Here is a 72,089-nt window from a genome sequence, read left to right on the forward strand (position 1 = left end):
TCTACCAAGAGGTGTTTATACTGCCCAAGTTGCGCTTTAAGTTCTACATTTGAGCTATGCTCCTTTTCCACGCGCCCTCTGACAACGCTTGTGGCTAGTTCCAAGGTATCTAACTCTCCTCACTTGGTTTGCTTACCTAGGTTTATCTGTGATACTTGGTATTTGGGAGAAGCTTGTCCCTCGGCCTTCGATGGAACCGCCACATCTGCAATCACTTCACCGGAACTAGTTTTTGACAGGTGGTGAACCGTCTTCAACTTCTTAATCTTTGGTGGTTCCTCGGTGATTGCTTGTTGTAGAGTAACCTTGGGAAGCTCTGCTTTTCTCTTTTTCTTTCCAAAGGTAAACTCTAACCATTCTAGTATATCTTTATCTTTATCACCTTGATGTGATACAATCTCAGCAGTTATAACATGCACCTTTGCTTGCTCCTCTACTTGCTCCTCTGCTTCAGCTCCCGTTTGGCCAGGAACCTGGAATGATGAAATTTGGTGGGCTAAGTTAGCTTGGAGAGCTTGTTGTTTGTGTAACTCTCCTAGCTCACCACTAACTTCCTCATTGAATGCCATTTCTTCATTCCCTAGCTCCATCTCTACTTGCCCGACTTCTATATCCTTAAGCAAGTCTTCTCGGTCTTGAGGAGTTAGAATCAACCTTTCATTCAGGATATCCTTTGCTTCACCTCCTTCTTGCTTACTACCTAGAGGCTGTTGTTGGTTGAGATCCTCCTCCTCCTGGTCAGAGTCAGACTCGACATTTCTAATTTTTACTTTCTCAGTAGTGGATGTAAAACCTTGCACTCCGGGCTGCCTTGTGGATACATTAACAAATGGTGGTGCCGGAGCAGCGGTGCTCGAAGCACTTGTTGTACCTGTGGAAGGTGATTGAACAGGTACCTCCTTGGCGGCTTCTAGGTTCTCTTCCTGTTCTTGAGTATCTTCTTCCTTAGTGTGGCCTATAGCAGTCCTTGGTGGGAGAACTCTGGCAAGTGGGACGACACTTAGCCCATCGGTCACCCCTAGGTCTGCAGCCTTCTTTAGTAGTTCAGACTCCTTCATCTTTTCTTGGAGTTTCTTCAGCAAGTCCTCAGTGCTTTCTTGAGGCTTGTCTTCCTCACTTGGGTCAGTGGAGGTATTCTGTCTTGAAGCCAACCTTATTTTTTGGGCATACTCTTTATGGCCTCTTGATTGCGGTACCCCTCAAGTGGACTCCTTTTGCTTTGTTTTTGATGCACTGGGTCTGACCCTCTGGCTTAACCATTGCTTAGTCCTATTGATGACTACCTGGGAGACCTTCTCCATATCTGTATCTTCGCTTGCAGACCATTTCACTAGGGAGAGGGGCCTCTTGTCTATCCCTGATTCTTTATAAATTGGATCGAGTAACTCTCCATCATCCCTTAGGTCTTTAGGGAGATTAGTCTTGATACCAAAGTCTCTAATCTGTGGCACAAACAACCTGTTATAATTCTTCTCCTTGACTTCAAAACTATCCTGCAAGTTGGCCCAAAAGTCTTCCAAGCTGGACCTATGCCCCTCATATGCCTTAGGAATAGCTTGCTTAAGTTTCCCATAGGGATCATAAAATTCCCTAGTATGATTATATTCTTTTAGGTTCAAATCCTGAAGCTCTTGCTCGGCCAACTTTGCCACTTGTATTTTAGAATAGGCGAAGTACCCAATGGACACTGAGAAGTCAATACCTATTTTGTGTTTAGAAGAAGCAGTGACTGGAGACCAAGAACTTGTCTCACATACTCCAGCAAGATTACCCTATCGTTGCAATAACGAGGCAACATCATTGGATTCCCTGTGAATCCACTAACTCCGATGTAAGTGGAGCGTGGGTTTTGGATGAACCAACATGCCCACTCCCGGATAATAGCCATGGCTTCTGGGCTTATCCGATATCCTACGTCTCCAGTCAACTTAATGATTATAGGGAAAATGGAGGCATCATTAACCCTCTTGAAGTGTGTCTTTGCATTTGTTAGAGTGAGCTGGCAATAATATTCCCATATCTTCTTCTGTCCCTTGGCCTCTCCTAACTGCCCTTCTACCTGTAGGCCTGGAAACTTTCTAGCTCTGGCAGCTACCCAAATGACATAGGACATGAAAAAGAACTTCTGGGTATGTTGCACCTCCTTCATCTGCTTACAGATGTTGTCAGAAAGGATTTGCGACCAATCAAAGTATTACTTTCCTACCAATATGGTACTCATAAATTAGAACATCCAAGGGTGGAAATGCTTGCAGTCAGGCTTGCCGAAGGCCCTGCTGAGCATAATAATCAAGTCCCTCTGAGGCTCTTTGAAGTTTTCCCTCAGGATCTCTGTAGCCTTGAGCCCTGTTTTCCTCTCCTCTTCCAACCAGTTGGTATTCATGTGTCTTTTGTTGGCTGATACCTTCTCGTTCCATGTTTTCAAGGCCTCTTCTTTTGTTAGTAAGAATACCTCTTCCCTAGTTGGGATTCCGAAGATGAATCCCAGCATATCCAGTGACAAGTCAATAACAGTCTTTCCATGTGCATCCATGCACTTTCTGATCCCTGGATTATAAAATGGAGCGATGGTCATTATAAACTTTGGTGCTTGAAGCGACTGTGGGAATACAGTAGCTTCCACAAGACCTGACCTCTTGATCCTTCGGTGGAGAGCATCTAGATTAGGTTTATCCAATTGGGTCCCAATATCCCCAATCTCTATGTTCCTGCTTTGGTGTCCGTGACCCATTTAATTTGATCGTCCAACTTCGAAACATGGACCTGTCCCTGATATTGGTACTTCATGGTGGTTGGAAGTCTGTCAATTTCTTTACCTCTCTTGTTGGCAGATGAGTTTGTCTAACCACTGTAACCTGCAGACAAAACACAAAGTTTAATCCTCAATACTAAACATAAAACTTGATCCATTTCGGGACTTCGGGGTCCCGGGGTAAGCACAAAGGAAAAAGGCTCGAAACTCTGGGGATCTGGGGTGGAAGGCTAGGCGAAACTTGGAACTCCGGGGATCCGGGGTGGAAGGCTAGGGCACGCCCACAAACAACAAACACAAAAGAACAACAACAACAAAAAAAGGAAACAAAAACATGAAAAGACATCTAATCTATAAAAACACAAGTAGATAAAACTAATTCACCAACCTGGTGAATCGAAAATCAAATGGACGCCAAAAGAGAGAGTTCGGGAGTCTGGGGATTCGCGACTTGGAGCTAGGGAGGAGAAACACTAAAATGCACAAATGAACTCAAAAAGTTCATTATCTCCTATATATAGCCTCCCAAAACCCTTCCATACGAAAACCATAAACATGACCCCGGGACTCCGGGGTTTCGAGGTTCTGGGGTCGACAGAGAGGAAAACCAAAACCACCTCGGGGCTCCAGGACTCCAGAGTTCCAAGGTCGGAACAACAAGGAACCTCGGAACTCTAGAGTTTCGAGGTGAAACCAAAAAGAACCTCGGGACTCCGAGATTCCAGAGTTCCAAGGTAAAACCCAAAAAGGGAGGGGACCTCAGGATTCCGGGACTCCGGAGTTCCGAGGTCGACACCAAAAAGAAAAAAAAGGGGGGGCCATATTTGACTCAAGGAAACCAAATGGGGAAACAGATATGCTAGGCATAACATGGCCTAGAACGCCCAATTTAAAAGGGAAACTTTTAGCATTGACATGGGAATATTTGAGAGGTTTTCAGAGACATTCTTCATCATTTTTATTACATTTTCCTTTTTGGAATGGGAAGACATCATCCATTCACCTTTGGTTTTGTTTCTTTCTAAAAGGAGCAATGTTGTTAAATGATTGTGGACCATCTTTTACATTTAGTTTCTACCGTCTATCATTGGTATTGATCCTAGATTAAGGGGAGACTCCATGGTCTCTCTTCTTTTCTCTTATAAAGGGAAGTTTTCCCTCACATGGGGTTTTGTCCTTCACATCATCTAGAGAATTTTTTTCTTATGTTTTCTCTCTTTTGGTGAGTAGCTTTGTCCCACAAGGTTTTCTCCTTTTCTCCATTTGTGAGAGATTGCTTTTGTACATGGGTAACTAACATGGACTAGTAGTTAGGACCCATATTTGCCTCTCTGCATGATTTGCATTTGTAGTGTCACAAATTGCACCTAGTGTATTTATTACACTTTTGCATTGTGCTTGGTGCATTTATGACGACAGTTCATGATTGAAATTTTACCATTTTGACATCATGGATACTGAAGACGAAGTAATGCTAGCCAACTCGCTATCTTGTCTAGATGATAGCACAATGTGTAAATGTCTCAAGAATATCCCATATTCAAATTGGCATATCTGCATCAAAACTTCGTCGACACATGTCCCTTTGCTTATGCACATTTGAAATAGTCATTCCCGCCCATGCTAAGTAACAAATCCCTTCATTCTTCCTCATTTTTGCAATAACTCATTATTGGCTCTCTTTCTTTGGGACTCTAAGCGAAGCTCTATCAAAATACACACTCAACACTGCAACAACTTGATCTTCTCTCAGAATACAACCACACTATCATCTCAAGAGAGGGTCTTGGTTGTGTAATGCTTCTTCCTCTTTCTTATCTATTGTATCTTGATACTATATTGCTATCAAATCTTTGAATGTATCTATTATCCAGGTGCATTTAGTCCATTTATCAATATGTCTTTAGTGATAGGGGTTTTCCTCTATTAAGCGGGGTTAGTTTCTATTGCATTAGCTATTTATCTTTGTATCTATTATATTAGGGGTTTTCCTCCATTAAGCAGGGTTTATTTCAATCACATTATTTATTTATCTTTGTATCTCTTATAATAGGGGTTTTCTAAGCTATTAAGCGGGGTTTATTTCTATTACGCTGTAAATTTATCTTTTTATCCAAATCTATCTATCTAGTTGTCCATGGAGGTGGAAACACCAAAACGGGGGTCTCACTGAGGCAAGCCCCTATACAACCCCAACATTTTTCACTTGTCTGAGTGTGCATAGGTGGCAAATAGATTCAAGAAGCATGGAGTTGATTCAAAGTAGTTTTTGGTAGTTTTCTATTCTTTGTTAATATAGACGATAGCGTGACGCACAAACGTTCCCATGGCGTGCTAGTGTCCTAAGCCCAAGACTCTGCCATATCAACTGTAAAATGTAGATTTTGTTAATATTAATCCTTTTATAGTTATAATAACTTTTATCATTTTATATGCTTTCATTATTTAATAATTTGTATATTAGGATAGTTTTGTTTCTATTCTATTGTTGATCCCTCTGGCTCACCAAAGCGACAGTAAAGTAAGGTAGCGAAGGCCGATTTGTTCCTTGAGATCTCATCATCTTGAGGGTAGCAAATCCCCTCCTCTACAACATTTGTTCATCATTCTCCTAAAATGCACTTAAAGGGGGACGTTGGTGTGAATAGGGGTATTTCCTACCCATTTCCCCTCTTATAACATGAACACGTTAGATTATCTAACTAATTCCTAGTTAAGACCTTTTCACACATGTTCACATGTTAAGTCTACTTAGTGAGTTAGGAATCTTTCTAGAAGTCTCTTGTAGACATATGGTTTGATCCCCTAATTGTCACTTGACATAGGATTAAAATACTTACATCATCATCCTAGTTATTCCCATCTCTCAAACTTGTATATATAAACAAGGTCTCACATGTACATTTCATTGTATTGCATAGACTGTACATGTACATCATTGATCATATTGATCTAATATATTTTGCATCCTTTATTGCAAATTCACACTATTACTTTTCTCTCTCCTGTAGAAGCTTATTTTTGTTTATGTAGGTAATCTTGGGAGCTTATGTCCTTAAGTGACTCTAACACATCTAAACTTGTGTGTTTAGAATTATGTATTTAAGGACTTGTCATGTGACAATTCCACTATTGATTAATGAATAGTGATATCTTACATTTAAATATTCAATCACACACGTCTCAGTTTTATTGACGTCGTACTCAATTGCATTAGATATAGCTACATCAAGATATCAACATCTATAATTCTATGTTTCATTATTTTGTTCTTGTTAAATCAATCGAAGGAGGTTGATTATCAACAAGAAAGTTTTGTACTTCCCTCTATAAACAAAAGGTTTCCAATGGTTCTTTTTATCACCACCTTGTTCTATAAACATGAAATATATTAGAGAAAATCTTTTTTTTGTAGGATTTGAAGGACAAAATTAGCATTGGATTAAATTGTACTTCCTAGATAGAAATGTGACACTTACACTATATTATGGGCAATACCTTCATGTTCCATAATTCTCATATTGTAATAATCTTCAATCTCTAATCTAAATATAATTTTGAATTTTAATTATATGTTTCTATTGTAGCATGAAAATAATCAAAGATAATATTGCTCCGATTTCTAAGAAAGCCCTAATCCTTCTCACCTTTAATTTATCAATATCATATTACTCAACTTATTATATTACATTAATCAATCTCAACTCATTTAATTAATTTAGGGTATAAACATTAATTTATTAATCTCTGGATGTTTTATTTTCCTATGTTTTGGTGAACTTGCATAATCTTATATTACCTTGGCTTTTGTCCAAGATCTTTCCTTCTATTTTGTTTTGTGTATTATACTCTTCTTAATCAATTTTTGCTCCTATAATCTCACATACTTTTTTCTTTTATAACTTTCATTTCTATTTTCTCTCCCCTCCTTGATTTGTGGGCACTCCTTTATTGTACACACAATTCAAGGTAATATTATTACTAATTCTATTTCTAGTTTATGAATAGTTTCACTGGTTGGTGCTTTTTTCTTCAACAATACATTAGGGGCAATGGACACACTCCATGTTAGGGACAAAGGGTGCACACATATAGTTTGATTGCTTATATTTATGAATTCAAGAAATTCTATATTCTTTTTGTAACTATTATTTCCTTTGTTTCTACTATGACATGCTTGCTCACTTAGTTTACACACAAACTAAAGCGGGGGCAAATTGTAGAGAAGAAAAGTGCATACTTCACTCTTCCACCTCTATTTTTTAGACCACTTTGTAGGAATGTAATTAATGTGACTGTTACAAAAAAAATTACATTCTTAAAGGATTCCCCTTTTAGAACTACCTATCTTAGATGGTCATGGGTTTATCATTGGTTATTGATCAACAACATCTCATTTACAAATTCAATCACACACATGTTAATCTCAATGACATTAGTTTTAGTTGCATCAAAGATAATCACTTCTAAACATCAACACCTAAAATTCTCTATTTTGGTTTCTTAAGTCAATCCTAAGGACCTAATTGTTATCAAGGAAGCTTCTTATTTTTTGTCTATAGATAATAGCTTCCCAAAGATGTTTCTTAACATCACCTTATTTTTAAGATATAAATATACATGCAAGTTAAAATTTGTGTGAGTATAAAATAATAAACTCAACATTTGACAAAATAACAAATTTAAACTATATAATAGATGTACTATACCCTAAGATTCTCAAAGCTTAGTTGTCTTAGATATCTAAATTCTCGATCTAATTCAAGTTTTCATATTTACAAATCATTATAAATAATCAAAACTAATTAAATAATTTTTCTAAATCTAAACAAGATTTGGCAACACAAGTGTAAAAAAATATCACGAACTGACATGAACTAGGGAAAGAGCACCAATAGATAACATAGTTCCAATAATCGTCACCTAATTGTCATGTTGACCCCCCAATAGCCGTCATAGTGAAAACACCATTTATAAATTTGTTTTGTATCAATAGCTGATTATTTTTTGTAATTTTTTGTTCATAATTGGCTCATTTGTGCGTCACTATTGGGATATTTGTCAACAAGTACTAGCGATTTTGAGTTGATGGTTATTGGAACATCTTTAGTTAGGTATCAGGCAACACTTTGAAATGCGTACTTTTTGACCTTCGTGCGCATAACTAATTCCACAACGTGCATCGTTACTATCTAGAAATAAGATCAAAAGCTATAAGAAGTTAAGTCACATACGAAAACAACTAAAAAATAAATCAAAATCCCATATACCATATGACGGCTAATGTACTCTTTCACTATAAAGACTTCAAGAAATGTCTAGTGTTGAGGAAAACCTCTTTTTTTAAATCTTCAGTAGGTGCTTGGTAATGGCAAAGCTTTTGAGTTCTTCTCAGAATTAAGATTACAGAAAATCAAAGACAACTACACTGAAACCCAATGATCAATTTGTTTTATGAATAATTCTCACCATTTCGAGAAGAATGATCGTTGAAACACTTATATAAATCTTCATAGCCAAGGAAGAAAAATCCATCCTAAGAATTATAATGCAGAGATTACTTCCATTGATCAGCAAAACCCTTCTGAGCAAAACCCTAGTTCAAAGGACCTGTTCAATAACAAATCCTTCCAGCAGAATCTTCCTTCAAGTCCTAGCACCTAGAAATTTCTGCAGCGGCAATGGCTCAGGAAATGACCCAGGTTCGAAGCTCACAGATCCATGGGACCACCCCTGGCAAAGCAGACAACAAAACCCAGATTTCGATCCCTCCTTTGAGCGCACAGATTCATCATGGAATCCAAGGATAACAGAAGAAGAATCCGAAGAAGCAGTAGAAGCCGTCGGTCGTCCCGTTGAAAACATCGATCAGGGCTTGATTTCCTTGGAGCCCAACAAAGAAAAGGGAGGAAAAGAAAAAGGCTCTTTTGAAGATAGCGAAGTATGGGCAAAGATTGAGCAACAATACGCAGAAAACGAGAAGTCTATGGGCAGTATAGAAGATAGGGTTGAAGAGATGGACATTTTGTTGAGGCAGGTGAGGGAGCCCGGGCTGAGGGGAACTTATTTGATGGACTCAGAGAAGCAGGAGATGTACAGGCTGCACAAAGAGAATCCTAAGGTTTATACTGTGGAGAGGCTGGCTAAGGATTTTAAGGTTTTGAGGCAGAGGGTTGAAGCGATTCTTTGGTTGAAGGAGGACCAGGAGGAGATTGAGAAGAAGACGGGGCCCTTAGATGATTCTGTGGAGCAGCTGCTTGATATGATAGCGGTTCCAGAGTAAGCTTTTCAGATTCTTTTTAACGAATCGTTTAGTTTTAAGCGTAGTTGCCAGGAAACTCCATTATAGAATTCTGTGGAGCAGCTGCTTGATATGATAGCCGTTTCAGAGTAAGCTTTTCAGATTCTGTTTTACGAATCGTTTAGTTTTAAGCGTAGTTGCCAGGAAACACCATTATAGAATGTGAACCACATAACTGTCTCTGGACATAGAGTCCCTGGTGATCACATTTACATATAATATGGCCATACCCTTATCCATTTACTCGAATACCCTAATTTTAGTGGCGGTTCCTGGTAACTATGGTTTTTGGTTTTTGCAATTGTGTTTGCTTGTTAAATTTTGAGTTTGGGGTTAAGCTAGGATAGCTGTTTTATTATGGGTCAGGTCGGAATGCATCTTATGATTGTTATTCCATATCTACTTGAACTGTTTGCAACATATTTTATTATATTCAAAACTTATTGAGATTTGACATCCAACCCTGCATGTGGCTTGGAGATTGATGATGGGCGAAGATATTTAGTGACATGTTTGATTGAATTTGACCGGCTGAACAAATCTCACTGTCATTTAGATCAGTCGAACAAGGAACAAGATTCGATTGACGATCATTAGTTGACATTGAGGGAAACGGCAACAGGATCGTGCAACAGGTTGATATGAGTCCCTTATTGAGGAACGGGAGAGCCAATTCTGTACTGTGCAAGCTTTTAATATATGATTTGTAAACATCGGGTCATGCAAAAATGCACCTGGCCATTGTTGAACCACAACTACAGCATGTCTGTTGGATATATGAACTGCCTTATTACAAGGGGGGGAAGGGATGAGAGTTGAGATCCACACTCACATTGTCAATTGAAAATGTGAGAATAGCCAAGTTTTTTCACCATGCGTGACCTGAAGTTCTTAAAAAGTTTGGTCTTTTAATAGCATTTTTTGGGTTGGAAAATCTTGTGTTAGAAACTTAGAATAATAGTTTTAGGACGACAACATAACTTTGCTAGAGCATGCAAACTTATTTTACTCTTGGAAGCACTGCTAAAATCTGCAATATTAAAATTTAGCATATATTAGTATTTGTAAATATTGTGAGGTGTGCACAAAATGTCCATGTTATCATTAATGGTAAGAAATTAATTACAGATCTTTTAGAGTTTAATGATATGGGCAATAATGTTTTACTTGGAGACATATTTGTGACCAGATATAAACCTTTTGTTTTGAAAAACACTCAGATATACTTAAGGAACAATGGTTAGCAAATTAAGGTTACAATTTTAAAATTTGCTAAGCATAGACTTGAACAAAAGGAATAGAAAAAAGAAGTCCAAGAGCGACATTAGATTCTTTAGCAGAAAAAGGAGAAAAGAAAAGAAAGATTGAGCAAAAAATGGAATATAGATTCTTGAAATAAAACAAAGTTCTGAAAATGAATGTTGCAGTATGACTCCTTTGAAGTTCTAGACAAGCTAGAAAAAAGAATGCTACATACAAATAAATATAGAATGCAAACATATTATTCCACATGAACCTGTCTATCTCCTTTATCCAAGTGAAGTGAAAGAGTTGGATCAGCATCTAAATGAATTATTAGAAGGAGGCTTCACTGGAGAAAACAAAAGTCCATTTCATGCCCAACATTCTCGGTAAACGAATGTGCAAAACAAGCCAGAGGAAAGAAAAGGTTTTGTATCGATTATAAAGTTTTGAAGAAGACTATTCTTCCTTTAAATTATCCTATTCCATTCCGCTCAGATTTGATAAGGATGATTGCCACAAAGAAGATATTAAAGAGTAAGATAAGTATAAAACAGCATTCCCTATTCCTCAAGGCTTATACGGGTGGAATGCCATGCCGTTTGGTTTGTTCATTATGCTGAATTATTTCCAAAAAATGATAGATCAAACCCTCAAGCATCTCAAAGAATTTTGTGCAATGTATATAACAATGTAATTGGTTGTTTTTACAACACTGATGAAAATGTATAGCTTCTGAAGCAATTATTTATAGCCATAAAAGAAAATGGAATCAATTAATCAGCTAATAAAATGGCTATTAGGAAAAAATTATATTGTTTTTCTTGGTTTACATTTAAAGTGAGTAAAAATAAGGCTTCAACCTCACATTCTGAAAGGCAAGAAACAAATTCAAATATTTCTTGGATGTTTGTGTTAGTTTTAATTAGGGTGAAGAGAGGATTCCAATTGCCTAAGGCAACATTGGAATCCGCCCTTAAGGGCTGGGCCCTTTATCTTGAAAGGATAACGTGTACCCTTTAGGGCTGGGCCCTTCTCACACGCCACCCTCTAATAGGGCCGACCCTATAACTCACGCCACACTATGTGTCTCTCACCCAAATGAAACGTGCTAAGGGATAAGGGCTGAACCCATACACCAAACGTGGGAAAAAGGAATTAATAAAATAATATTAATTAATGCAAGCAGACCTAGAGGTCTACCGCCAAGAGGAATATATATATATGTCAACTTCAAGATGAAGTAAGACATTCATTTTTTTTCACACATCACCAGCAAATGCGATATGCTCTTCTCCTAAATGCGATCTGCCCTCCTACACTTGGCGGATCTGCTCTTTGGTAAACTCCAAGGACATTTGGTTATAATGTTGCTTCAGCTTGTTGAAGTCATCTTCTGCTGATTGGTTTCTTGGTCATCTACAGCTAGGGCATCATCCTTCATCACCTTGGCAACTTGCTGTTTGGATAGCAATCAGAGATAAGTGTTGTAATCAGAACATTATGCTTAATACATAATCAGATCCGAGGATCTTTCTTGCTGGGTTTTTCCTCCTAGGAGGTTTTCCCAGGGTGCTTGTGTGTTGTGAGTTCATTTTGTTCATTTCTCTACTTATGCTTAATTCTGGAAAATCCTAACACTAACAGCAATCAACATTAATCTGGAAATTAAGATAGATTTCCATTTTCTGAGTATTGTATTAATCTGAAAGTCTAAAATTAACATGGTATCAGAGCTCTAGGTTACATACATACATATATATATTAACTTTCAGATTTTAGTAGCCTTTTATTTTAGTTTGCTGTTTCATTTTTAGTCAGGACAATGACATGACTGGAAGTTGAAGATAGGCTCGAAGGGGCTCTTAACTTTGCTGCCTGGAAGGTTCGCATCCTGCTTGCTCTTGAAGAAGATGATCTCCTACAGTTTGTGCAAGACAAAGAGCTGATTGTGCCCACAAATCAAGAAGAATTAAAGCAATTCAAAAGGAATGCCCTCAAAGCCAGAAAGCTCATCATTGACTCAGTTAGAATTCACCTTGTCACCTCCATCTCCAAGTTCACTACAACTAGAGAGATATTCAAACATTTAGAAGGTATTTATGAGATCAATAACCTCAGTAGGGCAATTGCATTAAGGCAACAATTACTTCATATTAAAATGGCAAAGGAAGATTCAGTTATGTCTTACTTCATAAAGATCTCAGAACTAAAGATCAACTAGGCACGATTGGTCATGACATTGAAGACAAAGATATTGTCATGATATCATTAAATGGTCTTCCAGACTCATGGGATTCATTCATTCAATCCATAAGTGGGAGATCTGAATTCCCAACCTTTGATCGTCTTTGGAACGATTGCCTTCATGAGGAATCTCGCTTTGCCACAAGGGGAAAACTCAAAAGTCTTCAAGTGGATGATCAACATATGCTTGCAGCCCAATGCAAGAAAGGTGGTAATTGGAAAAAGAATAATCTCAAGAGGAGTAGAGATTTCAGACCACCTAGCTCTCAGTATTCTTGGAAGAAGCCAAGAGATCTCTCTCGTGTTCTATGTTTCAGATATGACAAATATGGTCACTATGCTAAAGAATGTCAGAATGAACCCATGCAAAAGGAAGCCAGCCTAAATGAAGTATCAGAACAAAATGAAGACTTCTTATTCATCTCTGCCTTATCAAGCAACACACCTTCAGATAGTAACACATGGCTAATTGATAGTGGTGCTTCCAGACACATCACAGGCTACCGTGAACATTTCTCAGACTTAGTAGAAAAGGATACCAGTCTACATGTGGTAATTGGTGACGATGCTCGATATTCGGTAAGAGGTTCTGGCATTACTTTTTTAAATTTAGACTCTGGTATTTCACTTAACCTTAGTGATATCTTATTTGATCCTGGAATTAAAAGAAACTTAATTTTTATTTTTGCTCTAGAAGATAAAGGTTATCAAGTAGCATTTTCTGAGGGTAAAATACTTGCTTGGCCTAAGAAATCTAGTTTTAAATCTGCTCGTGTTATTGGAAATAGATATGATAGTTTGTATAAGCTTTTCTCTAACCTTGTTCAAGCCCTCATTAATGAGACCCTTGAATCTTGTGAGCTATGGCATAGAAGGCTTGGACACTTACACTTTCAAGCTCTTCTCCTCTCTTGGAAAGATAGTTAAAGGTATGCCTAAACTCAGTAAATTCCATGATGATTCATGTAAAGGTTGTGCTATGGGTAAAAATGTTAAAAGTCCTTTTCATAAAAGTGAAAGTAGAGCTAAAGAAAAACTAGAACTTGTTCATTCTGATTTATGTGGCCCTATGTCTATAGCATCCCCTAGTGGATTTCTTTATTATGTAATATTCATAGATGATTTCTCTAAGAAAACTTGGATCTATTTCTTAAAGATTAAAGAATCTAATGAAGTCTTAAGTAGATTTAAAGAATTTAAGGCATTGGCTGAAAACATCTCTGGTAAAAGAATTAAATGCTTAAGGTCTGACAATGGAGGTGAGTATACCTCTGACAGTTTTTATGACTTTTGTATTGAGTCAGGAATTAAGAGGGAGTTTTATGTTCCCTACAACCCTTAGCAAAATGGAGTTGCTGAAAGAAAAAATAGGACTATTGTTGAGGTTGCAAAGGCCATGATCCATGATCAAGACTTGCAGACCTTTCTTTGGGCTGAGGCTTCTAAAATATCGGTCTATATTCAGAATAGATGTTCCCACCGTGTTCTAAAGAATATGACTCATGAAGAAGCCTTCTTAGGATCCAAACCTGACATCAGCCACTTGAGAATTTTTGGAAGTTCTGTATATGTTCATGTGCCTAAAAAAAAATGAACTAAGTTGGAACCCTCCAGAAAGAAAGGAATGCTAGTTGGATATAGTGAATCCTCCAAAGCTTTCAAGATCTTCGTTCCAAGTCAAAGGTATGTTGAGGTAAGTAGGGATGTTATTTTTGAATAAGATATTGCATTTAAGAAGTCAAAAGGTGTGATTGATGAGGCTAATGATAATCAAGATATGAATGTTGATACTAACTTTGAGATTCAAAGGGAGTATGTTGTGCCTCCACCTCAAGAAGTGCATGATGACCCACCCGAGCCTATGATTCCCACGGATGTACGTGGTGACATTGTGGTCAGCAAAAAGAGGCCACTTTGGGTGAGAAACACCATTCAAGAAGCTGAAAGATTTGCAGCCCCCAGTGGTACCTTCAGAGAAAGCAAGAGACCTCAAGTATTCTCCAACCACGTTGCATTGATGAGCAATCTCATTGAGTCTGAGCCATGCAATGTTGAAGAAGCCTTGAACCATCATGCCTGGAAGTTAGCCATGGATGAAAAATATCAGTCAATCATCAAGAATGATGTCTGGGATATTGTGCCTAGACCTAAAGGTAAATCTGTTGTTTCCTCTAAATGGTTATTTAAAATTAAACATAATGTTGATGGTAGTATTGAGAAATATAAAGCTAGATTTGTAGCTCGTGGTTTTTCTCAAAAGGAAGGCATAGATTATAAAGAAACATTTGCTTCTGTTGCTAGATATACTTCTATTAGAACTATAATAGCCATTGCTGCAGCTAAAGGTTGGAAGGTACATCAAATCGATGTTAAGACTGCCTTCCTTAATGGAGTCATTGAGGAAGAAGTCTATATTGAACAACCTGAGGGTTACAAGGTCCATGAAAGAGAAACTTATGTTTGCAGATTAAAGAAAACACTATATGGCCTCAAACAGGCCCCTCGAACTTGGTATGAAAGAATTGATAAGTACTTGGTAAGCTTAGGGTTTTGTAAAAATGATGCTGATTCTAACATTTACTTTAAAGTATCTAATGGTGAAATGTTAATTCTGGTTCTATATGTGGATGATTTATTTCTTACTGGTAAAGATGAACTCATTAGTAGATGTAAGAAAGAATTAGCTTCAGAATTTGAAATGAAGGATTTAGGTCTAATGCATTATTTTCTAGGTCTAGAAGTATGGCAAAGACCTATCGAATTTTTCTTAAGTCAAGGAAATTATACTATTGATATTCCGAAAAGATTTAGAATGATGGATTGTAAACCTATGTCTACTCCTATGGAATCTAACTTAAAGAAGTTGAGTGTTTCTGCAGCTAACTCTGATTTTGCAGATCCTTCTGAGTACAAGCAGTTGATTGGATCATTGATGTATCTAGTTAACACTAGACCAGATATATGCAATGCAGTGAATGCTCTCAGCCAGTTCATGAGCATGCCCAAACATGTTCACCTTGTTGCAGCCAAGCACATCCTGAGATACTTGCGAGGCACAGTTGGCTTTGGGTTGAAGTATCCAATGAAAACTCCAATAACCCTGGAAGGTTACTCAGATGTAGATTGGGTAGGAAGTGTAAAAGATAGGAAAAGTACTTCAGGCATCTGCTTCAACCTAGGATGTGCAGTGATTTCTTGGGCTTGCAGAATACAATCCTCAGTGGCACTAAGTACAACTGAAGCTGAGTATATTGCTGCAAGTGTTGCTTCTAGGGAAGCAGTATGGCTTTGTAAACTTCTTGCTGGGTTGTTTGGACAACCTTGGAAACCCACAATCATTCATTGTGATAATCAGAGTTGCATAAAGATGTTAGTCAATCCTGTGTTCCATGACAGGTCAAAACATGTGGAAACTCATTATCACTTCATTCGTGATATGGTGCAAAGAGGTGCTATTCAGCTGAAGTATGTCAACAATGATGATCAGATTGCAGATATCCTTACCAAGCCTCTATCCAAGGTGAAGTTTGTGTACTTCAGAGACAGGCTTGGGATTTCAAAAAATGAAACCTTGTTTGAGAGGGAGTCTCAATCTTAGTGAAGCATTGTGTTGCATCCACCACACCCTCTGCGGGCAATGTAAGGTGGTAGTCTTCTCAGGGAGCAGAGTAATTGTTACCATCCTCTGTGGGCAATGTAAGATGGTAGAAAAGATCCTCGCCACCCTTTGCGGGCAATGTAAGGTGGCTCCAGTCTATGCTTGTGTGCAAGATGGAAGATTTTTGTTATGTAATTCCATTCTATGCTTGTGTGCAAGATGGAAGTCTACTATGTTCTAATTATGTAATCCATTCTTTGTTTGTGTGCAAGATGGAAGACAGTGATATTCTGATTATATTCTCTTCTCCCTAATTAAGAGGGAGTGTTAGTTTTAATTAGGGTGAAGAGTGGATTCCAATTGCCTAAGGCAACATTGGATTCCGCCCTTAAGGGCTGGGCCCTTTATCTTGAAAGGATAACGTGTACCCTTTAGGGCTGGGCCCTTCCCACACGCCATCCTCTAATAGGGTCGACCCTATAACTCACGCCACACTATGTGTCTCTCACCCAAATGAAACGTGCTAAGGGATAAGGGCTGAACCCATACACCAAACGTGGGAAAAAGGAATTAATAAAAGAATATTAATTAATGCAAGCAGACCTAGAGGTCTACTGCCAAGAGGAAGATATATATATATATATATATATATATATATGTCAACTTCAAGATGAGGTAAGACATTCATTTTTTTTCACACATCACCAGCAAATGCGATATGCTCTTCTCCCAAATGCGATCTGCCTTCCTACACTTGGCGAATCTGCTCTTTGGTGAACTCCAAGGACAGTTGGTTATAATGCTGCTTCAGCCTGTTGAAGTCATCTTTTGCTGATTGGTTTCTTGGTCATCTACAGCTAGTGCATCATTCTTCATCACCTTGGCAACTTGCTGTTTGGACAACAATCAGAGATAAGTGTTGTAATGAGAACATTATGCTCAATACATAATCAGATCCGAGGATCTTTCTTGCTGGGTTTTTCCTCCTAGGAGGTTTTCCCAGGGTATTTGTGTGTTGTGAGTTCATTCTGTTCATTTCTCTACTTATGCTTAATTCTGGAAAATCCTAACACTAACAGCAATCAACATTAATCTGGAAATTAAGATAGATTTCTATTTTCTGAGTATTGTATTAATTTGAAAGTCTAAAATTAACAGTTCGAATTATTTATTCACAATTTTATAAAGATTTGGCTAATACTAGATAAAAAATTCAAAGGGTGCTAAAAGCTAGAAGTGAAGGTTGGGATGAAGAAGCTAGTGAAGCAGTTCACCAAATAAAATAAAAAAGTTTAAATCTTCCTATCCTCCAAATGCCACAGGAAGGTATTCCTTTGATTTTATATGCTGAGGCATCTGACAACACTTGGTTAGCTATCTTGACATGGGAACTTTTGGATGGCAAGAAGGAAAGATGTGGATGCCAATCAAGAATATTCATAGAAACATAATGAAGGTACCACATATATAAAAAGAAGCTATTAGCAGTCAAAAGAGGCATGAAGAAGTTCAAAATTTTTCTTAAATCAAAGCCCTTGACTATCAGAACAAATAGCCAATCCACGAGAGATTTGTTAAAGAGAAAGCCTAACAAGGATTTGGCACGAGAGAGAGTAGCAACATGGTACTTCAAGTTCCAAAGCTATGATTTCCAAATAGAATGGGCTAAAAGTGAAAACAACCTATTACCTCATTGACAAGGGAACTTTCTGCCGTCATTATAACAAATAAAAAACAAAGAATCTATTCTATCTATTCACATTCTTGAACTAATAATTGACAGTGGATATTTGAACATTTCTCTCAAAGAACTCAGAAGCTTAATTCACGATTGTTGGGTTTATAGGATTATTGATTATGATGAAACACTTCTTAAGGAGTATAGTCTAAAAGAAGCTTCTATTTTCCTTCATCTAAACAATGCATGGACAATGAACATATAGATCAAAAGAATTGTTAAGTTTTAGTGGCTTGACCATCTCAAAAAAAATTTGCTTAAATTTTGTAGATCAGGTTTAGTTAATAGTTTAACCTTTCATCCTAAACACTTTTAAGAATTTTGTGAAATATTTGGTAGCTTGGATTCTGAGATGTCAAAGTTCTTTAATAAATTAAAGTCTATATATGCTAAAAACATTGATTCTAGGATAAGAATGTATTTAAATTCCCCTAACATATTCTTATTACCTAGGTCAGAATGTTATCCCCTAGAGTTTATTTGGTTTCCCAAAGCTGAAATATATGGAGAGTTTTTTATAGGATTGTGTTATATTTAAAACTACTTTTATCTAAAATGGGGGAATTTTTGTGGTGGTTAAAAACAAAAAATTCAATTAGCAAGGAAAAATTAATTTTTGAAGGCCATCTTTAGTATGTCATGTTTTGGAAACAAATGGAGGCAAATAAGGGATAGAATTTTTTTTCCAGAGTCAGACTTGGCTCAGTTTGCAAGTGAATCTGTGCTTCCCATAATAGATGATGTCAACCTGGTATGATGCTTGGGTCCTAGATGCTAGTGCCACATGACACATGACTTTCCAAAGGGGCTCTTTTGAGGAGTTTTATGAGGAAAGATGTGGTCCAGTATATTTGGCAGATAGAACAAGATTGTAACTTGAAAGAAAGGGGACAATTTGACTCAAACTGAGAAAAACTTCCTGTCCCTGGTGCTCATTCAAAAAGAAGGCAACTTCATGTTGCCAAATGATGAAGAGGTAATAAATTAATAATCAAAAGAAAATGTGAATGCAATTTATTTTTATTGGATTTGAGGAATGAAACTTTGTGAAATTCAAAGGGAGCCTTTAATTTCAAGAAACTTTGTTAACCTCGTTGAAGGAGGAACGACAACAAGCCTTTTGTGGCATCGAAGATTTGGGCATACCAATTATGACAACATTTGAACAATGCAAAAGAATGGTGTTGTAGGTTTGCCAGCTTTGCCCAAAACAACTAAAAAATTGTGAAGCATGCATCTTGGCTAAATAACAAAGAGAACATTTCAAAAATTAAACTAGAGAGGTAAAAGACAATTGTTGTTGATCCAATCTAATTTGTGCGGTCCACTACTAGTTCCTATTACTATTGTTAATAAGTACTTGTGAAGCGAAATTCATAAGCTTTAAAAACTCTTCAAAAAATTTGCAATGGTTGAAAACAATGCACAATCCCATAATGACACACTAAGGACTGATCATGGTGGTGAATTCATGTCAAAGGTGTTTGGAGACTATCTTAAAAAAACGAAATTAAACATCATCTCATAGTCCCTTACACTTAACAAAATGGAGTTGTTGAGAGGATGAATAAAACTGTGATGAATATGGTTTGGATGCTATTGTATTTCAAAGGAGTAAAACTACATTTCTGGTTAGAAGTAAATAAAAAAAATTCTCTCTAATGGGTGTCATCTTTGTTAGATCTTCAAATGAAGGCTTCATATGAAAATTGGTGTGGTCATTTTCCATTAATGTAACATTTTTTAGATTTTCGGATTTGCCTTCAATGCATTGATTCACAAAGAGAAAATGGACAAGTTGGACCACAAGATGGATAAATGCATGCTTTAGGATATTCAGAATCCTCAAAGGCCTACAGACTGTTTGATTAGAAAAACAAGGAATTTCTCATAGCAAGAGATGTTTTATGTGAAACCACATAGGAGTCTAGGACACACCCAACGTTGACCAACAATTGAGTTGACTTGAGAAATTTGCAAAATTTGATGTTTTCATGGAGAATGATATGGGGATTCCAAACATTAAAGTGGGGAGAGGGGGAAAGGGTGGGAACATATGGTTTGGAATCTCCATAAAGTACAGACAACTCAGCAGAAGTGTAATGTCCCCTACTAGGAGGCTGCCTGTTTCCCAATGAATTAACGCACATTACTATACATTATTATGCTTCAATTCATATTTCTTAAACTATTACATGAATTAGTATTCATAACACATTCAACATTCATTATATTAAGTCCTATCTTAGCTTCATTCCTAATCCTAATGAGGGATGTGGATTTACTGTCATAGGGCGCTGACACCAACTACAAAGAAGCTCCCTCAAGGCCCAGGATTACGTCCCTACCCATCTTGGGCTCACCATCACTTGCGATGGGTTTACTCACCTTTCCCTACACACACCAACCTATCCCCTCGTATATAATGTCCCCTTTTGGGATTTGTTGTCATTTAGGCCTGAGACAATAATTTCAACTAATAGGAGAGTTGTAATACATTAATATATATATAATTTTATCGTGTGTAGAGACATTTCATTATAATATTTAATTTAAAATTCTAAGAATAGCTCAAAGGGTAAAACTTATCTTGATAACTTCCTCTGACTTGTAAATAGATTTTTGTTGATCATAAGTCTTCCATCAAACTGATTACTATCTCTCTGCAAATCTGCTATAAAACTTCTTATAAATCTTCATATATTCTTATTTATCCATCTACTCACATTCCCTTCATATATTATATCTTCCATGTATCTTTCCATAGCAAAGTTGTGATATCTCAATAATCAATAGTTGTGTCTTTTCCTTATGAACTGAGATTGTATTTGTTGATTTCTTATTTAACAAAATACAACTGCTGCCTTATGAATGCACCTTTAGAGAACAAATGTATCTCATAGACAAAACACATTTAACTATAATTTCTTAGCCATGGATCGCACCCTTCCTTTTATTGGCTTGCATTAATAGAACTTTAATTGAGTTGTACATAAAACAGATCGCTGCATTCCTCTTTTCCTTACCGCTGTCATAAACTTGTTACCTTGTTGAATAATTATTATTTCTGATGAAATCACTGCCTGCTTATCTAACCCTTGCTGTCTTCTTATTTAAATTAGTCACAGCTTATTTCATAGACAATGATCGCTGTCTTTTCTCTTTAGTAAAAGCCCTCATTTTGCTGCATATTTAATCATTGTTTTACATGTATTGGAGGTCACATTAGTTCCCATCCTTGATCCAAATCTTTTATATTTCTTCCTTCCTTTGATGTAATATGCTAATCCCGAAAGAAGTCAGTTCTTACAATCTAATGTAGATTCTAATATACAATAAGGCTGATAGACATATATGCCGAACATACTATGAGGGTTGTACTTCAGCTATTTGAAATCGATACAAGGCATAACTTTTGATTTCTCACAAGTAAGATTGCTGTGCCTGGAAGATGTCTTTATAATCATGCAACGGAGGAAAGGGAAGCTATGCTTTGATTGACACTGTATCTGATTTTAATCTTCATATTCCTGCGATGATGTGGACACCATTTTTCATTTGTTTGTTCCTTCTTAACACACGTCGATGGTTATGTTGAATTGTGGAATTACCACCCTCACTTGATTGCCTAAGCAATTTGTTATGAATCAATAGAACAGTCATCCAATTCGATGCCAACATATTATGTTCTGATTAATATACTTGGTTGTGCGAAGGCTTTTGTGAGCGCTGCTGTATGAAACCCGTAGATAAATCCTCCCCTTTGCTGGAAAATATACGTCCCATATATACTTTGGCATGTTGAAGGGTTACACCCCCTGAGATGTTAAGAGATAAATCTTTTCCTTGATCGTATCCTTTCATCATTTCTGTAACTAATGGTTATATATGCTTAATTATTAGTCATCTTCCTTGTTCAGTCACCGTTAGTTATTATCTCAGTCGCACTCTTCAATACTAACCAATATTGTCGATATAATGTTGTAGCATCCGTTACAATGTCATCTAGTTTGATATTCGTGGCTTGCTATAAGATTAGCCATCTTCCCTTGATACAAACAGTTGTCTTTCTTTTAATGCATGTATTAATAATTAGTGGTTGCAAAGGCAGACAGATGTGACATGGGTCAGATCTGGTCTGCCACTAATTATGTGTTTGCTAATGGCTTAATAGAGATAGGATGTAGCCAATATGAATTACCTTCAGGTATGATAAGTCTTCACTGTCATGCGAATAAGGTATATATTAATTAAATCTTGTTTATTATTATTATTAAGATTTTATTTAGTTCATTCTATTCATTTATTCGGTTATATATATATATATATAATATTTTATATTTTAATTGTATTATTATTTATTATTAAATTCTATTTAGAGCGGCATTATCATGTTTCGATTGTTTTAGATGGGAACATCACATCGTAGGACTTAGTAGATGAATTAAGACTAGGCCAATAATATAATAATCTTTCATGTCTTATGAATGCACATTGCATATGAAATAAAGTATGACTGTCATACATATTGCAGCCTATATATTAATATTACTATTAAATTCTGCATAAGAACATTATCGGACTTCATATATTAAGCACATCCCCATTCATACCACCAAGAACAAGAATGTTACTGCCTGTAACTTAATAACAGTTCTGATCTGATCAATGGTGATGATATTGGATGCTTTTGATTCCTTTACTTTATATCTCTCCATGTGAGGGAGAGGTCACACCTCTTCATCATGTATGCCCTTTGGCAAGAGACACACCCTTTCACCATTAGCACCCTTTGAAAGAGTGCAACTCTTCATTATTTTCGCCCTTTGAAAGGGACACAACCTTTCACAATCAGATCTGCATTTCTTATTTAAATCAGATCTGCACTTTGATTCCCCAAATTGTCCCCCCTCGAATGAGGTCCTCTTCTCCCTTTTATATCTCATGTTTCAGGGAGTCACAACTTTTCATTTTATGTCTTTTGACCATTCATTAACTTACTTAGATTTTATTTATATTTAATTATATTTTTTTATATTTTAATTTAATTTTTATTATTTTAATTTTTTTTTTTTTTGATCGGTAATTGGCCGAAGCCTGAATAGCTTTTGACTGGAGCTATGAACCAGTGGGGACACAGTAGGGGCCCCCATCCCCATTACATATCTTTGAATTATTATTATTATTATGTTTGATTAGATTGACCCCAAGACCTTCCCCATCCTATGGAAGGCCAAGAGTCACAGCTTAGAATTCCACTTCAGATGTCCCTATTGGGAATTGAACTTAGGTCTCCACAGTGAGAACCCAGTGTTTTAAACAGTTAAGCTCAACCCCTTGGACATATTTTAATTTTATTATTATTATCTATTATTAAATTCTATTTCAAAGTGGGGACAATACAAGAAGTCTGATCTATGTAACCACAATAGACCACACATTTCTTTAGCTGTTGATGTTTGCTCTAGATTCATGCAACAATCGAGAGAAAGTCATTCAATGGTACCTAATAGGGCTCTTTGATATCTCAAGGGAACCTCAAATTCTAGGCTAAAATACTTAGATGGGAGATTTCAAAGTATTTGGATATCCAGATTCAAAGTATGCAGGAGATTTTGAAGATGAGTAATCTACTTCAAGTTTCATGATGAATTTAGGATCAATGGTCATCATGTGGAAGTCAAAGAAACAATTGATGCTAGCTCTTTCTTTAGCACAAGCTGAATATGTGGCAGCTTATATGGCAACTAGGGAAATATTGTTTTTTTTTTTGGTAATTAAATGGCTGCTAAGGGGCAGCACCCATTATATTGATATCAAAAAAAGCCTTTTACATCTAATTGATTGCCAGTAGCATTAACTGTTATGTCCCAACCCAGTCCCAAAATAGACAAAATTCCACCATGGATCACAAAATGGTGGATGCTGCTAAGCCTATAAAAACTTATCCCTTCCTATATTTCAGCTGGACCATCTTGAGTGCTGGTAATTACAGATTCTATCCATATCCTACCATTGGTCTGCATTATCCAAAATTGGAGACATATTCCAACCTATACTATATGTTGATTTTTTTATTGTCAAAATTAAGAGCAATCAGAAAAACACATAAGACAATGAACACATCAGATTATCCTAGGAAAACCCTCCAACTTTAGGGAGAAATGTAATGGCCCCTACCAAAACTGTGCCTTATACACAGTAATAATCCTATTCAATTTGGTTATAGTGTCTACCAATTTTATTTTAAGGGGAACATTCTAATTACATCTAAGAATATAACCACATATTAATCATTGTCCACATTAATTATTTATCATGCATGATTTACAATAAAGGAAACTCATAACATAAGTGAGATCATACCTTAACCAGTAGCTGATAACCTGATTATGGATAACCCTGTAATCACAAGAATGGCACACACAATTCCTACAGCATATACATATTAAGGGTTAGCCTAATTTAATAATACTAACATGCAGACAGAAGAAAGTATCTTGGACTAGATGGGAGAGCAAGGGCTGCTTGCCTACCAAATCCAAGGGCTGGTTACTCCTAACCCCCTTGTTAGATGGGTAGTTCCCCTATGCTTCCTACTTAGTCCTTAATACCCTCAAACGCTCAGACTTCACCTCTGTCTTGGGCAGACTGGCAGGGAAATTGTAACGGGCCTCTTTACTCCATGGGTCTCTGACCACATGGCAGCCCCTCGTGGCCACTGTTAACTATCTCCAATGCTCTCCCCAAGATAGAGATAAACTTAATAGCCTAACAACTCTATCAGAAATTCAGACTAAATTTACATGTATAATTCTTGTAATCAAATTGTATAATTATTTTCAGTATTGCACAACTAACAGTATGTGTACTCAGACAGAATTAAATTGATTGCAAGTAGATTATATAAATATCCTACAGGACCATGCCATCACTGATATAAACTTCTAAGTCTCTACCTAGTATTGTTGGCAACAGTTGTTGTGCCTGTATAATATATTAATATCTGCCAGTGGTCTTATGTGACCATACGATGGTTAGAGAACATTGTCTTACCTGTGCGTGGTGTAATCAAACTCAAGCTGCCCGTTAATATTCCCGGTTTCCTTTGGCAGTATATGCTGAAGTGGAAGTGTGGGGCCCGATACTGTCTTCTGTGACAGTCTCCTTTTTCTTCCCTATATCCCCCCAATAATGCTCAAAGCGCTTTGCTTATATATCTCATGGTTCGTTGGAAAGTTGTGTCTCTTTCCAACGGACACCCCCTTTGCAAATGTAGCGATTACCTAACTAAATACTTTGTTGGTTTGTATTAACGTATGTATTAATTATCAGAGTTACCTGGGGACGCGTCCCCGACTTGAAAACCCTCGTCCCCGTCCCGGGGACGTTTCGAGGACTTGGGGACGGCCAGGGGATGTTTCCCCCCGTCCCCAAATTGCCTTGTTTTTTGAGGGGACGTCCCTGAAACGGGGGGACGTCCGTACGTCCCGGGGACGGCTGGGACGTCCCCAATCCGTCCCGGGGACGGCCAGACGTCCCCCATTCTAAGGCCCTTAAAAAATATTAAAAAAATTAAAAAAGTTGTATTTTCAATTTTTTATTTAAATTTTCTAATATAGGCCCCTTATTAATTCAAATTGTTGAGTCTACTTGCGTGCTCCCTTGCGGGGTCAAGGGAGCGCGCAAGGGGCGATGCCCCTTGACCCCACCTTGGGGGCATTGCCCCCAAACCATTGAAAAATATGGGGGGAAACCGCATCGATAGAAGTAGGGAAAATTTAACCTCCGAGTCTATTGATATGCATATTGACAATGTGAATGAATTGAAATTCTGATTTATGAATGCATAATTGCATATTGTCTATTGAGTATTAACAATGTTGTATGTTCAGAATTTACATTCTAAAATGTTTTCAACTTTTCATAGTATCATACACATGCTATATCCATGTTTTATTGTTTTCATATGAATATAATGTATGTATGCATGCTTTATCCATGTTTTCATATGAACATTTAGAATTTTGAAATTTTCCTATATATTTTAAATTTTTCCTATATTTTATATAGCCGTCCCCTTTGCCGTCCCTCGCCGTCCCCAAATTTGGCAAAAAAAATTGCTGTCCCGGAAACGCGTCCCGCCGTCCCCTGCCGTCCCAGTCCCGGAAACTCGGGGTAACTTTGTTAATTATGGGTTCTTTTACACATGTATGCAAAGGCAGACAAATCTGACATGTCTGTCACTACGTGTATATTTAATAGTTACTTAATAGTAATAAATATTGATTGCCAATCAATATTTTATAATATAATTTATTATTATGGAGATAAATGGTATTTAATAATTTATTATAATAGAGATAAATGGTTATTCATTATTCAATAATTGATTGCTGATAGAAATAAATGGATGATTAATCAGTATTAAATAAGTGTATTGATATTTAATTCAATTTAATTTTTATGTTTATTCTTTTGTATTTCAATTTTATTATTATTATTTATTATTAAATTATATTTCAAAGAGGGGACATTACAGAAAAACCCAACAATGAATGTCTCCTTTATATATCAAATATGAATAGCAATAATGCTGTTACAATGGCCAAGAACAAAGGCCTATAAGGATCACTTCACTCCTTGAAGCACAATAAATAAATTTGCCTCTTGCACAAAGTTGACTTGTTGTAGATAATCCACGATCTGCTCTTAACATGATCTGCTTGCCTTTCTGCAAATCATCCTTGCTTGTGTTCAATATATTATGAGGAGAGAATCATCCTCTATTTATACAAGGTAGGTGCCCTTTCACCAAGGGTCGGCCTCCTTTTAATCAAGGCAACTTTACATAGGGTGGCAGACTTTCACGAGGCCCTATACAAATAAGTAAATATGATTTATATTTTATATTTACATTTAATGAAGCACCTCTTCATAAGGTCGGCCCAAACAAGGATCGCATATATTAAATATGCTAAGTCGTAGACTACTAGCATATTTGTGTGTCGGCCTTGGAAGGATCCGACCTCAGCTACAATCATCAACACTCCCTCTTAGCTAGGGAGGAATCCTTCTCGATATATGTGTTATGAAATGACATCTACCATGGCTACTCCCAGAGGGTGGAACAAGATTTATCACGGTGGTACTCAATGTGATGACATCTATCATGGCTACTCCCATGTATGGAAATGCATATGAACACAAGTGCCCATCACGGAGTCACTCAATGTGATGTCGTCATCTCATCATGATGGTCATCATGGCTACTCCCAAAGGGTGAACAAACACAAGTGATGTTGTCATGGAGTCTCTCAACATGATGTCCACCATGGCTACTCCCAGAGGGTGGAACAAGGGCTTTCACCTCAAATTTCTCTATCACAAAGAAAGATGCATTAGCAAGGGCTTGCACCTCAAACTTTTCTCTCACGGAGAAGAATGCATTAACAAGGGCTTGCACCTCAAACTTCTCTCTCACAGAGAAGAATGCATTAACAAATCCTCATGATGATGTGGCTCCCTCTGAAGCTCCAAGTTCTTGCATCAACCTTCTAACCTCCTTGTCCAAGGTTACCTCAGATGGTTTGTCAGACTCCCTCTGAATGTTAATTTCTCCTCTTTGAAGAAACAAATAGGCTCTTCCTCTTCGAGAGATGTCTCCAGTTATGTGCCACCAACTTAGTCCTATGGTAGCAAGCTGTGTCTCCATTCTTCAGCCTACGTGACTTCCTCATTGGATGTGTCAAGCTATGCAATCTCTCATCATCCTTATGCTTCTTGATCCGTCCTAGAAGCATTTAGAGAGATTACTAACAATTTATAGAACTAAACTATCCCAAAGAGAAATACCAATGCTAGAAGCATGCATGATTCTCTAATCCAATGTAATTGTATGAATTAATGACTACATATGAAATTCATGAACATTATGAAATACTTATCTCTTTATTGATTCTGTTGCAGCCATTTTACTTTTCCTGAAAACGCAATGGAAATCCGCTCCAAGCATGCACTCAGGTCTGAATTGTCTCCAATGACTCCAATGACGGGCGAATCAGTCCTGCTCCACTGCTGCTCCAAATCTCTGGTCCTGCTGAGAGTTTAGGACTGTCCTTATTGACCTTATCCCAAATCACTCTATTTTGAATAGGTTTGTAGTTGAGAATACTCATCAAAGGATAGTTATTTCTTATTGCATGCTCAATCCTTCCTTCGCTTTCAATTGCCTGTTTAAGATTTGAAGCAAACCTATTCGATTTATCTTGCAGATTCTTAGTCAAAGTACTGGATTGAGGTCTAGTCCATCGTGTTCCAAATTGTGTCCTGAACTGAGCATCCTCTCCCAATTCCTTCTCCAACAACTCTTCAGTTTGGATGAGCAATTCTATTGTGGGATGCATTAGAGCTGAATCTGATGTAATAGGTCTCCTCATCACAGGCACATGATTATTTGTGTCAATGATCACAACACTGTTCGCAGGAGCAGTTTCCCATACACAAATGTACTTGTCTGATTCTATAGCAACATGAGTGAATGTAATAAATTGTGGATTTATCTCGAGGCAAAGCTCTATCAAAATCACAGTTGACACTCTACAAAGACAAATAATGAAATCAAGGCAGAGGCACGCGCCTCGCATCTATCCAACCCAGCCCGATCTTGAATTCGCCTCTATGCCACGGGATGATCCAACTCTAACCAATCGCTTGACCTTGAGTCCAATAATCCGCTTCTGTAGAAGGCAGGTGCCTTCTCGAATTCCTCTCTAGAAGAGACATGTGAGAGAGCAAATGTTGATCGCCAGTAATAATGGTGCGATGCCTTCAACAACTAATATGCAATGTTTTCCAGTTATCGCTTGTCCTCAACTCGATCAAGAATATGAGTTGAATGGTCTTCAACTATTCTTCTGTGGTTATTGCTTTGTCTCGGCTTATGGATAAGGTGATTGATTATACAAATGTTGGCGCTGGAGTCAATACATGCGCACTAACATTCTGATGTATTCACCATGGGTTGTTCTGAATAGTATCGCACCAATATTCAGATGTGTGATGCCAATGCATCTCCGTCGCTCCCACTAATCACGCCTCTTCAATCATTGCCAAGAGTAGAGGTGTGATCTATAAATGTCCAAACTTTAAAGTTTTAAGCCACTAGCACAATTCTAGAGCCGTCGCTCCTCCAAATATGGAATTCGACACCTCTCAGATTTCATAACAAGACAACTGCCATCTCATAAAGAGCCGCCTAGATTAATATCTAGAGTTGTCTTTCCTAAGAGTCGCCTAATGCGTTTAAGCAAGCGAATCAACCAAGTTGTTGACACTTTCTTGCCAACAACCAATGCAGAGGCTCAGGATTGTATCCACTCTAATACCATGTTGATTTTTTTATGATCAAAATTAAGAGCAATCAGAAAAACACATAAGACAATGAACACATCAGATTATCCTGGGAAAACCCTCCAACTTGAGGGAGAAAAACCCAGCAATGAATATCTCCTTTATATATCAAATATGAATAGCAATAATGCTGTTACAATGGCCAAGAACAAAGGCCTATAAGGATTGCTTCACTCCTTGAAGCACAATAAATATGCCTCTTGCACAAAGTCAACTTGTTCTAGATAATCACCATGTTGATTTATTTATGATCAAAATTAAGCGCAATCAGAAAAACATGTAAGACAATGAACACATCAGATTATCCTGGGAAAACCCTCCAACTTGAGGGAGAAAAACCCAGCAATGAATGTCTCCTTTATATGTCAAATATGAATAGCAATAAAGCTGTTACAATGGCCAAGAACAAAGGCCTATGAGGATCACTTCACTTCTTGAAGCACAATAGATAAATTTGCCTCTTGCACAAAGTCGACTTGCTGTAGATAATCCACGATCTGCTCTAACATGATCTTCTTGCCTTGCTGCTAAATATCCTTGCTTGTGTTCAATATATTATGAGGAGAGAATCATCCTTTATTTATACAACAAGGTAGGCGCCCTTTCACCAAGGGTCGGCCTCCTTTTAATTAAGGCAACTTTACATAGGGTGGCAGACTTTCACAATTCGGCCCTATACAAATAAGTAAATATGATTTATATTTTATATTTACATTTAATGAAGCACCTCTTCATAAGGTCAGCCCAAACAAGGATCGCATATATTAAATATGCTAAGTCGTAGACTACTAGCATATTTGTGAGTTGGCCTTAGAAGGATCCGACCTCAGCTACAATCATCAACACTATATTGTCACCTTAGACAAAATGGTGATAGAATACATCCTATACATTCTTGCATAATAGAAATGGCATAAAGGTGAGAAATGAAACCAGAAAAACTTCACAGCCCAATGCTAGTCCTCCTCCTCCATCCTTATCTTTTTGATTGCTAGATCCTTTGCCACCACCAGACATTTTGAGCCGCAGGCATCATGAGCAGAACTTGTCGCCATTTCTTCTATGTCCCTGTCATCGTTCTCCCGCCATTCCTCACCATGTGCCAAGAGTTCCAGGTTCAGGTCGCCAACCTCGTCTTCATTTACCTCAAGCAAGCCTTCATTGCTCATATATTCCTTCACCCACCCAACCAAACGTTGCAGAAAGGTTATGCTCTGCTCAGTTTTATTCCACCGGCTTTGCAGCATTTCCGGTTCCAGTGTTTGCACAACTGGATTATTCTTCACTTCCCCTCCTTGTCCCTTTGACATGTACTAATTTTGTGGTAGAGAAACCAGTAAATTGCCCTGTACATTGTCCAAGGCGGCATCAATTTCTCCCAGGAAGGTGTGTTTGAAGAGCATTTGGCACATCTTCTTGGCTCTGGCCTTTGGCACCCCCATATACAACAACATTGCGTGGAACATTGTCGTGATATAAGTATTTACCCTGTGCTGATAATAGGCCTTGAGAAATTTTGGCCCTAACACCACCCTGACCATATGATGAACCAGCGGATGCCCCACAGATAAAATGGTCGCCAACCTCTTTTCTGAAACTTCCCCACTAAATGACATTTGCCTCTTAGTTGACTCGAGCAGAAGCGGTGTGTCCATCTCCAACTGAGTTTTCGGCTCAAAGTGGCAATTTCCAAATGAGTCATGCATCACTGCCCAAGGTTTTATCTACCTGCCTGCCTTCTGGTGTCATCATGATTTCTAGGCGCAGTTAATTAATAACATACCGGTTGGACACCGTTGGATCAATCTCATATGATTCCGTTGATCGTGATCTATCCTTTCACATGCCTCTATTAATGACCAGTTAATGATTTTTGCCAGTCTGTCACCAATTTAAAACATGGTATCACACACCTAGGTCGTTCCATCATTCTCTATTCTTTATCCCCTAATTCGGGTGACTTGTTTCCTTATTTGCCCTCCTCATGCCTCGATTTGATGATGATGTCCATTCAAGCATTCACTTAGTGACTTCTGTTCTTCCGATGCCCTCTGTCCCCCCTCACCATATGTCATGCTCAAAAATCTACCTCTCTCCTACATGATTATTCTCCGGGGGAAGTGTGGCGTTGTATCTTAGGTGATTTTGCATCTATGAAGCATGATTGGTAATTATTATTATGCCTCAGTCCTGAGTGTGATTTCCTTCTCCCTCCTCTGCTGCCAGTTTGGCCAGTCTGTTTGCCATATCATTCCCCTCCCTATAGGCATGCAAAATTCTCACCTCTCCAAAGCTCACTATTGCTTTTTTGATCGGTCTTAACCAATGAGCTAGTTGCCAATTAGGTCTATAGTTCTGCAAATGAATCTGCTTTGCCTTCAAATCCATCCCCATCTGCAACCTGAACAATGCCTCTCTGAATTCTGCAATATTATTGGTTGTCTCTAATATATTTTGCTCATTCTGCAAGGATTTTACCAAATTGGTCTTGGGCCACACATCCAATTCTCCTTGGCCCCGGATTTCCTTTAGAAGATCCATCAAAATTCATTTCCACCCACTCTCAGGGGTAGCCCATTGAACTCCCTCTCTGGGGTTGGTTGGAAGATTATCTTTCCAGGCCCCATTAACGGGAACTATGTAAATTGTTGCTCACAGAGTCACAAGGATTCTTGAAGATTTGTAGGAAAATTGGGTTTTATCGACATCACTCATGTTTGATAACATGTCTGTAATCAAAATGGCAAGAAATCTAGTATTTCACAACTAAACCAAGCACATCAAAACAGATTTTCATTTCATTTGACACAATGTGAAAGAATTTAGTGTCAAATTGATATATTGTTCAACTATAGAGCAACCAACTGATATCTTGAGAAAGGTGCTTTTGAAGAGAGGAATTTGAAAAATTTGTAGGTATCCTTGGTCTCGCTATGCCCCCTTGCAAATTAATGGGGGATGTAACATTATGTATGTAATCCTAGGTTATAGTAAATTATTGTATGTAATTATTATAGTTTATGTAATGCTTGGTCTCACTATCCCCCCTGCAAATTAATGGGGGATGTAACATTATGTAGGTAATCCTAAGTTATAGTAAATTATTGTATGTAATTATAATGTTTTATGTAATGCTCAGAAATATATGTCTTCTGTAGAATTTAAAAAGTAATTCAGGAGATGAACTAAAGAGTCATCTTGGAGATGAATTGAATGGTCATGTTCTGTTGATTTAATATTTACTTCCCAAATTCATTTTTTGAATGAATATAATTTGAGTTTTCAATCCCATTTCAATTGCATTATTGTATTCCATTCCCTGGCCTGAGCACAATGGTCCTCTGATTAGTTTTGAAAAAATACACTGCACTGGAATGACATTTTAGAAAAGAGACTATATGCACAATAATTAAAATTAGAATATGTGACCTTTAAGTAGGCAACTGCAGTAAGAATCTAAGAAACTAAAAGAAGTTTCAAATAAAGCTCCAAGCTAAGCTTGCAACTTACTGGAGTGGCACTCACATCAACTATTCAATCAACTAGTCTGTAATCAGATCGATCATTCTAGTCTTACAACCAATAACACCCAATCAAAGTAGTTGATACTAATTTATATCCACAAACTGAAATAACTCAAAGTATCAAATTGTTAACTGGGCACTACTCTCAAAGAAGACTCCTCCCATATGATGTAACCATGTCCTCTCATACTACCGCTCCGCGTATCAGCACGTCTGTGCTTGTTCTTTTAGCAAGCACATGTGAGATACGTGGGGTATGTGGGGTATTGTTGACGTGTATTTTGTACACAATCATACACAGAATAAAATACCTAAAGGCATCTTATCCTCTCTTGAGAAAATAGTCTCTAACTGCTGAAGATTCGCGTAAAGGATCAGTTAGGTAGACTCCAAGGTTCTTTTAGTGGGGTCTCCACGTGTGGACAAGCTCCAGTGGTATGATGTGATTTGCTGGGATCACAAGGGGACTTACATGTGATGATTGAACTTCCGATCTGCTTTGCTGGACACAGGCTCTTACTAACTTAGATTAAAAAATGGAAAAAGGATGGGGGCGAAAAGAGGATCTAATCCTAATACTAAGAATGTAGGAGCAATGACTTGATTTTTTGATGAAACTCTAACTAGGTCTTGTTTTGACATCAATGGAACATCTACACAAGGCTAGTGCGATCTTCTAGGGAAGCTTTATGATGTTCAAATCATCACCGCAGGAATAGATACCATCCAAGTTGATGCATATCAATGAAGAGGCGACAATTTGAAATTGAGCTTAGGCTGAATGATCCAGTTGACTACGCAAGGCAAGTCTGCAATCAACAAACTGCTAGTAGTATGGATGTACGAATTCCACCATCAATCAATAACATTTCCTCCATTCATCTAATCATCTACCATCTAAGATTGAAGACTCAACAAGGAACCATGCAAATTGCAAGAAAAACGACATATTTCACCATTACTTCAATGAAAATGGAGTTTGTTTACAATCAATGGCAACAATTTCTTGCCTTGTCCTCCTATTCTACTCTAATTGCTATTCTATCAACTATATTCTAACTCTTTACAACTCTCTCTAATCATCTAAAAATTAACCTTTACAAAATGAAATGCCTGGGCTTATATAGTGCCCACAATACAATTTGATGGCTTAGATCAATTCAAGATCAATGGCCAAGATTTTACAATGAAAAACCCTAATTAGGGTTTGTTACAACCATTACATAACATTTAATGTTTGACCAATGATAAAATTGTATTGCTTGGACACATGTCCCTTTTAGAAAAATCGACCATTGGATAGCCGGGGTAGGTACATCGGAGTTTGTGCCACCTTCCATGAGTTAAGTACATTGAATCTAGACATGCTGAGATGGACTTCACTGATTGGAGAAGTGATGACTAGGACGCCACCTCATTTGACACTTGGAACTTGGTAGATATTCAACTTGATGTTGTTGAGAAGCTTGCTTTAATTAATTCCTCCGGATCTATTTTGCTTCTTCAACGAGCCCTTGTTCTAACTCCTTGCGTCCTTGATGTGCAGGAAGATGATGTACCTCGCCTTGGAACGCTGGATTGCCCTTGATGATGTTAGTCCAAAGAAGGTCGTCCATGTCCTGGCTTGATCGTCCTGGCGAAGACCGTCCTTGATTTTCCTTGAAGAGACCTCCATTTGATGCCTACACAACATTTCAAAATTAGTAACATGATTTTGCAATACATAACATAAATTAGAGAGCAAATTTTAGGAAACTTAATGATAAGTCCTTTATTAATCATTTCCTAAAAAAGAACTGAGCTTATTGAAATTCAAAATTTCAAAATTCAAAATTTAAGGAAATGACGATCAACGTTCAAAATCAAAACAATAAAACCAAATCGCCATACCTCACTAGAGAACTAACTCTAGAATGCAAAATGAATAAAATTCGCCCAGGCAAAATTGAAATTCGATAGTCTTGATGTGATCTTCAAAAGAACGTTCCTCTTATCAACTTCGCCACCCTTCAAGTCTTGGACGTGATCTCCTCTTCAAGTTAGCAATTTCGCCACCCTTTGGATTTCAACGTGATCTTCAATTGCACCTTTGACGTGGTCCTAAATGGATCACCAAGTTCACCCTTGACAAATCGCTCCACTGAAATCTCCAAAATATCGCACCACTCTAGATAATATTAGCGCCACCTTTGGTTTGAAATTCGCACTCCATACTTGAAATACTTCGCACTTCCTTCCTTCTCCTCAAGATCGCATGTAGAAAGCAAGAAATGATTATGTGAAAATGATTGTTTTCACCCTCCATATATAGCGCTTGCACCTTTTCATCCCTTAGGCCGACTTGATAATATGAAACGATTTTTTAAATGATTTTTAAATTAAATAACAAGGCCGACCTCTAAAATACCAAGCGCTCCCTTTTGATTTTTATTAAATTAATAATTAATTATTAAATGCCTTTATTTTTAATTAATAAATTTCGATTTTTTACAAAGGCAAAAATAATTAATAAATACATACCATGCGCTATTTAAATGCTTTTAATTAAATATCGATTTTTTCCAAGCATTTAAATAAATTTAAAAAAAGTGTTTTAAGCGCCAAAATGAAAAAGTGAGAGGATACGTACCTCATCGCCCTGGTCCCTGACTGAGGGATAGGAGCGATCCATCAATTTGGTCATGATTCTTGCAATTTTACGTCCAAGGTCTTCATCCTTACGTCCAAATCGCCATTTTAGCTGGGTCCTTTGAGTTAGATTGACTTGCATGTGTGAATGAGTGCCTTTGGATGTAATATCGCCCTGGTCCCTTCCTGAGGGACAGGAGCGATCTATGTCCTAGGATGCGAATTTCATCATTGTGACGACCTTTTAATGTTTGTGCTTGCTAAAGACGCCTTGAAATGTCCCTCGCCACCTTGTCTTGACTTGGATCGACCTTGAACTTGCATAGGAAGTAACATCACCATTGTATCGCCCTGGTCCCTTGGAGAGGGACAGGAGCGATCCTCCTTTTGTAGCCTTTATCTCACTTTGTCAGGTTCCAAGTCTATATTCAACGGATTCGTCTTTCTTCACTCCATCCGTTCATGCCTTGACATTGTTTGTAACTTTGCAAGAAAATCAATTATATCAAAAATCGCTCTGGTCCCTTCCTGAGGGACAGGAGCGAACTAGACATTTAGGACCTTTGTGGACGTCCAAAAAATCTTCATTTTGTATTCAATGCGTCCATCTCATGTTCTTCCTTGCTTTTGAACGTACACTTGTCTTGACATTTGCCTGGATTCTGTCTAATGAAGGAAATCGCTCTGGTCCCTGGGAGAGGGACGAGAGCTACAAGGTACCTCGCCTTGGTCCCTTGGAGAGGGACAGGAGCGATTTTGCTCTTGTGGGCCTCATTTCACTTCATCACCTTCGAAAATTATATTCAACGGATTCGCAATGCCTCCTTTCATTCATTCATGCCTTGAGATCGGTTGAAATTTGGCGAGAAAATCATCTACAACAAAAATTGCTCTGGTCCCTTCCTGAGGGACAGGAGCGAACTTAAGTATTTTGGTCCTTTGTTGACGTTTGATAATCTTCAATTTGTCTTCAACGGGTTCGATTGACCTCCTTTCTTGCCTTCGAACATAAAATTTGCTTGATCTTTGCCCAGATCGTACCTTATGAAGAACTTCGCTCTGGTCCTTCAGTGAGGGACAGGAGCAAAATTGACCCTCTAGGCAAAACTTCATCATTTCATTGTTTTTGATCAAGTCTGGATGTTCTATCATGCTCATTTCGTCCTTCACCATGCCTTTGATGTCTCGATTCGTCCAAACAAGGTCAGGAATGGCTCAACTAAGCATTTTCGCTCTGGACCCTTGGTGAGGGACACGAGCGATTCGCCTTGGTCCCTTGGAGAGGGACAGGAGCGCATTTCGCTCTGGACCCTTGGAGAAGGACACGAGCGAAATTTGACTTTTCGCACTCTCGATCAGGACAATTTTAATGGAATATAACATTTAAGTATAAGTGACATTTCCTTCTATGTTTCTTCTTTCTTATACTTTAAGTTATATTCCATATATACTTTCAGGATGTTTGAGAGTGGTTTCAGACCTCCAGGAGTTATATTGCAAAATCTAGTTTTTGGAGGTTTTTTCAGTTTCCAGACTTAGTCAAATTCAGGATCAGGGCATTCCAGACTTAGCCAAATTTCAGGATCAGGACCTCACTCAAGCCGGACTTGTTTATCCATGTGATCTCCCCGACAGCACTTCAAGTTATATTCATTTGATAAAATGTACCTCTTTGGACCTTTTCACATCGTCAAGACGTTAAAATCCTGCAAGGACAAAGCAATATTGGATTTGTAGCTCCGGTCCTTCACTGAGGGACAGGAGCGATTTTGCTCCTGGAGGCATTTCTGTGCTCATGAAAGTCTTCAATTTATATTCAATGGAAAGATCTCGCCTTTCTCCATCACTTCCAATTCGTAATTCATCTTGACCCTGCAGGAATAGTAAAATATTTGAAAACGAGCTCCCGTCCTTCACTGAGGGACAGGAGCGATTTTGCTCCTACAGGCCAAAATATCATGATTTTACACATTTTATCACTTCACAAGGCGAAAACAAATCATTTCCAATGCCCAGGATCAAACATAAAAAAAGTCAAAATTTGGTCAAAAATATTCAATTGGACAAAAATTCACATTTCATCTTCAACACTTAGACAAATTTAAGCTCTGCATCAACATTCCAATTGAAAATTAGACCATTCTGGCAAATTCATTTCATTCAAAATTTGCATTCTAGAAAAGGAAATTCAAAAAGCTCCCAAAACCGACTGGATTTTGGCCTGAAAAGACAAAATTAAAAACCCTAAGGCTTGACCCTAAATCCAGACAACTAACAAACTAACAAAACCCTAGAAAAAGCAAAGCGAAAACGAGCAAAACGAGCAAAAAACATGGGTCCCCATTTGCAATGGGGCGATGTGTGAAAACGTCACAACAGGTATACGGGCCATTTTGCGGCGCGTATGTCTACTGAGACGAGACTGTTTTGGTCTCGCGTGCCTGCCATTTCACCATCAAGGCAGACAATAAAAATAAATAAATAAAATTATTTCCCTATTTCGAATACTATATTATACTAGATAGTTTAGGTTTGTCGAATACATTATATATTAAGTATTCAAATAATATATTTAAATAGGTCGTTTAGTTTTGTTAACTTTATTTTTCAAATTCATTTTAATTATCCCTCAATATTTTATTTTAATATCTAAAAATCTTGAATATGGAACAAATAGATAAAGTTGAACTTGCTAGCACATCTCACATCGAATACGCTGTTGTCAATGTTGTGTTATCACCGTGAAAATACTAGCTGAGTAACTCAAGGTTAAATCTCTAACATCCCATGAAGATTTCCCACCAACGCATAATATTGTTACAATCCTCCCATCACCTCTAGATTGGACATTTCAAAGAGATGAAGTTTTTTTGGCAGTGGTAAAGGCATCGATGGAGATGTAGGGCCTACTCAGATACTAGTTGGACAATGTGGCCATTAGTTTAAGTAGATGAAGCAACAAGCATACCTACATATCACAACAGAGTTTTGAAGTGAGAGACATGATATGTATTGTATTACAACTTTACAGCCATGTAAGCAAATGATGTTGAAGGAGAAGGGGAAGCAAAAAGCTTCAATGTGGATAAGTTGGGCCATATTGGTACGGGGCTAATAAGGTTGGGGGAGGTGGGCCACTTTGCATTAGATACTTTTAACAGAGAGAGGATTCACTATTTATGTTTGTCATTTAGGGTTTTAGGGTTTTAGGGTTTAGGGTTTTAAAAAAATTTAGGATGTTAAATTTTTTTGAAAAAATCACTGGCAGCGAAGGAAGAAAACCAGAAAGAAGTATACAAATAGCTAAAGGGAAAAACATACAAATTTCATTGAGTTTGTTCAAAACTAGTTTCGGGGAATTCACCCCTCATCAGTTGAACTCAAGTTTGAAAAATACATGTCCAGGGAGGAGAATTTATAGAGAATGGAGACAAATTCATTATCTCAAAATTTTTCCTCAAATAGCTGAAGTATTACAAAATTTTGAAAATTTCAAAAGAATGCCAAAAAAGTAAGGCAACTTAATCAAATATAAAAAATAATCATTAATTAAAGATTAAATAATCATTACATAATAATTATAAAAAGATAATCTTTTAATTAAAGATTAAATAATAATCATTAAATAATTATTAAATAATAATCATTAAAAGATAATCTTTTAAATAGTTATTAAAATAATAACTAGTTAAGGATTACTTAATGATTATTATTTAAATAATATTAATGATTAATATTAATGATTGTAATGACGAAGAATAGGTCTATGAGAGAAGAATCTACTTCTCGTTAGGAAGGTGCCAAGTTTTCGTGGATTACGCCAGCAGATCCTTGGATGAGGAATATGGCAAAGCGCGGGGACTTTTTGGCAAAGCCGGAAAAGTTCAGGGTTTAGGGAAACCCCCAAGTTCATCGCTTTAGTCGAAGGACTAAAGTCAAGTTTGAAAACAAGAGGGGCCCTCTTTCTTATTTTTGGAGCAAAAACTCGCTGAAGAAGCGCCGACTTGTCCTTCAGAGAGACCTTATTGAAGCAGTGTAAAAGAAACCTTCTGGGGTAGCCTCGGGCACGGAGCCTGTGAAAAAGGAGCCTTTTCAAACGAACAAAACCGGAAGGTTTAGATTCCTGCAATAAATAACGGCGAAGTTCGCTGATAACAAAAGCTTTCTTCTGATGTGAAGGATGCCAAGATTTATACAAGATGTATTGATAGGCATTAAGCTTCTTCTGATACCATTGAGAAGAAAGAGTGCCCGTGGAGGAGAAGTTCGGCCCTTTATAAAAATTTATGTCAAGAATAACCGCTGAAGTGGAAGAGATGCATGGATTGATGTTGATCTCGGGAAAGGCATTTTGGTAGGCAGAAAGATACTGCTGGAGAGAGTGCATAGAGCCAGTCCAAATTCTGAAAGCATCATCGATAAACCTCTTATAAAAGAGGAGGTGAAGTGTCCGCGGTGGAGGAAAGAGAAAATTCCAAGTGGCACAGAAAAAGGCATGCATATACAACTGCAAAATTGCTTCCCATGGCGGTTCCTCGGGTCTGCTGATAAATGATGCCATCAAATTCTAAAAAATGGTATTGAAGAACTGGCTCGGCCAGGAGGTAGATCATCTCAGCAAGCCGCAAATTAATACCATGAAGGACAAATTATTTTGTTACCATAGCTTTCAGAGCAGAAAGACCAGCATTCATGGGGATGCTCGGATACAGCGACTCAATGTCAAATGTGAAGAGCAAGCAATTGCGTGGCAGGCAAAAGTGCTCAAGATCACGCACGAGGCTGATGGAGTCTGTCAAATGATTTGATTGCTCAAGCAGAACCGGAAGAAGAAAGTGGTGCAGCGCTTTGGAGGTGGGTTCCAGCAGGCAGCCCGAATAAGAACAAATTGGCAGCCCCGTGAGTATGGGTTTATGAATTTTCGGGAGCAAATAAAAAGCACAAGCAAGTGCTTTATTGATTTGGACGCTCAGAAGAAAATCTTTCACACCCTTCAAGATAGCACCAAACCTTTCAATGACAGAGATCAGCTCCTGACAAATTGTTTTCCAAGGCACGGCAGAGACGGCGGAGTACACATTTGGATCAGAGAGCAGCCGTAATCCTTCGAACTGGTACCAGGTTTTGTTGAGGACGACAAGTCCCAGGTTCTTGTCGGCAGGCTTGATGACGATGGAGGAGTCCTTTCATAGCTTTCTGAGTGCAGAGAGGAACCGAGATGGAAGCATAGGCCCGTGAGTGAAACTGGCAGAGGAGATCTGCTGACTAAGGAGCAACTCACCCTGCTTCAGAATGCGTTTGAGGTCCACGTTGACAGTGGGTGGATTCCAGCAAGGATTTCGGGTCTGAAACTTTTGAGAGAAGGCACCCGCGAAATGCAGAGCAATGTTGGCGGCAGGAGGATCAACATCTGGTCCAAAAAACGTTCTCCGGCTGAAGAGCCGAGCAAAGGAGCGGTACTCTTCAAAAATGTTGAGTGCAGTCATCGGAGGATGGGGGATAATGTTGTGTTATCACTGTGAAAATACTAGCTGAGTAACTCAAGGTTAAATCTCTAACATCCCATGAAGATTTCCCACCAACGCATAATATTGTTACAATCCTCCCATCAACTCTAGACTGGACATTTCAAAGAGATGAAGTTTTTTGGAAGTGGTAAAGGCATTGATGGAGATGTAGGGCCTACTCAGATACTAGTTGGACAATGTGGCCATTAGTTTAAGTAGATGAAGCAACAAGCATACCTACATATCACAACAGAGTTTTGAAGTGAGAGACATGATATGTATTGTATTACAACTTTACAGCCATGTAAGCAAATGATGTTGAAGGAGAAGGGGAAGCAAAAAGCTTCAATGTGGATAAGTTGGGCCATATTGGTACGGGGCTAATAAGGTTGGGGGAGGTGGGCCACTCTGCATTAGATACTTTTAACAGAGAGAGGATTCACTATTTCTGTTTGTCGTGTCTAAAGGAGGAGGTAGGTGCCCGTATGGTTCCATTGACAGCAATTCTGGATAAGAATGGAGAAGGTAAGCTTGTCTTAGAGGTCAAAGTCATAATCCTTGTAAAAGCACAGCCTCAAAATCTTGCATGGGTTTATTTTTCAATAGTTATGCCACTTGCATAAAAGCAAAGATTTAAATTTGTATGTTTCTCCACTATTTGATAAGTCACCCATCCTAGTGTTTCTCTGGGTGGAGCGTGCTGTACTTCAGAGTTTTTTCTAGCTTTCGGCACAAAATTCTTCAAGGTCAGTCATGTCGTGTACCTAAGCACAGCATACCTATTTGCTTTATATTATAGGATATCTTGTTCCAAAGTCCATAGTCGCCATTTTGTTATGTTAAACTTTGGGTACCCAAGATTAATGAGCTGATTATGGATCCCTTTCTTGTTGATTGTGTATTAGGGAAGAGCCAAGTATAAATCGGGAAAAATTCGGATTTAAGAAAAAAGGTATATTATTATATAATAATATAGTTATAATATCTTAATTTAATATAATATAATAATATTATCATATTACAATAATAATGTAATTATAATACAATAATTGTATAATTATTATATATTTTTATATTAATATATTAATACAATAATAATATATTATAATATATTAATATAATATAATATAATATATCATACGCAGGAAACAATTGATGAAAGTCTCCTCGGCTGCACAAAACCCTACAGATCTCTAAATTGGCCAAAGGGACAGGGAATCACTGGCTGAAACTGTCATGAAAGCGAGCAAACTGCTCAAATGGGATAAATACGATTTTTACAGACTTGTGGTTTGCATGAAAGAAGTGATTTTAACTAGTAAAGACCTGCATTTTTTCAAAGATCTTCACGGTTTTAGGAGATAGGTATGCCGTTTCAACTGGTTTTGTGAAAAAAAATTGAATAAATCATGCAGGTGGGTTTTACAGGCTATTTATCCTTGATTTCTCCCTGCTTTTCCCGACTTTTACACATTTAATTGCCAAAAATTTATTAAAAATCGCGAGTCAACTCTTTTGTAAAAAGTCGTGATTTGATGCGGAAAAATTGGCAAACCTGGCAATTTCCAATATTTCTGATTAATTGTGATATTTTGGTGATTTCTGCTTCTATGACCAGCTGTATCCATATACTGACATATAGCCAGTTTTTAGGAATCCCTACTAGGTAACTTTTGCTGCATACTCCCGTTGCCTCAAACTCAGGCAAGCTTGCACGAATGAAACCACCAAGACATTAATAAGTTAGAATTGTTTATAAATGACTTAAGCATCATGCATAGCGTTTCAGTCCAGGAATTAGATTTGAAGATTAAAAGCATGTTGCATAGAGATTCTGTAAGTAGATAACAAATTGGTTTTTCGGTGTGGACTTTATTGGTGATTATGTTAATTTCACGTGTGCTTGTTTGTCTATGTTATACCATGTAGAGACCATGTATGGTAACTTAGTTCCACCTCATGTATAGTAACTTAGTTCATGCATAAAGTGGAATGTGTAATTGGCTTTGTTATTAGTGTACAAATCTTTTACGTTGATCTGTACTGTGCAGATTTGCAAATTTTGCAGATCGTGAATTTCATGTGGCACAGCTTCCTAACAATCCTGATTTCAAAGTAATGCCTGAGAATTGGGATCGAACTGCAAAAGATCCAGATGAAATGTTGTGGGAAATATCTCAGAAGGAAGATGAAATGCTTTATCAGGAATTTGTGCAACGCATGAATTACAACAAGGCAAAGGTATTTCAAGCTTCCACTTAACAATGATTGGTAACCTTTATTTTTGTAGAATGAATTTCAATGAATATGAACTGTTATTAATCCTTCTTGAAATGTCAACATTCACATATATTTGGAGCAAATATGCATGCAAACTAAAAATTTAATTACTTCTGTACAGATTGCTGGTAAGATCAAATGCCATCCATACAGTCGAAGACGACCTAATGAAGGATGGAAATTCACAGTTGAGGAACTAGGTCGAAAAGGTAAACGTGGAAGAGGTGGTGGGGTGAAGTTCGTTAGTTTACCAGATGGATCAAGAAGACCTCTCAATGAATTGGAAAAGATATTTTTGAAAAGGGAGACAAATCGGACTAGACGCAAAATCATCTAAGATAATGTGTATCCAAGCTCTCATGTGAATTCATTCAGCACTAGAATGAGGCTGCATATTGCATAAATTAACTTTGTGAACTCAATTTTTTATCATATTTGGCAAATGCTCATTAAACATTGCTTGTTAACTAGTAAATCAATTAATTTGAAATTTTGGCAGGTGCTCACCAATTTGATGTACATCTTATCAAGAGCTAGTTTGTTTTGCATTGAAGCACACTAGTGTACGTCACTACTCATTTCTAAAAGATCTGGGTTTTGCATTAATAGAGATTATTAAGACTTAATTTAGATTAGTTTATTGTTTTTAGATCATTTGTCATGCATTGTTTTTATATTCACTGCGAACTCTATATAAGGTGTTAGTCAATGTAATTGCAGATTGAATTTAATAAAATATTTTTTGTGTTGTATTTGTTTCATAATATGGTATTAGTGTAGGTCACATGAAAATGTTTGCAAACTAAAAATCACAGGCAGATTCTTATTGATAAAAATTGCAATCATTTTTATGTTAAAAATCGTGGCTTTATGTTTATGAAAAACCCTGATTGCAATTGTGTCCACATTTATCAACAAATTGCGTTTTTTTTTCATCAGCATGTTTTCTTTTAACGGCTAGGGTTTCTTGGCATTTTTTCCATCTTTTTGTTGAAGCTTCCAAACTTGCAAGCGATGGATTGCCAAAAAACATGACACAAGATTATTTTTCCAAATCCCTACCATCCTAGCTAAAAACTTTGTCGATTTTTTAAAAGATCTGTGGCTGGAGAAGGCAATTTGATCCTTTTATTTGTTGGGTTTCTATGAATGATTTCTTCACAAATGTGAGTGACTAGAGTTTGTAGATGGCAAAGAATTTGCAGTTTGGACACATTTCAACTTACGACCAAGGGTTTCAATATTGACTAGGTTTTATTTTTTATTGTGGCTGAAAAGGAGTTTTTGAATGTTTTCTACAAAATTGTATTTGCAAGTTGACTAGGGTTTGAATTTGAAAAATTGTAGGTATTGTTTTCCAAGTTAATTGTGCACGAGGGTGCTAGGGTTTGAATTTTTTGGTTTGTATAATTTTTGAAAATTGAAATTCCATTGGATAAGTATTTTGTTTCAACTTCTACATTTGGAAAGTAAAAATATATGCAAAAGCTTGTGGTGAAATGAAAAACTACCTGTATATGTGAATGAAGTATTTGAATGACAAAGCAGAGATGATAAAGCCATTTTGAATTTTATTATATAGATTTTGGCAAAACCATCAAAACAAAATTTGAGAAAATTTAAACTTATTGTTTGAAGCAAAATTGGTTAATGCTAAATTTTCTTTAAAGCGTTAGCTTTTAAATTCAAGATGACCAATAAAGTCACTATGTCAAGCAGTGTGAACAACCTAAGGTCTCTTATTAAATAGATGACCAATAAAGTTAACAATAATGACTGAATTTAGATTAGTTTATTGTTATTATTGATTTATTATTTTTAAGTTATTTATCATTTATTGTTTATATCTTCACTTTGAACTCTATATAAGAATGTGTTCGTTAATGTAATCTTAAATCAAATCTAATAGAATATATTTGTGTCCTATTTGATTTCATAATATGCATTGTATCATAGGCACTAGAATCGAAGCATTATACTTGTGAATGTTCATCTTAAGCTTTAAATAGCATCTCATGTCTTATAGAAAATATGCAAAAGAATTTCAAAGATGGAAGAATGAAGAATATGCCAAAATGCAAGATACATAGGATCAATATTGAGTGAGACGAGGGTTATAAAGAGAGTCATTACCACATAAGAGGAGCTTCGCCATATAGTTGTCCAAATGGGACCCTCCATGATCCATAATGTGGCCAAGAGATGCATAGATAACAACAAACTAACTAGCTAATGAGAGGTTTTCACAATTGAATCTATTTGATTCTCTTCCATTTACATTCAATGTGATATGAATGCACATAAATACAATGTTGGTCTTCCATTGTTATCTCGCTAGGCCAAATCCTATGGGAGACTATGATGGTTCAAGGAATTTACAACAAACTTTGTGTGCTTTCTCTCATCTTTTCTTATTTTAATGAGTTTTGAAAGCATTTAATTATAATACAATTACAAGAATAAGATGAATTCAAAATTTCTTGCATGCCAAATGTTTACATAACCTTCTTTGGCCATAACAAAATAAAAAATGTGATATCTCATAGAGGAAGTGACATTATTGAGCGATGTTGATTGCATAGCAAGATGACGTGTTGTTGTTGAATGAATAATGATAAAAATAAAATAAAATATGTAAACTTTATTAACTAATATAAGTAAAACTAAACAATAAAGTTATGATATTGTTTTTGAATAAGGGAAAACAAGTTTTGAAGGGACCTGAAACCCTATACAAAACAGGTTTTGGAAGGACTTGAAACCCGAACCTAAAGATAAGCCGGAAAGTACACCCAAAGAAACAGAACACAATTGAGACTCGACACAACCATACAAAAGATGGGGGACAACACAAGAAGTATCCCCAACAAGAACCAATAGCCTGCAAAAATCAGCAGCCCCAACCCAACCAGGACGGATCAAGAATTTAACCTACCCTTGTGGGATCGAAGGGTCATATCAAAAGAGGACTAGGACGATTTAGATTTCTTACTTTCAACGGTAATCCATCCCTCCTCAACCCTAGCAGCAGTCCTTTGCCAAGAAGACGGGTCCAGAATAGAGGACCTCCCACCACGAAGAGGAACAAAGGCAACATCCGGAGAGGCAGGGACAACAGAAATATGAGAATCAGACAAAGATCTAGCAGCAATCTGGGAGGTGGGAAGGTCATCCACCAAAGAAGAAGATCCAACATCCTTCAAACGATCAGTCGAGATGCCACCACAAGCATCCACACACTACTGAGGCGAAGCAACACCTGAACCAGGGGTAGCAGCCAGAGGCGCAATACCATCGGCTTGAGGAACCTGCGCAACCACCTGGGAGAAGCTTTTCTTTCGAACAAAGTAGTGTTCAAAAGAGGCACCCTTCCACCAAGAAACATATATTTTTTTCTTTTTATCTGATTCACACCGTGCAACAACATGCTCAGTCTGGAAGCAATTTCGACATCTGAAGGTGATACCCTCAAAGTCGAGCGGTTGGACCCAAGATCCCAAAGAAGATTCAATCTCAATCTCAACTGGGAGCCCTTTAGAAACATCAGTGTTAACCAAAATCCGAGCATAAGTAGAATGATAAATATGGTAAGAATCCTTATCAATCATTAGGAATTTGCCTAAAGCCTCCCCCACTTCCTCTAGCAGAGAGTCCGTCCATAGATGAAGGGGAAGGTTAGGGAGCCTAACCCAAATAGGAATCTTATTAAATGAATCAGTAGATGGGTTAAAATCTGAGAACCAGGGTTTGACCATCAAAACAAATTTATCCTCCCAATTGAAAGGATTGTTACATAAAAATTTTGATCTATCCTCTGCATGTTCAAATTTAGCAATGAAAAAACCCTTGGCTAAAGGATAAATGCTAATTGTACCCTTTAAGATCAGTTCCCAACTTTGGGAAATCTAAGTGTGCAGCTGAGGAAGGCTTGGCCAAAAGCCCCGAAACTTGCAAATCAGGCCATGAGACTCAAACACAGAGGAGTTGTGGATGATCTCCTTTTCAGTGTCAGCAAACACCCTGAAAGCCAAGGGTTTGCACACGGGAACAGTCGTAGGCCCCAAGCCTGTTATTAGGATTCAATTTGTAGTTTTTTAGTCAAACTCATTGATTCCAAGAAAAAAATAATAATTTAAAGAAAGGAGAATCAAGGGAAAGGTCTGAGTAGAGGAAAATGATACACCTGGTAGGGAGGTTTCCACTAAGAGCTAATGGCTTGATCCGTCATAGCCAACATTGTGCTTAAGGGAGGTCATGCCTCATCATTTAAAACTTACCATATGCCCTTGCATTCAAACAATCAACATTGAGGGAAGAAATAAATTGGGTGGCAAAGGAAGACAAAAAAGAGGTAAATTAGACAATTTAGTTGGTTGAAAGTAGGGAGGAGTGACAAAAATGGTGCTACACATCTATTGGTCAATTGAAGTTTGAACTCTAGGTGTCAAAATTGAGTTCGACATCCAATTATAGGTTCTTTCCTTTTCTTTCATCTGCAATAGATGGAAAACACTTAGAATGTTTATTTCATCATTAATTTGAATGATATGCTTGTGAAAAACTTCCTCAATTTATCACCTACTCATTATTCTTGGTTGTTTAGGTTCAAGTTGGCAATTTAACTCAATTAAGGGTTTATTGGTTGCCTAAACACAATCAACATTTTGATTTAGTACACCCATCTAGTAATTATTAAACCTCACCTACAATTTTCTCAAGGGCTCATTGGAATTATTCATGGTTGAACTAAGTAGTTTATTTTATTGGCAATTAATGGACATACCACAAGAAGTTGTCCACTTTTCTTAATTATTAATCCTCTTGTTTTAGATTCTATTAACTAAGACTATGCTTAGATTATCCAATGGTTTTAGTATGGCTTTGACCTCACTATACCTAGATTGTCTAGTGGTTTTAGTATGACATCAACCTCACTACAATACTTACAATTAATTAATTTTTCAACCCTATTTGATTTTTAAGGAAAACAATATATATGGGAAGTAAAGAATACGTTTTAGCTTTTTATATTGTAATTGTAATTAATTTTTTTCTAAAGTAACAATTAAAGAATTAAAATCAAGTATGAAGGCAATATATGTATTGTTAAATTGTTGAATTTGTTATATATGATTATACTTTTTTTAAGATCAAGAGAAATGAGGCTTATGGCTTGTTATAGAGGAATAGTAGTGAAAGAATTATCTAGCTTGGTTCATTGGGATAAATAAGCTCCACCCTCAATGCAATTATAAAATACTCAATGTTAAACAAGAGACCAACTTTAGCAAGTTGTGTTTTACCTATTAAGGCCTAGATGAGTAGTATAACAAACTCTCGTATTCAAAGTCTAGTTAGGTTACCTCTACCCACCTTTCTCAGATATGCATTGGATGCCTTCTACTGACTAAGTATTAGTTCAAAAGTGCATTTAGATGAATAGACCCTCGTGTCCCTCGTGTCATACCATTGTTAGAAATTTATAGGATAGTCATAAATGATGCATAACTTAGGTTATTAGGTTTGTCTTACTTTTTATTGAGAGAATTTTTTCCTAATTATAGAGCTAAGCTTGGTAGATGAGCTAACTTCTAAGGCAATAGGATGGTGGGAATAAAGAACTCTACAACAACATAGGTAGATGATTGTATACCCCCTAAGACGTAGTGTGCTCCTCTCCTTTAGAAGTGATCACAAGTTGGTAAATCCTATTACCCAATTAAGATAAGCTCATTGATGCTCTATCTTGATGATAGTCAAGGAGAGTTATTTACTAATAGAATGTTCTAATTCTACCCCAAAGTTAGCTAGTTTTCTTTAGTGGCATGTAGACAATAGAGTCACTGACATGCAAACAATTGGTGCTAGGTGTTAATTGTGAGGCTTGAATGGTTTCAAGTAGTGGCATGTAGGGCATAGAGCTAGGGGCATACATGTGATGGATGCTTTTTTTCACTTAGAATAGGCAATTCTTGAAGAGGAATATGTAGTTAAGAGATTGGGTTAATCTTTATGGGCAAACCATATCATCTCCTATTTAAAAAAAATGTAATTTGAACTAGTAGAGAGAATAAACCTTTCTTCTCTCAAGGGTTCCTAGGTTGTACCTAATCTTGTATGATTGGATTTGGTAACCTCTCTCAACAAGACACATAATCCACATGGATGGGGTGGATAGAGAATACATCCATTTGGTTGAGATCATATTGCACACTAGTTGCATTGTTGGCAAGCAAAGACATAGTAATTTACTTGGTTTCCAACTTATCAACCAAGTGGTGAATTCTTCATTAATGGCATTTAATTCTAACAAACTAATGCACTCATGAAAGTTGATTTGTTGTATCTTTATGTCTTAATAATGTGCATGCCACAAGAATGTCTAAATTTCTATTATTACACTAACAAGGCAATACCTTAGGAAAATACTCTGAAAGTTTTGGCTACTTACAATTCATATATATAATTTTAGTAATTTGGGAGAGTTATTACGTTATTATTAAAGTGTAGATGTCAAACTTGGGACTTCCTGCTCACAATTTTGCATGTGTTGTTTTTTTTAATTTGGTTTTGTAGTCATATGTTGTGGTAAAAAATATAAAAGGAAAGCGTTATGGGAATAAGGCCCCCAATAACCTAGATGGTTCTAAGGGAACAACTATAACACTCCCTAAAGTTGAAATTGAAACCATATCCGACTTTGAAACCTTGGTGGTGACTTTTAAACATCTAAAACTTCAAAAGGGTAAGTAGGTGGCTAGACATTCCTAGAATTTTAAGCCACAAAAGAAATACCTCAATCCTATCCCCAAGCTTCAACCATCCTATCCTAAGGCCCGAATTGCTATCTATCAGCCAGAGGGGGAAGCATCGCTATGGTGTGACTACCTAGTGGAGATTAAAAGGTGTGATTTAAGCTACTTGACTTGGGATAAGTTGTTGCAAATGTGATTATGATTGGTTGTCATTGATGTAAACATAATGGTTGTCATTAGTGTCAACATGTGTTCTTGGTGTTCGTGATTCAGAAGATGTGTCCCTGAAATCTTTGGTGCTCCAGAAGTTGTGTTTTAGTATGGATTAGTTGAGTTGATGGTGATCCAGATATTTTTGTTTATCGGATATGGTGTTGATCAATTGCATTCATGTATATCTTGATTCCATTCTCATTTTTGGTGTATTGGGCATGATTTTTGGGTCCGAATTAAGTTCGGAATTCAAGGATGTGTAGTGGCATTGATGTAGCGTGTGAGTCATGATTTGGGTCCGGAATTTGTAATGGATGTAATGTGTTGATCTAACCATTGATGTGCGTTGTGGTATGGTCTACTTCTCATTCCTTCCCACCATCAGAATGTTTAGTGTTGACCTATTTTAGATCCCTGTCTTGGCCGACTTGAAAGATTATGTTTTCTGGAAGATGGTATTTATATGAGGATGATCTGATTGTGCTAGCATGAAAAGGTGTGACATTGTTATTGAAGATATGTGAGATTGATAAGGAAGGATCAGATTGTTGATGTTGTGCGAAGTGTGTTGGTATTGAGGCACCGAAAGCAATCTAGCTTTGTAGATTGTGTTACAGTGGTGGATTACCTTTCTTTCTTTCTTCGATGGTGAGCCTTTTTCTAGGTAGTGAGCATTCTAGTAGTGAGCCACTCTTTGTAAAAATCACCTTAACCGATGTTTTATATTGAGAACTAACATTCTCCATGGTTTTTCCCTTCTTGGGTTTTCCATGTCATATCTGGTGTTCATTGTGTGATCTGTTGTATGTTTATGTTTTCATGTTATATCTATTTTAATTAATTTTGTTGGTTACTTCGGATGTGTACAAGGATTTGGGTGAACTCACAATAGCGGTTCCCACTTTTGACATTGAGATGAACATTTTTAAAATAATCTTCAACTTTCGACAACTATAACTTTTAAACTATTAAGAATTTGAAGATGATGTAAATTAGTGATTTGTAGCATTTTGTCTGTAGATTCTATATATATATTTTTCAAATTTTTTTGAAGATTTTTTAAAAAAAATTTCCATCTCCTTCGAAAAGTAGTTTTTAATAGCAAACTACATTTTTAAAGAGTTATGTGCCTCCTGAAATGCATAACTTTTTTTTTCTATAAATGATAAAAACTCGATTCTTTCGAATTTTGGTTTGTAACATCAATATCCAAGGCTTGCAGTTGGTTTGATAGTGATATGTTGAATTTTATTAAGTTTTGAAGTTCAACTAATTATATTTTAGACATAGGTGTACTTTTGAACACATAACTTGTTCTGTATATATCGAAATTCAATTTTTTTTTTGTTAGAAAGAAGACATCAATACCTAGGGCATAGATATTTTTCAGATTTTTTTTGAATTATTTTAGTACTTTTCCCAATGCGTTGAACAGAGAAATTCATGTTCAGTGAAAAACCTATGTTTGGTAAAATTAAAAAAAACAAGTTCATAATAAACTCAATATGTAATAAAATTATAGTCATTGGAAAGTTTGCTTCGAGGACTACAATACTACATTTTGGGTTGTCAAGATGGTTCCATTTGAGCCTTCAACCAGAGGTTTAAAGGACAAAAATCTACAAAAATTTGTACAAAGTTTCAGAGAAGTGTAAAAAAAGAGGTTCGAACGAAGGGGGGTTCGAATGAAGGGGGATTCGAGAAAACCCCCCCAATATAATTAAATATCGACATAAACAAGCATTAAAGGCGGTTCACTCAAAAGAGGGGGTTCGAGCGAGCCCCAAAGGGTAGTTTGTTTGAACACCCCTAGTTCACTCAAACCCCCTCTGAATTGTTTTTCCTATCATCGCGTTTTTCCTTCGTGGGTGAAAGTGGGAACCATTATTGTGAACTCACCCATTTAAGAAATTGATTTAAGTTATCAACTGATCTCCCCCCCCCCCCCCCTCCTCTTAGTTGCCTAGATATTCAACATAAATTTACAAACAAATTTTATGAGTCCTCATTTTCTCATCAAAATATGACAAAATTTCACTCACTACACCAAGGGGGATGTTAGTAGAAAATTCTAAAGCTGTGTTCATAGGCCTACTCTATCATGTCCACTATATTAAGTATCAAGAGGATCATACACATAATTTTAGTTTTGGTCTAAATAAGAACCTTTTATTTGCAACCAAGCTTACTCAAACCAAAAGTTTGAATCAAGTCGTTAAAGAAGCCCTAGTTACTAAAGAAAAATAGAAGTTTGAATCAAGTCGTTAAAGCAGCCCTAGTTACTAAAGAAAAATAGAAAAGGAAGTAGAAATTAAAAGAAGTCCCATTCATCCAATTACATTGACAATAAAAAGTGATAATTTTAGGAAATTGTGTATGTAGAGGAGGCTTCCTAAATATTTAAAAGAGGCCAAAACTATAGAAGGAATTGTGAATAAGAAGGATAGAGAAACAAGGTAGACAAAAGATAGAAAACATCAAGAGCAAGTGACCTAGGTTGATTCCTCTAGAGACACGGAAGTCAAAAGTGAGTGCAAAGGGAACTTCGATACAACAACCAAGCTGAAATTGACGTAGGTCTTATAAGGACTAAGGTAAATTTATGGGTCATCTTGTTAGTATCTTATAACCTAATGCTAGGGATGGATTGATTTAAGAAGCACCAGCCAAGCTAGATTGTTACCACAAGAAGCTTGAATGTTTAGATGTTCAAGAGAGACAAGGAATCCAAAGACTAGTAGTGGTGAGAATGATCTCAACCATGCAAGCCAAGAGGATGATGAGGAAGGGAAGTCAACTTTACCTAGTAAATTTAGAGGAGGGTAGTGAACACCCAACTCCTATCATAGGAGATCACCCAATTCTACAAGAATTTCAAGATCTTTTCAAAAGAGTTGATAGGCTTACCTCTTAAGTGACACTTTTGTTTTTCAATTGACTTAACTCCAAGGTTTGAGTTTGGTTCAAAGGCCCTTTACAAAATGAATATTGTGAAACTAAAAGAGAAAAATATGCAATTACATTATTTAGTTGAGAATCGGTTGATTTGGTATAGTGTGTCTCTATGGGGATCTCTAGTGTTGTTCATTAAGAAAAAGGATGGGACCTTGAGATTGTGCACTGTCTATCATTTGTTGAATAAGGTGAAAATACAAAATAGATATCCCCCTCCTTATATTCATGACTTGTTTGACGAAATGGAAGGAGCTACTACCTTCTCTAAGATAGATCTAAGGTCAAGATATCACCAACTAAGGATTAGAGAGGAGGATATTCTAAAAATAGCTTTTTGAACTAGGTGCATACCTTAAGTTCTTAGTGGTGCCTTTTGGTCTAAAAAATGTCTTCTCCACCTTTATGATCCTCATGAAACATCTCTTTCACAACTATTTGGATAAACTTATATTGGTGTCTTTAGATAATATTTTAGTATACTCCGACTAATTTTTCTTAATATTGTGGGCATGATATCTAGGATGATAGTATTCATGAGCCTTATTTCCTTTTAAAAATTTTAAAGAATAATTTAGATTTCAATTTTCAAAGATGGCTAAAAATAGTATGGTTTCTATTTTTAGTAAGTTTGTATATGAGCACGTAAGCACTTGGAAAATTTTCCCCAAAGCCCCATAATGGCAAAGTACACATTGTTGTTGATTTTTGAGCCAAGAACAATTTTAGAATTGGAAATGTTGAATATTCAAGTAAAATCTTGAAAAAATTATTAAAATTGAGTTTTAAGGCTTCAAATGTCATTTTAGGGCCTTGAACATTGGTGAAAATTAATTTATGAATTTTTAAAATTATAGAACACTCCAAGTACTCCAATTTTAAAAAAACTCAATTGAGTGCCCAAATAAAAAACTATGGTTCCCATACGTTGAGCTATTTTTGGAGGGAGTTACAAACTTCAACTTTTTGCTTGAAGGCTTTTGAGGGCTATTTATGACCATTTTTCAAGTAATTAAGAGCGATGGGAAGGTGATATTGGTCATGACAAAAGAGGGAAGGCAAAAGATGGAAGCAAATTTGAAGATATAGTAAGAAAATTTAGGGAGGAAAGTTTGGGCTTTTCCCCTTCATCAAATATGGGGAACCCAAAGCCACCTAGGAAGATGAAGATGTAATCCAAAAATAATATCCATACTTGTTTAGTTAAGCCACGCTAACTTAATCCTAAGGAGGGGAGTATGTCACATCCCCCAAGGACCCCCTTTTTTCTAAGACACCTAGTATCATTGTAATTTGGACCAGGGATGGATCTTGTAATCTTAATATGTTATTGGATTGTGTGTGTGGGTGGATTCATGAACCATTTATGTTTACTATTAATGACACTATTATTAGTTATGTTACCTATTAAACTTAAATCATGAATTATGTTTTGGACTAAATGGACTAATCTTAGGCTAGTGGATTATGTGAGGGCTATTGTTTGATTGTAGGTACTTGGGGTACATGGTGAGGTAGATTATGTGGTTCCACTAAGAGAGGTTGAGAGATCATAATGCTAACTCACAAATGTGAATTCTCTTCAAGAACCAAATGATTAATTCATCTTAACTATATAGTGATCCTAAATAGATAAAATATTCAATTCAAGATCCATAAAAGGATTATATTTTGAATTAATTTATTATTCAATTGCAAGTGGTGTGCTCTCTTACACTCCCAATGGATCATCCAACAACAACTAGGCTAGTAACTATTTCTAAAATATCAAATTCAATTAAAATTTGAGTATCTTTATTTTAAAATGGTTAAATATTGTTGGATTTTGCCAAGATCAAGGGCACAATGAAAAGCATAAAAGAGACAATAGAATGACAAGAACAAACTGTATTCTCATCAATATAAAAATGATCAACTGGATTAACTAATACAATGAATAGAGACCTGCTTATATAGGCAAGGCCATATGGATGTATGAGCACACAAATATGACATGTGGCTCAATGAGAAACAAGGGTAGGTAAGAAATACTAAGGGTAGGTAGGAGAAATAATATAATATTCCACAAGAGGTGGATGACCCACCGAATGTGGAGTGTAACAGCAAAATAAGACCACAAAAGGTGGAATTTCTCCTACAAGCTCTATCCCTAAGTGCACACTTCCCTAAGTGTCTCAAATCCAAATTACGATGAGATGCATTATCCTAAGTTAACTTAAGTAAGTGTAATAATATCCAAAATGAATATTTATTTACACCAACACCCCCCCTTAAGTGCAACTTAGGGGAATGAAGACTCAAGTCAACAATGCAAGATGGGTCCCGGCTACTAGGCCATGATAGGTACCCATGTACAACATGCAAATGCAAGCAAAACAATGCAATGCAATCTCTCACAAACGGAGAAAGGGAGAAAACCCAGCGGGAAAAAACTCCCCCCCAAAAGAGAGATGAAAAGACTCTCAAAGAAGAAGGATAAAACCTCAAAGAGGAAAAAGTCCCCCCCATAAGAGAGGAAGGAGAAGTCAGCTGACCCCCCCTAATGACACATCCCGCACCCCCAAGAGAGCTCGCAACTGCTGGAACTTACTCTCGGTGAAAGGTTTGGTGAATATGTCAGCAACCTGCTCTGCTGTAGGACAATACTGCAAATCAATGACCTGCTCCTGGATGAGCTCTCAGATATAGTGCATATGAATCTCGATGTGTTTGGTCCGCCGGTGCTGGACCGGGTTCTTCGAGATCGCAATGGCACTCTGATTGTCACAATGTAGAACTGTTGGTCGTGGAGTGGTGAAACCAAACTCTGTGAGAATTTGCTGGAGCCAAATGGTCTCAGTCACTGCGTTAACAACGCCTTGATACTCAGCCTCAGTCGAAGAGAGAGCAATAGCATGTTGCTTCTTGCTCTGCCAACAAATGGGGCCTGAACCAAGGTGAAAACTGTAACCAGAAGTAGACTTACGATCAACTAGATCGCCAACCCAATCGGAGTCTGTGTAACCAACCAAGCGAAGTCCTGTGCCTGCTGCATAGTGAATCCCATAGTGATGTGTACCCTGGATGTAATGAAGAATGCGTTTGGCAGCTTTCCAATGAAGCTCATGTGGTTCCTGCATGAAGCGGGAAACCATGCCAACTGCAAATGAAATATCAGGGCGTGTATGAGTCAAGTAGATGAGACTACCCACAAGTTGACAATACAAAGTGGCATCAATTGGTGGAGAAGAACACTGAGCCTCAAGCTTGACTCCTGAAAGAAAGGGAGTCGAGGCAGGCTTACAATCAGCCATATGAAAGCGTGCAAGTAGATCAAGAGCATACTTGGGCTGCGATAGTGTGATCCCGGAAGGTGACTGTGAAATCTCTATCCCGAGAAAGTAGTGCAAAAGACCCAAGTCAGTCATAGCAAATCTGTCATGCAAAGCAGATTTGACCCTGCTAATGATGGATGAAGTACTCCAAGTAATGATCAAGTCATCAACATAGAGCACAAGTATCAAGTGAGAGTCATCCTGTCGCAAAATGTAAACATTCGGATCGGAATGACCCCTGGTGAATCCGGCGGAGAGAAGAAAGGAATCCATCTTGGCGTACCAAGCCCTGGGGGCCTGCTTAAGGCCATAGAGAGATTTCCTTAGTCTGCAAACCAAGGAAGTATCTTGGATGAAACCCTGTGGCTGCTCCATATAAATCTCCTCATCAAGATCACCATGAAGAAAAGCACTCTTCACATCCATCTAATCTACAGCCCAACCATGAGCTGCAACAATAGCAAGTGTCAAACGAATGGAGTTCATCTTGGCTACGGGTGCAAAGGTCTCAGTATAGTCAACACCTGCAACCTGCGAGAAACCTTTTGCAACAAGCCGAGCCTTATACTTATCCACACTACCATCCGCTGCAAACTTGGTCCGATAGATCCACTTCCATCGAACCATCTTTCTCCCCTTAGGGAGATGGACTAGATCCCATGTGTTGTTCCTCATCAAGGAACTATACTCTTCCTCCATAGCTTGGTCCCACTCAGGAACCCCTGATGCTTCCCTAAATGTCTGTGGATTGGAAGCGGTAGCAATGAATGCATGTGGAAGATCCTGATGTTGTGATCGAGTTCTCCGTGTATCCGAAGGATCCCCAACAAGAGAACCCGCGGACTCAAGTGTCTATCGAGCCCAACGAGGTCTAGGTGGGGGTGGAGAATGAGGCTCCTCAACTGCAAGTGGACCCTGCGGAGGTGGAACCCTGCGAGTCGGAGTTGAGGGAGTCTCATCATCTGAATCACCAACATCACTATCCACAATGGAGGAAGGTGGAGGAGGTAGAGAGGCTAAGCTAGGAGAGCTTTCCTCAAAGTGAACACTCCTCTCAATGAATACCTCATATGTCTCTGGATCCATCAATCTGTATGCCTTAACACCCTCAGGATATCCAACAAATATGCAAGGTCGACTCTGAGGTTCCAATGCCTTGCGTTTCTGTGGAGGTATGCGAGCCCATGCTGGACACCCAAAGACTCTGAAATGTCTCACAATCGGTTTCCTACCAGCCCAAGCTTCAAAAGGAGTAATACCTTGCAAATCTTTGTGAGGAACCCGGTTCTGGATGTGTGTGGCACAACTGATAGCCTCTACCCAAAAGGCGGGATCAAGAGAACGTGCATGAATCATACAGCTAGCCATTTCTTTGAGATTTATATTCTTGCGTTCTGCAACCCCGTTCTGCTGTGGAGTGTATGCAACAGAATGCTGAAGATTAATCCCCTCAAAGGTACAAAAATCCTTAAGTCTCTTGTTCACATATTCCCTTCCATTATCTGTGCGAAGAATCTTGACCACTTTCCTTGATTGCTTCTCCACACGAGTCTTGAAGTCCTGAAATCTGTCAAATACTTCACTCTTATGAATGAGAAAGTAGACCCAAGTGAAGCGGGAGTAGTCATCAATGAAGTTAAGAACATAGCAGGCCTTACTGAATGAAGGTGCTGGAAATGGACCTGCTACATCACTGTGAACAAGTTGAAGAACTTCCAAAGCTCTCCAAGTTTTCTCTTTATCAAACTTCTCTTCGGGATGCTTGCCCATGGAACAACCTAAACATACACCCTCTGAAAAACTGATTCGAGGAAGACCTGTGACCATGTCTTTAGTGCTTAGCTGCTGAAGATAGCGGTAGTTGAGGTGACCAACCCGCTCATGCCATAGCTTACTTTCTGAATTTGAATGAGTAAGAAAGGCCCTAGAAGGTGAACTTGGCACAAAGTGGGAGAATGAATAAAGTCTAGAGTTGTCATTGACTTGTCCCACTGCTACCAAGGCATCATCATCAAGTTCCTTTACCACAACTGAATCTGGGGTAAACTCAACCTTTTTCCCATTCCCATAGTGAGTGATTTGGTAGATGGAGAGAAGGTTGGTAGACAAGTTAGGAACATAGAGAACATTCTCAAATGTTCCATCATCCATGTCAACTGAACCTTTCCCTTCAACCTCTACTTGTGTGTCATCACCTATGTAAATGTGAGGTACCTTAGATGGCTCCAATGAAGAAAACTGCTCCTTTGTAGAACCCATGTCATATGAGGCACCTGAGTCAAGTATCCATTGCTGTGAAGAACCTATTGTAGCCACAAATGCTTGCCCTTTTCCCTTAGACTGTGAGGAAGAGGAAGGAGTTGAATCCTTCTTTGTGTAGGCGGATGGCAAGTTGATGTTGTTTTTCTTAAGAAGATTGGTTAACTCATCAACTTGCTTTGCGTGGCATCGATGCTCATCATGACCATACTTTTTGCAATATGCACAAGTTGGTTTATCCTTCTTAGGTGGTGTCCCCTTCTTGGAAGAGGGTGAAAAATCGCCTTGTGATGGAGAGGATGATTGTCCTTTTTCCTGGTGTGGTTTAGACTTGGATTGCTTCTTCTTCTTCTTGGAATCTTTGCCTTGACTTCCTTGATTTCCTTGATTTGCTACCAAAGCCTTGGACTTTGAAGACTTGAGAAACCCCATGTTCAACAACTTAGATTGTTCCAATATCAACATTTCTATGAAAGCATCAAATGAAGGCATAACATAAGAACTCCCCACTGTCAAACGATGAGTTTGGAAGCTAGATACAAATGTTGCATATTTTGGTGCAAGCTTGTCCAACAAGTTGAATATCAATTGAGCATCCTTCTTGTCAATTCCACAATCCTTTAGCTTTGCTCTTAGCTCATTTGCTTTGGTTACATAATCTTGGATTGTATCAAAATTCTTGGGATCTAAGTTGGTGAGCTCATTATCAATCTAATAGCCTCTGATTTCATCAACTTGTCCATACAATTTTTGAAACATATCCCAAGCCTCTTTAATTGTTTTACACTTCTCAATGTGGAAAATGAGGTCATCTGATACATACTTGCGTAAGGTTCCAAGAGCCATGCAATTCTTTGTGAGCCATTCTAATTGAGCATTTGGATCAGCCTTAGGATCAGGTGGTGTTGTTATTGTTCCATCTATGTAGTGTGTGAGACCCTTTTCCATTGGTTTACTCCATACTTTAATTTTCCATGATGCATAATTATGTGGAGTTAATGGTGGAAACTTATTAGGACTCATTGCAACAAGAATGGAAAGAGCACAAAGAGAGGCACAATCACACAAGACACCCCCCCCAAAATTCACTCAATCAAAGAACCCCCCCAAATGTGATGATTTGGCACTTTATAAGTAGTGCGTATATAATGGGCCACTTGCAAAAGATGGCAAAGTGGACTTTTGATTTACAATTTTACAACTGCCTTAATAAGGCCAAAAGAGTCTCAAACTGATAATGCAAGAGATCTAACTAAGATCCAAGCAATTTACAAGTACCTAATAGGCAAAATAAGACCAATATCTGAAAGTACAATTTTCACTCAAAATCTCTGAAATCTGATCATAGATTTTGAAAGTAGACGAAAAAATAAGCACTTTCAAAAAAAACGGCACCTGAAAAGGAGGTCGTATGAGCTCAAACGAGGCCTTTGAAGTTGTAGAATTGAGGATTGGACAGGTACAGCTGAGAGAATCCAAAAATTCCGAAAAACCTATGTACCAAAATCAGAAAATAACCACACCACTGCAAAGATCACGAAATTTTATCCCATTTCAAAAAAAATTGCACCAAAAAAGGAGCAAAAATGAGCAAGATATGGCCTTCCAAAGTTGGACTGCAAAACTGAAAAGCCCAATGGAGAGGGGTCAAAAAAATTTCAAAAAATGCTGATGTGGCGCTGACATCAGCAAGTCACTGTGTTAAATTTGACGGCCGTATGACCGTCACAAAAACTTCGCCTCCCTGCTGACTGGGCGTCCGTACTGTACGGACTGCTGACTGTGCGGGTGACTGTGCAGGCCGTACGAATGATGTGGAACTGTACGGACTAGCTGTGTGGCGCAGTGACGTGGCAGACAGTACGGTCTACGTGGCGCTGTATGTGGTGTACGGATGGCTGTTTCTGGCCACGTGTCGGGGTCGGATCGACTGGGCGGCGCCGGAGGGGCTTTGCCCGGCGGGATCACGGTAGTCGGAGGCCGACGGGGTCTACGCGTCGCCAGCAGGGTCACAGGAGTCGGAGGCCGACGGGAACTGCGCGTCGCCGGCGGGGTCACGGGAGTCGGAGGCCGGCATTAGGTACGGGTCTGCGGCGGCGTTCGGACAGTGTACAACGCTGCGCAAAACCTGCGCACAACAGGTACTGTGTACGAGGGGGTCTGCGGACCCCCAAACAAAACTCTTTTTTTTTTTTTTTTGATTTTTCAATTTTTCCAAAAAAAAAAATTCGAAATTTTTTTTTTTGAAAAATAAAATTTTTTTTGTAAATTTTTTTTGAAATCCGTACGAAAATAGCCAAGATGGGAAAAATAAATTTCTCACCAAAATAGGTCGACTTTATAGTCAAAATTTATGGAAATGACCTCTCGGATTCAACGGTGATGTCCAAATCGCTGTATGATGCCCCCAAAAAATGAAGATCCCCAAATCCAAAAGTAGAAGCCTTCCACGATGTCTCCAAAAACTGATCAACGAAGCCCCAATAGCTCTGATAGCATGTTGGATTTTGCCAAAATCAAGGGCACAATGAAAAGCATAAAAGAGACAATAGAATGACAAGAACAAACTGTATTCTCATCAATATAAAAATGATCAACTGGATTAACTAATACAATGAATAGAGGCCTGCTTATATAGGCAAGGCCATATGGATGTATGAGCACACAAATATGACATGTGGCTCAATGAGAAACAAGGGTAGGTAAGAAATACTAAGGGTAGGTAGGAGAAATAATATAATATTCCACAAGAGGTGGATGACCCACCGAATGTGGAGTGTAACAGCAAAATAAGACCACAAAAGATGGAATTTCTCCTACAAGCTCTATCCCTAAGTGCACACTTCCCTAAGTGTCTCAAATCCAAATTACGATGAGATGCATTATCCTAAGTTAACTTAAGTAAGTGTAATAATATCCAAAATGAATATTTATTTACACCAACAAATATCGATAGTATGCAATGTGATTGTGTCAACTTGGCTATAGTTTCTCTTGTGACATCCTTTAATCAAGTGGTTTTTAAATTATTTTATGATTCCTTTTGGTGATTTTCCTTATCAATTTCATTGTTCGAGATGATACTCTATCTTTTGAGTCTTATAAGGTGACCTTATTGGCATTTTTAATAGTTTATAATTGATGAGAAATGTGAGTTGTAGCATGGATCCTAGAAGTGGCAAGGGGTGCTCATTAAAATGTTAAAAACATGTCATATTTTGGTAATGTGTACAGTGAATCAAATTAACCTACAACATCATGATTTCCAATATCTTTTAACTAATAAGTGAGTAATGTAGGGAAAGCTTATAATGATTTGTACAATAATGTTAGAGAAAATGTTACTTTAGACAACTCTTATAGTAGTAAGGGCAGCAATATTAATAAATCAACCTCAAAAGGTGATCATAGGCCTACTCTATCATGTCCACTATATTAAGGATCAAGAGGATCATATAAATAACTTTAGTTTTGGTCTAAATAAGAACCTTTTATTTGCAACCAAGCTTACTTAAATCAAAAGTTTGAATCAAATCATTAAAGCGGTCATAGTTACTAAAGAAAAATAGAAAAGAAAGTAGGAATTAGAAGAAGTCCCATTCATCCAATTACATTGACAATAAAAAGTGATAATTTTAGGAAATTGTGTATGTCGAGAAGGCTTCCTAAAGATTTAAAAGAGGCCAAAACTATATAAGGAATTGTGAGTCAGAAGGATAGAGAAACAAGGTAGACAAATGATAGAAAGCATCAAGGGCAAGTGTATTAGGTTGATTCCTCTAGAGACAAGGAAGTCAAAAGTGACTGCAAAGGGAACTTAGATACAACAACCAAGCTGAAATTGACTTAGGTCTTATAAGGACTAAGGTAAATTTATGGGTCACCTTGTTAGGATCTTATGACCTAATCCTAGGGATGGATTGATTTAAGAAGCACCAAGCCAAGCTAGATTGTTACCACAAGAAGCTTGAATGTTTAGATGTTCAATAGAGACAAGGAATCCAAAGACTAGTAATGGTGAGAATGATCTCAACCATGCAAGCTAAGAGGATGATGAGGAAGGGAAGTCAACTTTACCTAGTAAATTTAGAGGAGGGTAGTGAACACCCAACTCCTAGCATAGGAGATCACCCAATTCTACAAGAAATTCAAGATCTTTTCTAAAGAGTTGATAGGCTTACCTCTTAAGTGACAAAAGAATTGTTCAATTGACTTAACTCCAAGGATTGGGTTTGCTTCAAAGGCCCCCTACAAAATGAATATTGTGAAACTACAAGAGCTAAATATGCAATTACATTATTTAGTTGAGAATGGGTTGATTTGGCATAGTGTGTCTCTATGGGGATCTATAGTGTTGTTAATTAAGAAAAAGGATGGGACCTTGAGATTGTGCATTGTCTATCAAATGTTGAATAAGGTGACCATCCAAAATAGATATCTCCCTCCTTATATTCATGACTTGTTTGACGAAACGGAAGGAGCTACTACCTTCTCTAAAATAGATCTAAGGTCAAGATATCACCAACTAAGGATTAGGGAAGAGGATATTCTAAAAATAGCTTTTTGAGCTAGGTGCATACATTAAGTTCTTAGTGGTGCCTTTTGGTCTAAAAAATGTCTTCTCCACCCCTATGATCCTCATGAATCATCTCTTTCACAACTATTTGGATAAACTTGTATTGGTGTCTTTAGGTAGTATTTTAGTATACTCCGACTAAATTTTCTCAATATTGTGGGCATGATGTCTAGGATGATAGTATTCATGAGGCTTATTTCCTTTTAAATTTTTTAAAGAACAATTTAGATTTCAATTTTCAAAGATGGCTCAAAATAGTATGGTTTCTATTTTTAGTAAGTTTGTATATATGAGCTTGTAAGCACTTGGAAAATTTTCTGTAAAGCCCCAAAATGGTAAATTACACATTTTGGTTGAGTTTTGAGCCAAGAACAATTTTAGAATTGGAAATGTTGAATATTCAAGTAAAATCTTGAAAAAAATATCAAAATTGAGTTTTAAGGCTTCAAATGTCATTTTATGACCTTGAAAATTGGCAAAATTTCATTTACGAATTTTTAAAATTATAGAACACTCTGTTAGAGTAATATTTTATTAGCTAATAATTATTTATTTAATTATTATTCTATTATACTCTATGCTTAAGCTAAACTTACGAATCTTATAATTCTTTAGGGTTTTCACCTTTAGGGTTTCGAGTATCCTTTTATAAGGATTCTCTCTTTGTAATTTCATAACAACTATAATTATTGAATTGCATTCTTGTTGCACAATCAATATGACTCCTCTTTTCTGGATCTCTAAATTTTGGCCTCCATAGCTTTTTTGCTTCTCTCCTTCTATGACAGGTTTGCATGCAGGTGATCTTTGGGAGCTGTAGAGTTGATTTTTCCTCAACTCCAATACACTCCAAGTACTCCAATTTTTAAAAAACTCAATCGAGTGCCCAAATCAAAAGCTATGATTCCCATAAGTTAAGCTATTTTTGGAGGGAGTTACAAACTTCAACTTTTTGGTTGAAGGCTTTTGAGGGCTATTTATGACCATTTTTCAAGTAATTGAGAATGATGGGAAGGTGATACTGGTCATGAAAAAAGAGGTAAGGCAAAAGATAGAAGTAAATTTGAAGATATAGTAAGAAAATTTAGGGAGGAAAGTTTGGGGTTTTCCCCTTCATCAAATATGGGTCTGAACCCAGAGCCACCTAGGAAGATGAAAATGTAATCAAAACATAATATCCATACTTGTTTAATTAAGCCAAGCTAACCTAATCCTAAGGAGGGGAGTATGCCACATCCCACAAAAACCCCCTTTTTTTTGAGACACCTAACATTGTTGTAATTTGGACTAGGGATGGATCTTGTAATCATAATATGTTATTGGATTGTGGGTGTGGGTGTGCGGGTGGGTTCATTGACCATTTATGTTTACTATTAATGGCACTATTATTAGTTATGTTACCTATTAAACTTAAATCATGAATTATGTTTTGGACTAAATGGACTAATCTTAGGCTAGTGGATTATGTGAGGGCTATTGTTGATTGTAGGTACTTGGGGTACATGGTGAGGTAGATTATGTGGTTCCACTAAGAGAGGTTTTGAGATCATAAGGCTAACTCACAAATGTGAATTCTCTTCAAGAACCAAATGATTAACTCATCTTAACTATTTAGTGATCCTAAATAGATAAAATATTCAATTCAAGATCCATAAAAGGATTATATTTTGAATTAATTTATTCTTCAATTGCAAGTAGTGTGCTCTCTTACACTCTCAATGGATCATCCAACAACAACTAGGCTAGCAACTATTTTTAAAATATCAAATTCAATTAAATTTTGAGTATAACTTTATTTTAAAAAGGTTAAATATCAATAGTATGCAATGTGATTGTGTCAACTTGGCTATAGTTTCTCTTGTGACATCCTTTAATCAAGTTGTTTTTTAATTATTTTATGATTCCTTTTGGTGATTTTCCTTATCAATTCCATTGTTGGATATGATACTCTATCTTTTGAGTCTTCTAAGGTGAACTTATTGGCATTTTTAATAGTTTATAATTTATGAGAAATGTGAGTCCGAGCATGGATCCTAGAAGTGACAAGGGGTGCTTATTAAAATGTTAAAAACATGTCATATTTTGGTAATGTGTATAGTGAATCAAATTAAGCTACAACATAATGAGTTCCAATATTTGTTAATTAACAAGTGAGTAATGTAGAGAAAGATTATAATGATTTGTACAATAATGTTAGAGAAGATGTTACCTTAGACAACTCTCATAGTAGTAAGGGCAGCAATATTAATAAATCAACCTCAAAAGGTGATCATAAAAATTAACATTATGAATAAAAGGGGAAAGTAAAGTTTAAATAAAAAATAGGGCATGTGTGGGACCTATCAAGGACTGTTTGGATTGGTTGGGTGTCAAAGTACCCATTCATTGAACTTATGGAGAATAAAATAAAAAAACAACCTCCCAAACAAGCATATATGCAGATTTATGGATAGAAATGTGGCAACAACAAGATATTGGAGCTATTAGAAAAATATATTGGTAAAATTTATGAAAAGCATATCGTAGATGAAGAGAAAAAACAATGATAAGATGGAAAACACTAGAAGAAAGTCTTCATGTTAAGTATGCACTAGAATATGATGAGTACTTTTAAAACACACGAAGCTTGCTACATGTGGAAGTACAAGTCAAGCAGTATTGGAGAGATGATGGGACTAACACAAATGAGAAAAAATATTCAATTGGGTGTTTCTTTTCATATTTTGTCTAGAGGGCATTCTAGGACATACTATCTAGAATCTTGTAAATTTGTGTCTTCTCGTAGAATTCCCAACCTTTGTAACACACATTAGCTAGTAAAAAGTAGTTAGGAATTGACAAGTTGTTTTTGTGAGGTAGAAAAAAATGATGTATAGTAAAAATAAAACTAGCACTTGCACCAAAAGGGGGTGTAATGGTGACACCAATAGAAAATATTTGTAGATTAATATACTAAAAAGTACAATTCAATTTGTGCATAGAAGATGCATTATTTTTGTTTTCTATTTTTTGTATATAAAAATATTTAAAGAATGATGTATTTGATTATTATGTTTTTTTTTATAGAATATTATTTTTGTAGGTTCACTTTCATTTTGTAAATTATATTAATAACGAGGAGAAACATATGTTTGAAGGTGCTATTTGAAATATGCTTGTATATGAATGCATGCAAATGTAATAAATATAATATGTGTATAAACTAAGTTTATTCAAACAAGAACATGCAAACCTCAAAATGATAAGTATGTTGATATGATGATGATTGGTTGGATGTGGTTGCTCATTAATCCAACAACATGACGGTATGAAGATGATTGAGTGATAAAATTAACTGTATAATGATAGCACATGAAGGGATGGTTAAAATGAGAGAAGAGGCCTCAATTTATAGATTTTCAAATTTGGAATGGATGGTGGAGATCAAAAGATGATGGATGGCCAAGATTGAATGTGGGAGGAGAGGACAAGTGGGAGACCAAGAGATTTATCCATAAAGACATTCTTTGATTCCGCGCTCCTCAAGGACATAGGGAGAGGGACAAAGGACATTGGGAAGATAAACAAGGAATTAAATTCCTTGGGAAGGAGAACGTAAATTAAAAATTCCTTGGGAAGAGGGAGCATGGGAAAAATAAAGGAATTCAAAATTCCTTGGGTAGACAAAAGTGGGTGGCATTTAAGGTTGGGAGATGAGATGGGAGAGCCATTTATGACATGTTGACTCATTCATAATCTTGGAGATTAAGAATGTGCAAATGATTAGTGAAGGTGATTAGATGAAATGATGAGGGATTAAGATGCAAGTGGACACATTAGGAGGATGTGACATGAGGAGAGAGAATGCGTGGAGGAATTTAATAATTAGGAAAATGGTAAGAGGGTTAATTAGCTTAAATCAATTAATTAAGTAGGTATTAATTGATTTAGTAAGAGGATTTGTAGGACAAAGTTAGACACAATTAAATAAATGTAAATTTATTTAATTAATTGTGAAGGCTAAATTTTTAATTAAATAAATGTAAGATGGATAAACTTAATTAAATAAATGCAAATTTATTTAATTAAGGGTGAAGGTTGAATTAAATAAATGTAAATTTATTTAATTAAAGGTGGTGGGTTAAGATAAAGGATTAATTAAATAAATAATAAATATTTATTTAATTTGGCTAGAATAGGATAAGGTCAAGTGTAGTTGGGTATGGACAAATTTAAGTGTCTACAATATACATAATTTTAATAATCACTTCAAATAATGGACTTAATTTAAAGATGTGTTGTAGGTTTGAGTTCTATATATTATTATCTTCAAACTCACTAATATCATGGTACGCTTCAAAAGGCCATCAAACAATTTGAGTATATGGGAAACTTGAGTTACATATAATGTGATTGATAATCCTAATATTTTATGAAAGTAACTACAATGGAACACTAAATAATTATTGTTAGTATTGAATGAATTTTCTAACCACCTCGAGGTTGATCAAACTTGACGCATTTAATTACCTCCAAATCTTGAATGTTTACAAATTGTTGATGTTGGAAGGAATTATATTGCTTAAAAAGTTTCTATCCCAAGAAATAAAAGCTTATAGTATGAATATTATCTAGAAACATGTGAATGTATATATTACTAAAATATGTTCTACATAACCATGATAAGTAACCTCATTCTCACATCAAAGATGAAAAACAATGAGATTAAAGACTAAAGGATCTACATGATTTGTCAAAAATACCAAGTGACATTCACTGCAACCACATTCCAACTTACACTCAAAGCATGTCCTCCCCAATTCTAGTTATCTTTACAAAGTAACAATTTTATTACAAGTTCGCCAACTGCATCTATACATAAATAACAAGAAAAGTAGGTACATCCATGAAGATATTTTTTAATTTTTTTTGTATTGAACAAGCTGAGAAGAAATACAATAAAATGAAAGGCCGCCTTAAGAAAGAACTACACATGAAAAGAAAAAATAATGGAACGAAATCTAAACAGTTGAACCAATCAGCTCAATAACAAAGTACATATCTATTAAACAAGAACAAGAACAAGTTGTAGTAACACTTGGAACATTACAGGCTAAAATAACAATGAGCTGCCCAAAACATACAATGCAGATTTACAACTCTGTCGATAATACATCAAGCTTGAAATTTGAAAAACTTGTGCAACTGTTTGCTACACTTGATATCTCCTTGTTGAAGCTGCAAAAATTGGTACTTAATCTGATCCAACTGTCTTCTAATGCGGGTACAAACCTTGTCACCATTCTTCAGCTGAGAGCACAAAAAGACAAACTGAAACATGATGTCAGAGTAAAACAATCCCATAGAAAGAAATTACGAAAAGAAAAGCCAAACTTATCGAAGACCAAATTCAGCCTTATATTGAAAACCTAAATTTGGTCTATTGATTAAGGACCCACATCCAAGAAATGAATCTCACAATCCCATAAAAAGAAATTACGAAAAGAAAAGCCTAATATTTATTGCATCAATAAGTATACCTCAAATTGTTTGCATTTGCCTCGTCTGATTGCTCCTTTGCACTTGCATTAGGATATCCGTAGGAATTTTTAAGGACTGTGGTTGGATGTATATAATAGGCTTGATGGCCTGTTCAACATGGACATGACTGTCCAGGGCATCCTTTCTGTAAAACTGATGTAATACCTGTTTTGAATTAATATAAATTCTCTTTACGTAGAAAAAAAAATTCCCCATGATCTTTTGTCTAGGACAATTTACATGCATATCCAACAAAAGAAACAAAAACTGTATTAAATCTAGAATGAGAAAGTAGGGTATAACACATTGCATATGATGTTTACAAGTGATATATGAAAAATTTCAAGCTCACACCATATTGAGTCAATTCCAAGTCTATGCTAGTATGTGTGAGTAAACTTAAGGAAAGTGATTACCTTTCTAAGAATAGTTTGGCTTCTTTCTTCAAGTATTCTGATTGATCTTTTGGTCAAGGACCCATATCCAAGAGTAAAATGTTATGAGTTTCATTATTAATTGCAAAATTTCATAAAAAAAAATCATTAAAAGACTATTATTTCACTACTAATTATCTTGTCGCAAATAAATTCTCAAAAAAAATACTAATTAAAACCAGACAAGACAATTTAAGTTGATGAGAATAAATGGGCAAAGTTTGTAGAAAAAATATTATGCAACCCTACCAAAGGAGGAAGTTGTTAAAAATGAGACTAACAAAAAATAATTCACATACAAATGCAACTTTAATCTATTGATTAGAGGTGAAAAGTAAATATTTAGCTAGAGATGAGTTGTTTACAACATTTTAAGGAAAATATATGTTAGGGCTAGCTAGAGATGAGTTGTTTACAAAATTTTAAGGAAAATATATGTTAGGGTAACCCTAACATATATTTAGAATAACATATATTTTCTAAATATGTTTTAATTAAAGGTTCATTTATTTTAACTTATAGTTGAATAATTCATTTAATTGTTCAATTATATAATTGTGTCATTGGAATTAAATAAATATCTTTATTTATTTAATGTTCCTAATTATCTTCTCACATGAATGTTAAAATGTGATTTGATCATTCACTCGAAATTTGATTTGATTCAAATATTGAATTTTATTTGATTTGAATGCATTTACAACAATGATATTATAATTTTATATGCATTCTTTTTTCCTAGCTTATGTTCTACAAAGTTAAATAGATAAGAGATAGGTTTGTGGCATGAGGGATCTATTTTATGTGGTGATTTCAAACTAAGTAGATAAAACATATATATTTTAGCTTACAACTAATCCTTAGAAATGTGTAAAGATAAAATCATGTTAAGTTGGTATGTATTATGTGTATACTGATTGTTACATAGATACTAATTAAACTAAAATAAATCTAAAACAAAAAAATAAATAACTTTAACCAATATATACTAATAAGATAAATAAAAAAGATATATATATTTGTGTTGTTGATACAAAAGCTTGATCTAACTTTTCATGGAGTTGGGTGGTATGCAATACCAAACCATTCTCCACATTATCTCCTTTCTTAGTTAACCTCCAATGTTGATCCTAACAAGAGATCATAGCAAAAACATTACTAATTGTTAGTCAATATCATTTAAGTGTGCAAATATAGGCCTATAGTGTAACACGCAATTTTATTCAATATAATAGCCATTTATAAATCCACACAACCTTTGCATTCATTTTAATAGATAAAAACATAATTATATTAAAATAAATAAAACATAACAAAAAATGATTTAGGTTAAGCCGATTTGGTGATTTTTATTTATTAAGTGGAGTTATTTATGGTTCAATTAATGTCTAACATTCCTCAAACTGAGCCTCTTGTTTCTGGTGTTGCCTTGCCTCAGGAATGTGTGGATGCCTGCGGTGGCATCCCGAGTGATCGTTTGAAAAGGGATGGATCTTCCTCTTCGATGGATGACTCTCCCACATCTCAGATTGTTGCTGCTGTCTCTGCCTCTCTGGATGTTGGCTCTGTTCCTCCTGATGAGGGGAGGTCCTCTATTTTGGACCCATCCTGTTGGCAAAAGGCTGCTGCTAGGGTTGAGGAGGGATGGATTACTATTAAAAGTAAAAAGTCTAAATTGTCTCAATCCTCTTTTGATATGACCCTTCGATCCCATAAGGGTAGGTCAAATTCTTGATCCTTCCTAGTTGGGTTAGGGCTGCTGGTTTTTTGCAGCCTGTAGGTTTTTGGTGGGGGTTAATGTTGTTCCCCTTCTTTTGATTGGCTGGGCCAAATCTCTTTTGTGTTCTGTTTCTTTGAGTGGTCTTTCAAGTTTATCCTTCGGTTCGGGTTGTAGATCCTTCTAAAACCTATCTTATAAAGGGTTTTTGGTCCCTTAAAAACTTGTTTTTCCTTAATCAAAAACATTGAGTGAAAATTGGATATACTGGTTCACACACCCCGCCTTCTTGGTATGTTATGTGCCCTTCAGTTGGTATCAAAGCAAAGGTTCCTTGAATAGAGCATAACAACTTGAGGCAGATCTGAGATGGCACGCTCGGTTGCTCAAGAAGGTTTGTCTTCAAATCATGCACCATTGTTTGAATGATCCAATTATGTTTATTTTGGAGTGGAAGGATGAAATCCTATTTGATGGCTCTAGGTTTTGAGGTTTGGTAACCAGTTATAGATGGTTATGAGTTCCCTAAGAATTCCCCCAAGGGATTAGGTTGGTAAGAAAACTTGTAAGAATAATGTCAGGGCTAAGAATGCTATTATTCGTGGTTTGACTAACTCTTGAGTATGTGAAAGTGATGAACTACAAAATAGCTAAGGATGCATGGGTCAAATTGCATACAATCTATGAAGGAGATGAGAAGGTCAAAGAAGCAAAACTTCAAATTTGCAAAGCTAAGTTTAAAAGTCTTAAGGATGAAAATATTGTTGCATTTCTGCTCTGTGTAAATGAGATAGTTTGTTCTATTAGAGGAATTGGTGAAGAGTTACAAGAACAGGGCATTGTGAAAAGGATACTTAAATCCTACCACCAAGATTTGATCCCAAAATCTAAAGATCTGAACAAATTGACTGTGGATGAACTACATGGATCCCTAATTGCTTTTGAGATGAGATTTGACAATGAGAGAACCACAAGGAAAGAACTCGATTTAAAGGCATCTGAGGACGAGTTAGATTCTAATAATAAATTAGATCTAGAAGAAACTAACTTTGTTGGAAGACTACATAGAGGTTCCAATAAGTATAACGATAAACTATAAAGATAAACTGCCTTTCAAATG

At 36.8% G+C, this 72,089-nt stretch overlaps 1 protein-coding gene across 1 annotated transcript; it reads left to right on the forward strand.

Annotated features, from left to right (window-relative positions):
- Positions 1–8,057: 8,057 nt before the first annotated feature.
- LOC131071980 (protein GAMETE CELL DEFECTIVE 1, mitochondrial) lies at positions 8,058–43,748 on the forward strand. The gene is made up of 3 exons (XM_058007978.2): positions 8,058–9,031; positions 43,001–43,190; positions 43,351–43,748. The coding sequence occupies exons 1-3, from the start codon at positions 8,301–8,303 to the stop codon at positions 43,564–43,566; spliced, it is 1,137 nt and encodes a 378-aa protein (XP_057863961.1). The 5' UTR covers positions 8,058–8,300; the 3' UTR covers positions 43,567–43,748.
- Positions 43,749–72,089: the final 28,341 nt, after the last annotated feature.

This window comes from Cryptomeria japonica, chromosome 1, assembly GCF_030272615.1.
Source record: "Cryptomeria japonica chromosome 1, Sugi_1.0, whole genome shotgun sequence".
In the NCBI taxonomy this organism is placed as follows: Eukaryota; Viridiplantae; Streptophyta; class Pinopsida; order Cupressales; family Cupressaceae; genus Cryptomeria; species Cryptomeria japonica.

What these genes read in the sequence shown, in the direction of transcription:
- LOC131071980 (XM_058007978.2), top strand. Translation starts at nt 8,301, where the DNA reads ATGCAGAGATTACTTCCATTGATCAGCAAAACCCTTCTGAGCAAAACC. An exon ending in GATATGATAGCGGTTCCAGA is followed by an intron (nt 9,032 to 43,000) that starts GTAAGCTTTTCA and finishes TGTACTGTGCAG; the next exon opens with ATTTGCAAATTTTGCAGATC. An exon ending in TGAATTACAACAAGGCAAAG is followed by an intron (nt 43,191 to 43,350) that starts GTATTTCAAGCT and finishes ACTTCTGTACAG; the next exon opens with ATTGCTGGTAAGATCAAATG.